Source organism: Lotus japonicus, chromosome 4, assembly GCF_012489685.1.
Source record: "Lotus japonicus ecotype B-129 chromosome 4, LjGifu_v1.2".
NCBI lineage: Eukaryota > Viridiplantae > Streptophyta > Magnoliopsida > Fabales > Fabaceae > Lotus > Lotus japonicus.
Window position 1 is genome coordinate 4,413,915 of NC_080044.1, and position 61,736 is coordinate 4,475,650.

General features: G+C 40.1%; 2 protein-coding genes, 2 long non-coding RNA genes and 1 pseudogene across 4 annotated transcripts; 4 read left to right on the top strand and 1 right to left on the bottom strand.

Annotated features, from left to right (window-relative positions):
* Positions 1 to 8,674: 8,674 nt before the first annotated feature.
* On the top strand, positions 8,675 to 10,369 carry LOC130710139 (uncharacterized). The gene is made up of 5 exons (XR_009010306.1): positions 8,675 to 8,978; positions 9,129 to 9,196; positions 9,731 to 9,766; positions 9,877 to 9,959; positions 10,246 to 10,369. It is a non-coding gene; the product is annotated as an uncharacterized LOC130710139 (long non-coding RNA).
* Positions 10,370 to 10,877: 508 nt separating this feature from the next.
* LOC130710138 (uncharacterized) lies at positions 10,878 to 12,020 on the top strand. The gene is made up of 3 exons (XR_009010305.1): positions 10,878 to 10,933; positions 11,075 to 11,154; positions 11,442 to 12,020. It is a non-coding gene; the product is annotated as an uncharacterized LOC130710138 (long non-coding RNA).
* Positions 12,021 to 16,965: 4,945 nt separating this feature from the next.
* Positions 16,966 to 17,397, bottom strand: LOC130712154 (uncharacterized mitochondrial protein AtMg00810-like). The gene has a single exon (XM_057561994.1). The coding sequence runs from the start codon at positions 17,395 to 17,397 to the stop codon at positions 16,966 to 16,968; it is 432 nt and encodes a 143-aa protein (XP_057417977.1).
* A 160-nt stretch (positions 17,398 to 17,557) lies between these two features.
* Positions 17,558 to 52,826, top strand: LOC130712155 (multiple C2 domain and transmembrane region protein 5-like; annotated as a pseudogene).
* LOC130710136 (uncharacterized) lies at positions 26,750 to 27,870 on the top strand. Its single transcript, XM_057559293.1, has 2 exons — positions 26,750 to 27,105; positions 27,199 to 27,870. Exons 1-2 carry the CDS (start codon positions 27,010 to 27,012, stop codon positions 27,790 to 27,792), a joined length of 690 nt encoding a protein of 229 aa, XP_057415276.1. The 5' UTR covers positions 26,750 to 27,009; the 3' UTR covers positions 27,793 to 27,870.
* Positions 52,827 to 61,736: the final 8,910 nt, after the last annotated feature.

The following is a 61,736-nucleotide window of genomic DNA, read 5'->3' on the forward strand; positions in this document are numbered from 1 at the left end:
CATTTGTTTTGACTAGTCAGTTATTAGTAAACTAACAAAACAGTAAAACAGACAACAATCTGACATCAATTTCATAACAGACAACAAATCAACAAATTATTATCCAATCAAATAATAATAATAATAATATTATAAATAATTATTATTTTAATTATATAATAACTAGGATTGAACACGTTTGCCCGTGCGATGCACGGGTAATTTTTTATTAAATCAATTGTTAATTATAATTGAGTATTTGATATACATGGAATAACACAATGATATACTTACTAAATTATACAATTTTAATTAGTGAAACACTTATATGTTGTTACTATCTTTCCTTTATGTCCAATGTTTCATCTTACTTATAAACATTGATTGGATAACTATGTAATATTAAGTTTGGTTCTCCCTTTACGGTCAGTATGGAGCTTCTGGGTGTGATCTCTGGCGCGCAATCTTGTATGTAAAAGATAAACAAATAATTCATACAAAGAGGTACAAATAAGGTATACAAAATATTTTGCTCAAACGTTGGTTAATTGAATTAGTACCCAGCCTTAGAGCAAGAAAATTAGGAAATCACACAAACTAATTGTTGTGAATCTTTTGGAAAACTTTATTGAAGACAATGTTCTTTGTAACCTCTTGAATTTCTTCTTTAAAAAAAAAACTTCTACAACAAATGAACTACATAAGTCCTCCTTAGTTATGACAGTAAAGTAATGGACATACCTACTGCAGTAAAGATCTACTGACAAACTGAGTAGGGTAAGCAGCTTGGACCAAATTTACAGTTTGGTTCTTCATAGCATCCAAGATTTCCTGAGGGGTCTTCTTAAATTAAATCACAAGCCTCTTGAAAGTCTCTCTTATGCTTGTCAGAGTCAATTATGGCAGAGTTAACTCATCAGGAAAATCAACCCTTCTTCAAAACTCTAATGTTAGAGTTTAAGCCTTAGAAATAAATAATAAGATACCACAAAACAGCTCTCAGTGTGAGGATTTCATGCCAAGCTCTCTACATCAATATTGACTGACATGATGTGATAAACATTCTTCCATCCTTCTGCAAAGTGTAATAGCAATAAAAGCCAAGATTTCAAAAGTAGGAATATAGTCATTTTCAAATGGAATGTCTCACCATCCTTCTGCAAAGTGTAATAACATCAATATCCACTCATGCCAATGAGAAGCTATGTAGCACCACATCATCCTCAATCATCACCTGGCCTCTCCAATAGCACTAACCACAATAGATAGAGCTGATAACAAAATCACTGTCCTCAAATAGCTAAATAAAATAAAGGCACAACTATCCTCATGACAAAAGTGATTTTTCAGTTTATCTAAACTATGAATTGCTAAAAATATTAAAAATTTAAGATTGTTCGAAACTTAGAATTGATTCTAAATTATATCCAAAATGGTTTTATTGCCTGTCAAACAAAAAATCCAAAATGGTTTTATCTTGGCAGAGGCACAGGTTGTACACTCGTCTTTCAGAAGAAGGGAAATAACAAAGGGGTAGTATTTTGCCAAAAATACATTCTTAATGAATCAATGAGTTATCAATAAAAGAGAAATTTTATTGGTAAATTAACATTTCATATAAAGAAACCAAAAAGTGCAAACATAATGATGAGGATATCAGTAAGTTTAAAAGAAATTCATCTTTAACCACAATGGATAGCATGGATTAGAAGGAAAAACTACTAATACATTTGAGGGTTATTTTAAATGATAAGTTAGTCAAACTTAACAAATTTTCTGAAGAAAACTATTACAATAGGTAAAAGAAATCGTTTTCTTCAGAGTTCGGTGCAATCACAAATAGATAGTTAAATGATCACAAAGTAAAATTCCTTTTTTTTATGGTTAACATCAAAGGGGAAAATTAGTGTCTACTATAAATTCGAACACTGGACCCTTCAAGATTCACGTACCCCAACCCTAGTGTCAAATAACTGTTACCACTACAGCTAACCCTCGTGAAAAAAATAATCTTTTTTAAGTCATAAGTGCAATGAAATATAAGAGCTTGTGAGGATAATCTAGAAAACAATTTGCACGGTCTAAAGTTTATTAACATAGTAAACTAATTAGTGGAGGAAATGTTATGAGAATATATTGAGAGTCTAGTTGAACAGTGTTCTAGTAACTCAAATTGACATGTGATTGACATTTATACACAAATTTAAATATGTCAATGGTGTCTACTAAAAAATCAATTAGTTTCGAAAGTATAGAAATGTGTTGAACATGTAAAAACTGATTAGAGAAACTATTCCTGATTTTTTGATGACAATGTTGTCAATGTATTTGGATTTTTCTTTCATATAATGTAAAATTATTTCTATTATAGTGGTACGCACAAAATTGTTTGTATAAATATCTTGTAAACTATTTCTAATTTATTAATACTTAAATACTAATTTATTGAAAGTCAATAATGCTTTTTTTAAAAAGTGACGTTCAACTTAAAATTTTGAATAAATATTAATTTATGGTTTTCAAGAAAAATTAAGAATAATTTTTTATTATGGTTAACATCAAAGGGGAAAATTAGTGCCTCCTATAGATTTGAACACTGAACCCTACACCATTCATGTAACCCTAACCGTAGTGTCGTATAACTGTTAACACTACATCTAACCCTCGCGAAAAAAAAAAACATTTTAATTCATAAGTTCAATGGAATATAAAAGCTTGTGAGGATAGTCTAGAAAACAATTTCGTTTTTTCAAAAGTGACGTTCAACTTAAAATTTTGAATAAATATTAATTTATGATTTTCAAGAAAAATGAAGAATAACACTTTTTTATGGTTAACATCAAAGTCGAAAATTAGTGCTTTCTATAGATTCAAACATTGAACCCTTCACCATTCATGTAACCCCATCCCTAGTGTCGAATAACTGTTAACACTACATCTAACCCTTGCAAAAAAAAATATTTTAAGTAAAATATAAGAGCCTGTGAGGATAGTCTAGAAAACAATTTGCAGGGTCTAAAGTTTATTAAGATAGTCAAGTAATTAGTTTTAACAATGTCAGTAAATCCATAAATTTATTTATCAAATTGATTAATATGGCACATTCACAAAATCAAATTCGTTGAAAGTGATTAATATGGAAGAATAAAGAATAATATCATTTTAGTTAGGTACCATTTATAATATTGAAAGTGATTAATATTGAAAGTGATTAACATAAAAAAGTATGTTAAAATTGATTTTATAAAATTTGTACTACACCAATACTTGTGCTACCTTATCAACACCATTATGGCAGCAAAGGAAGAACAGTAACACAAAAAAGTTAGGAAATAGCACATAGCAGAATGGTAATAACAAAGGCCATGAAACCTCTATTTATACACAACAACACCAGTGAAAAGAGGGTCATTTATCCTAGAGAGCACCTTGAGCAGTTGGATTTCTGAGATAGGGAGTATCTCAAACAGGCTGGAAAGCAAAATTAATGGTTGGCATTCCAATTTAGGGTGTAACTCCTAGCGTACAACAACCAGCTTCATCTCATTAACTTGACAGAGAAAATGAGGGGAAGAAACTTCGACTGAGAAGAGTGGTACATCTTATTAGCTTCAAATTGTATTCATTGATTTGAATATGAATGGTGCATCTTCTTGATAGAATCAGATTTAGGCCACTTATCGAGATTGTGTATCAGAGAAAGGAATAAGAAAGTCTGGTTGTTTTCTGGCATATAGAATGCAACATGTACTTATTAGCAACTCATTCTTGTATATCCCCAGATTTATAGTACTCCTAGTTGTGGAAGTTTGAAATAAAACTAATTCTGCACTTAATGAAGCAATGACAGAATTATAACTACCTTTCATTCAATTTCAAGATGCATACCACATTATTTGTGCTAATAGAGCCAATCAATTCTTATTTATGTGCTGAATGTGGATCTCAGATAAGATGTGTGCACCAAAACTTTCCAGAGATAATACACATGACTTGTACAAAGCATGTAATGTAGATCAAATTATGTAAATAGCTGCAAATTAAAAGATGAAAACCTGTACATTAAGAATTAATATATAAACCACATACATAGAATTAAATATAGCAAAAATAATCCAACACTCCAGAGAACAGATCAAACTCCAGATGCCTCACATAATGCTGCAAATTCACTCTCCACGGTTTCTAGATGCATCACATAAATGCTCAAGTTAGATACTTTTTCAGATAAACATGTCAAACTTAAATCAAGCCTTCCAAGCATTGTGCTGCTAACAACAACCTGATCAAAAGATAAAATAAGAGTTAGAAAGATGGTCTAAACCAACATCACAATCTAGTCTCCATTAGGAGAAGCACTTGATTCCAAAAGGATTGGATGCTTTAAATTTCTGAATTAAAAGATTATCCTAATTTTAATACTATCACTTCGCAAGAATTCCAAGTCAAGAAATAATTTTAGTTATCCACAGTAGCAATCATTCTACCCACCAAAGTAATTTCAGGCTCTCTATTTCTAATATGCAGAAAAATACAGCATGTGTGTTACAACGAAATTCCAATAACTACAACCAAAACTGAAAATAAAAAACTGCTATAACTATTCCAGAACTTGGATGAACTAATGCAATGGAATATGATTAATTTTAATGTAGACTACAACTAAACAAACCTTTAAAAGGAGAAGACATGGTTATTAGATCTCAATAGAGACCAAGTCAGGTTATATCACAGAGAGCAAGGTGAAGAGAAACGATTTTAGGACCCCATTTTTCAACTCATGTTATATATTTGGCAGCTTGTTGGATGAGAAGAAGTCTGACTATTGATGATGCATTAGCCAATACTTCCGGGGTTGAAGTGAAGAGGTCCCTGTGAATTTGGAAGGTTGTACTCTATTGAAATTTTAAAATGGAATGATTTATAAAGAGTGGCAAATAAAAACATGTATACAAAGTTATTAAATTGAACTACCTGAATGTCTATATTTGACATTTGAACTTATTAAGAGGGCAAGGTCTACAATGACAATTGACAAATATATTACTTTCAATATCAAATGTGGCCAGTGAAATGACAATGAGAAGCAATTATGTCCACAATGAAATGAATTTTTTTACAAACTACATTTTTCCTTTACATCTTAATTTTACTGTTTTTACCCTCACAATAATGTGCTGTAAAACTTTTAATTATCAATAAGAAGTTAAAAGTAAACAGAAATTTTGTTAACTTTTGTTTCCACAAAAGTTCTGGATAACATCAATCTCTGCTTAAATTGACTGTACTTCTAAAATTGTGTTGGCTAAAAACTCAAATGTGAAAGTCTATGATATTAACCAAAACTTACATTAATAGTTCTCCAATCATAATAGCTTAAGATGTAAAGTAACGAAGAAGAGAATAAGTACATGTCACTCTCAATCCCATTAATATCTCTGGAAAGAAGATTCCCACAAAGAGATAATGAGCAAACACCTAAGAGATGCCATAGAAATGATCCTGAAGATCCATGTTGAGAACAACTTATGCAAATGGGAGCTGTCAACACCCTCTATCAATTTTGTAAATATTTTATAAAAAAAAAACCAATACAAACAAAAAAGTCAAAACCAATATACATGTCACTAAAGAATTAAAAAAAATCAGCAATCATTTAGTTTCTTTGAAATATTTGTCATAATATTTCGTTTCCCTTAAGAGTATCAGTTATTTCTATTAGTTGTTAATATAAAGCAAACTTAATAAGTTGATGTTTTTTCTATATTCATTACTATCATTATAACAGAGCTGATTTTCTTATGCTAGTACAATGTACTTCTCAAGTACTTGTGATGAAATTATGAGATTTTATCAAGTGTTAGTGCTGTAGTTCCAAATAGGTGCTGGTTATCTTGATCCCCCCTCTAAGAACAAAAGAAAAGAACAAAGTGTTTTCACTGTGTTAGAAAGAGGGGAAATTCAAGGAAATCAAACAACAATATCATTTTCAATCAAAGAAAATAATCAGTAAATAGTTTATAAATACAACAGATTTTCATAATAGATATGCAAAGAGATTAAGAGTAAATGACTTTTGTTGTTTTAACAACCTAATATAACTTCTTTCTTTGTTTATTTGCTTAATGGAAACTAAAATGTTATGAGGGAATGTTGGCGGAAAGTAATCTATGACATTTGATTTTTTTAAACCAAAGCTAAATGCACTTGAGTTGTTTGCAAAGTCATATCATGCCTATCTATATGTCTCAGTAGGCTTCTCCACGGAAGTAATACTCAAAGTAGAAGAATCAAGTTGTGGGTTATGTAAATTACTAAATTACAAATATGCAATTTTACAATACATTACTGATGATGATGCAATAAAAAACACAATTACCTGATGCTAAAAACAATGATATGTAGGCCTTGAGATTTTGGGCAAAGTTATTGTTCATGCCTCTGTAATTTACCTACAAAACCAAAGATAGACATCAGAAAGCTATTAACCTTGAGGGAAAAAATAGCTTAAGAGAGAAATTGAAAGGTCTGGAACTAAATGATAAACATGGTCCACTCCTAAAACCAACAAAAGTATAAAAGTAAACATCAAATAATTCATTTGTATGTGTCTAAATCTACCAATAATTCATGTGTGCGATTTTCACTTGCAAACTGTACAAACTACAAACCTTCTAACAGAGTCCTCACTAATAGACCTTGGAAAATCACAATAGTATTCATCATATGAGAGTTCAGTTGAAAAAAAAGGAAAATTCATAAATATAGTTTTGGTACTCACCAAGAACGGCGGCAAGGTGCAGTTCTGCTTATCACTCCAAAATAACAGCGCATGAATGAAACAAAGAATCACACTTAGATATCACTCCAAATTAAAAGCAATCAAATAAATAAAACACACACACACACACACTCATGAATGAAACAACAGAACAATGAAGAGATTAACTATGGTTCGGCCTAGAACCCTACATGAACACACACTCCAAAACGAAAGGAGAATTTATAGGAGTGAAAATGGGGTATGGGGAATTTTGAAGACAATGAATTGGGATATGGAAATGGGTGGAGTGTGAGTTCACAACATAGAGTATTTATAGCCAAATTTTGAAACTACTGTGAAACAATCACACAACTAGCAGAAGGTTCAAATCATAGTACCTAAATTTTAAAATTTTAAAATTTCCAATAAACACCATCTACAATGCAGATGAAGGGATGGAGTATTGAGTATTACATAATATAATTAATCGAGTTTGTGACTGAGACTGACCATTTGATTTGAGATTCAACCTTTGCTGATGCATTCAAACCTAGCATTTCGGTGTTGCAGGAGAAGGGATGACGGATGAACAGTGAATTGTTTGAGATATAGAGATGTGAGTGGTTCAACCATACACGACAACATCCAAATCGTCAAACAACCTTCAAACGATGGCCGGAAGTAAAGCCTCATCAGATCAATCGGAAAGGACACAATTGATAGATTGGTGAGAAGCAGGTGAAAAGATGACGGTAAACACGGAATACACTACACCAGAAAAGGGCTTTTACAGCGCCCCTTTTACAGCGGTTCAGGTGGTAGCCGCTGTAAAAACACAAACACGGAGCAGAAGATGGGCTATTACAGCGGTTGCTAAAATAAACCGCTATAAATTTGTTCCCTATTAAGAGCGGTTCAGGTCCCAACCGTTGTAAAAACAAAAACACGTAGCGAATGATAGGCTTTTACAGCGGTTGTTTTAAGTAAGCGCTTTAAAAGATTGAGTAAAAAATAAATCTTGGATTTTAAATTTGTTTCATATGAGATTCGAACCCGGATACCTTAGGTTATTTCAAAACGACTTTCCACTGGGCTCAGGTAAGATTTATGTCTTTGTTTCGATTTATTAATATTTATCAATTGATTTCGTAAAATTGCAGAACCCACTAACTTTACCCAAATCCCGTAAACCCTTAGACTATCCACAATGGTTTCAACATTCAACACCCTCAACACTCCACTTTTTCTCTTCCCAACACTCCACATCACCTTCTCTCTCCAGTTCAACACTTCATTCAACTTTTACCCACTCCAATGGTTTTTCATTCAACACCCTACCCTACCACTTTTATTTCATATTTTGATTTAATTTTATATTTTTCTTTTTATGATTTCATAAAATTAAAATTTTCGATAAAAATTAAATTAAATAAACTATTATCGATTTAATTTAATTTAATGTTTTTTTTTATTTAAATTAAATTAAATTAAATTAACGTAATATTTTTTTAACGTAAATTAAATTAAAACACTTAACAATTTAATAGAAAGAGGATAGTAGAAAGATAATAAGATGATGAAAAACTTGGTTTTTTTTTTTGTGTCCAAATCAAACGAACCAAGTCTCTATTTATAGAGAAAAAAAAATCATGAATTTTGGTAAAAAAAATTATATTTTTAAAATTTTTTTTGAATGAAATAATTGAGTTGGAAAAATTAGGATAAACGAAAATCGCCCGGACCAATCAAACGGAGCCACGTGTTGATCTGCAACCCTTCTCTCTCTCCACTGGGTCCCACACGCAGGTTTCAACTATGTTGAAAGTTTTCAACACCTCTCTCCTCCTTCCAACTTTCAACACCCACCTTCAACACCATTAAACTACCATTTCAACATTAAACTACCCACTTTCAACACCATTGTGGGTAGTCTTATCAGTTTCGTTCCACTATATCTCGACAGTGCTACCTCAGTCTTCTCTCAACCGCTACACCCCATCGTGCCGCCACCGTCCCTGGCGCGCCGCTGCCGCTCTTGTTTTTCATCGTCCAACACTTTGGCTCAAGGTTCTTGGCCGCAGAACTGAGGTCAGTGGTTCTCCATCCTCGATCTGTTAACGCTGAGGAAGGCCAGCGACTCCAATTTCTCCTCCACGCCTTCCAAACGCATCCTTGCGAGAAGGCCTCGCCTCTTCATCCTCCTCCCCTGCACATTGGCCCCTCACGGTGGTGGAAGGTTAGGTTTGTTTGTTTACTTTGTTTCTGATTTAAGCCTGTTAGAATTTATTTCGAAGGTTGTTATTGGAATTGGATTGATATCTGATTGAAATTGTTGGCTAAAGTAGTTTTGAGTTTGATCATTGTGTTTTTCTGTGTGATTGTGTAGATGGGTCGAATTTACCGATAAAATAGTTGCTAAGAGGGTTGCCAATATGTTAAATGGTGAACAGATAGGTATGTGTTTGCTCTTTGGTCTTGGTTTTTGAATGGAAATCAATCATCTTATCTCCTATTTGATTATCAATATATTAGCTGCATTGGTTCTTCTATAATCTTGTTTGAAAGTATAGTATGGTGTTTACTTGTGGTAGCTGGGTTATGCTCTAGTGGGGGCTGTACTTGTTCTTCCTTAATGTCTTTTAATGGAAATCACAATGTTGTTCTATTGTCAATTCTAGAGTTATTTTATTCCTTTAATTTTGTGAAAGAGTGATAGGTAACTGAATCCCCTCGGTTAGGTTAGTTAGAAGCAGGGAAGTAGTAGAACAAGAACCCTGATATTATTCACAATAGAAATGTACAAGATTGCTCTGATATTCGAGAGTCTCGGCCACTCTCCCTAAGTCCCAACCCAAATGATCCCTGAAGATGATTAATGCTCTCTAACTCACTCTTATTCATAGACTAACCCTCAACCCTCTAACTAGTTAACCTGGTGTTCTCTTATCTGGATGCTAATTACTGAATGTTTCTCCATTAATGTTTCAGAAGCTCTCGTGTAAGGGTCACCCTTCGGAGTGATAGGTTCGTTCATCTTTTCAATTGTTGTGATAGGGTTTCTGTAGTTCCTTTCACATTGAAGACACAATCTCAAGATTTCTATAATTAGGTGTGACGCGTTGGTGTTTTTGCAGTTTTGCTAAAAACTCCATCCATAGCTCATTGGTTCTGACTAATCATTCGGGCAAGTGATCCAAACTTTTTCCGTTCCCCTCTGGTAAATAGTATATACTTTGTCATATCACTTTTTAGTTCAAAAAGTTATAACAAACAACCCTTACATTAGAGGAATTTTACACTGTGATTCTTCCCTGCTTATTTTTTATGTTTATACTGCAAGTTTTTCTTATTCTGTTAGCCATATTCATGTCAATGATCCTATGTTGCAGAGAATTTGAACTTTGTATTTCTTTTTCTATTATATCTGAACTTGTCAATGTGTTTCGTTGTTAACTTTGAGTTCTCATCCCTCTTGATTTTGTGGATCAACATGGTCTTACTAGTGCACCCGGTCGTGCCACCACCGTCCCTGCCGCGCCGCTGCCACTCTTGTTTTGTGTCGCTTCGGGCAATAGTTCGTCACCCTGTTGTCAGAGTTTAATAGCGTTTCACCGTTCCTCTCCTCAGGCAAGTTTCTTCTTCCTCATATAGTAATTTTGAATGCACCTTTATAATCATTTAGTGAGGAACCATTAAAATACTATACAATTCTTCTTTTTCTTGGTCTTTTGAGGGCCGTAGATTCCTCACTCGTTAACTGGTTAAAATAAGTCAGAATTTAATTCTAGTTGGCTCTTGCATAAATTTCGTGTTTCAGATACTGGATAACTTAAATCACAAACTTAATAAGCCTTATTCTAGTCCGACTTTCAATTTATTGACTGTAACTCAATTGAGCTCCTAATAAACCATGTTTGAGTCATTACCTCTCACCCTTTAGGAAATTTTCTCTAGGAAACAATGACATGTTTTATAGGATTTTGGCCTTGTTTAATTTTGATCTTTCTTTAGTTTGGCTAATACTTATTCTGTAAAAAATTTGGCAATGACGAAGATAGTTAAGAAAAAAAATTTCGTTGATATTTGGCGCCTTTCTCAGATAAAAACTTTAGAACTAATATTTGTTATTGATGATAGATGCTTATCCATGCATTGGTGAGATGAGGTGAACGACTTTTTCAATAAGGCAAGGTAAGAAATAAGTTCTCTCTTTTGAGTATAACTCTCCATGTGTGTGTGTGTGTGTAGAGTTGTTCAATATGAAGGTAATTCATCTTAAGTTCAGGGAAGGTGTATTAATTTTCTCAATATTGTGATGAATTTGATAAGCAGATTAGGTCACTTCAGATTATGACAAGGAAAAATTACAAGAAAGATTAGCCAAGATTTCTGGGGGTGTTGCAGTGCTTAAGGTATGGATATTTAAGTTGACCTTGCTTGCTTATGGGTTAGTTACTTTTCTGTATTCCATATTTCTTTTGGGAAAAACTTAGATACAGTACCATATGTATGGTTGGTACTGTTCTCCAATAAAAATGTGACACCTAGGTTACTTTAATTGCACATTAGATCTAGTAACTCAACCGTGATTATTTCTGTTAACTCTGAGTTAGCTATTGTTTCGTTTCTCTTATCCTTTCCGTTTTGTTAACTATCGTTCTGTTTATCATCGACCATTGTTTTTTCACCATTCATGCAGAGGATAAAAAGTGCAGGAACAAATCCAATATTTGAGATTGGGTCGCTCAAGTTTGAGGGATCCCAAATCCACCGGTTAATAAGAGAGTGATCCCATTCAAGTCAATGTTGATTGACATGAAGTTGAAATTAAAGAGTACTGAATTCTAGATCCACTTTCGCAACAGGGGAAACCATGGTCACTTCACTTGGGCTTGCTGTGACATCAACCTTTTCAATTTTGTAAACAAGTAAATCTTGAAAATTCAAGTACTTGCTGCAGTCATTGATGGAAAGAAACCTGCAACAGTGTCTGGTACCTTGATCAATGCAACATAATTTGTATTCAAAGTTTTGAGAAGGTTCGAGAAAGGATTGAAGAGCAGGACCAGGGGGAGGGGGCTACAGCTTTTCCTTTAAGCGGTTTGAAAGGTGAATTTTTTTTCTCTGCTTAACGGCGTCAAAGTTATTTGAACGGGGACAACAGTTGTAGAAATTACAGCCATATGTCAAATTCTGATTGGGCAACAGCATGTACTACATGTAAGTTTTACCCTTTCTTTTTTTTGTACTTTACAATAAAATACACAATAGTTTGTAATTTCATGATTTAGAGATAGGTGAAGTTAAGGACGTGGTTGATATGCTTTAGAAATTGTTGATTTTATGGCTGAACTAGCATGGTAGGTGATGGTATATAAGAATAAAAGAAAAAGCCTTTCTATAGCGGTTCAGAAATAAACCGCTGTAATAGAGAAACGAATTACGGCGGTTTTAATTATAAAACCGCTATTAAAGATGTTCACTTACAGCGGTTATTATACAAAACCGCTGTAAATAAGGGATCTTTTACAGCGGTTTGAACCGCTGTAAAGTCTTTTACAGCGGCGAGATCTACAACGGTTCAAACCCACGCAAAACCGCTGTAAAAGGGCGAAATTAAGCGCTGTAAAAGCCCTTTTTTTGGTGTAGTGATAGCAGCTAGGGTTCAGATTCAAATGAAGAAAGGAAAGATTTGGGAGAGAAATCAACAATCAGAAGGTAGTAAGTTGTACTTCGTAGTGGGTAGAAAGGGGGAAAACACGTGAAAGCAACAGAGGGTTCGTCAGATGTGAGAAGAAACAGTGAACAAATGAAAAACGATGTCGCTTTGCACATTTTAGTGGGAAAAAAAATAAAAGCAAGGTCAGCAAAGCTGGACACGTGGCGCAACAGGATTGGTGGTCTTTTAGCTACAGGGAAAAGGAAGTTCACGAATAAGAAGTAGTAGATTCAAAAATTAAGGGTCTTACACAACCCAAATTGAAAAAAAACTCAATCACCCAAAACTTTTATTCATGAAACCCTAGATTTAAACACACTACCACCTCAAACTCTATTTTCTATCCCCTTTAGAGCATCTCCAATGGAGGTTGCGTAATCCAGTTGGAGCATTTAAGAATGTTGCTTATTTTGAAGCATCATTGGAGCAACACATGACATGATAGTTGTAGTTTTTTTTTTTGGACAGCAATTGCTTAAATTTTATAAGCAACGTTAAGCAATGATTGCTTATTCTATTTGTACTTGGTTTTTTACTAAATATTATATCTTCTCTTTCAGTCATAACCTTGAATAGTGTCATAACCTTAAAATAGTATAAATATATGAGATATAGTGGGACGCAATGAAAAGTAAAATAAGAAACTGTGGTTGAAGTGAAATCTACATAAGTTGCTTATGAATTACTTAAATCCTACATGACAATTTAGGCCCACTAGAATAGTATTTAAATAACCCAACTATCAACTCATGGTTGGAGATGCTCTTAAAAATGAAACCCACCCCACCATCCATAGCCACAACAACGGCCACCAAAATCTCAAAACTAGAGGGCAAGCTTTCTAGAGCTTCATCCATTCTGGAAGTGCAATCGTCGCAGTATGGCAGGCAGTACTGAAAAAACTAGCAACTTTGAGGTTGGTATAACATGCGTTTTCACCCCCGTTTCCTCTTCATTCCAGACAATGAAGATTGAGACTTTGTCTGGGATGATACCCTTCTTTAAATTTTTTGTGATCAAAAGAATTCTATGTTAAAGTGCGTTAAACCTCTATGGAAATTTCTAGACTTTTAGGTGTGGGTTATGGAGGAAAAGCAAAGGAAGAAGAAGAAAGAGGATGAGGAAGAGAGACAATTTAGGACCACTGATATGAAAAACTACACGTTGGGTTAGTGAAATGATGTGGTCACAAATTTAGTCTTGGGACTTAATTTGATTAAAAAAATTCTTGCTAATTGATTGTAAAGATTTGAAAGTCAGGGGCTAAATTTTTTCATCTTATAAATTCAATGACTTAAAACATATTTACTAAAAAAAGATATTTAAGAAAAAAATCATTATTTTTTTTGAAAAGGAAAAAAAATCATATATAAATGAAAACTATCATCTTATAAAAAAATATACCTAGAGAGAGAAAAGTGTGAAGGGTTTTACATGTTGGTTGTTCTGCCATGGCAGTTGTCCTCCGGCTGAGAAGAAGCCACTCTTTGTCAAACCGTTATCTGCTCCAGTACCCCCGTCTCTTATCCAGCGGCGATTCCAAACAAGCTTCCCTCAAGCTTCCCTCGATTCCAAATAACTGTGAGTTTATTGAGTTTGAGAGATAGATACAATGGTCGACTCTTATCGGAGATGATAAACTCCAGACAAGCTTTTCTCAATGACACAATCAATCGTCTTTCAGTGCTGTCCGCGCTGCCGTCGTACCCCACCGTGCTGCCCCCGCAGACGCTGACGACGATAAACTTGCGTTATAAGCTGATTAACTTAGAAAGTTTGGATAGATTGATCAAATTGAAGGATATGCTGGTGAAGGAAGATGAGTTGTCAGCGGATTTAACCGACTCCAAACTAACTTGTCTCCAAGAGATCATCATGAACTCCATGCCGCCGCGGAATAAACTAAATGATGAGAGGCGGAGTGAATTAAATGTGGAACTGTTGAGGTTGAGGATGAAGGAGGTGTAGTTGTACACCTTCGCCTTCCTGCCGCGGATGCTGATATTCTTGCGTGAGACGATCTTCAGACTAAATATAGTGGCGAGGATCCAGGAGATGATGCTGGTGAAGAAAGATGAGATGTTAGCGGAGTTGACAAACTCCACACTAACTTGTCTCGAAATCAAAGAGATATTCAATAACTTCTTCAACCACTGGAACTCTGTGCCGCCCAAGGATTGGAAATTAAATGAGATGTGGAATGAATTAAGGGAGAGACAAACGAGGATCATGAGGTTGAGGGAGATGGAGGTGGAGTCTAACAAGGACGACTCCACCTCGAAGAAAATCTTGTGTGGGAGGCGGAAGACAAAGATGCTGGTGGTGAAGAAGGATGATAAGTTGACCTTGTATAGACAAAGAACTTTTTTTGTAGAGATCTTGGGTGAGGAGCTGAAGACCTTAAACAATCACTTGAGGTTGAAGGAGATGCTGATGAAGGAGGATGAGTTGTCAGCTGAGTTGGCCAACTCCAGACTAACTTCTCTCCAAGAGATCCTCCACAATTTCTTTGAGATCCGTCCCCAGACCTCTGTGCTGCCCCTGCTTGTTGAAGGCCAGCGAAAGAAATGGAATGAATTAAATGAGAGGTGGAATGAATTAAATGAGGGACTAATGAGATTGACCGTGATGGAAGTGGAAGATGTTCAGTTGTTACAATCACGGTTGCGGCTGCGGTTGTTTCACAGCTAATGAATGAGATTATTATTTGAATTTTCCTATAGCTTGATGTGTTTCTCTGTTGCCTTGGTCCATTTAATGATAACTCTGGTACCTCTTTTACTGGTTTTTCCAATTCTTGTTGTCTAGCTTTTCGTTATAAATTTAAATGATGCTCAACAGTCTCCAAGCAAATGATGGGAAAGAATGAGTCATACTTTTCCTATCTGTGCTACAAGTTACATGTAATCAGTTTTAACTTTTAACTAATTTTCGTATTCTCAAATTAATTAAAACACACCAATAATTTTCATTTCAGACTTGCCTTGCCTTGCCTTGCTAAGTACATTAACTTGAGACAACAATTGTCATTCCATTCAGATGTCCATTGTAGACAGATCCAAACCCACCTTACTGAAAGTTTTAAACAGAAAATCCTTGTGCAGAAAAGTGACTGAAGTCATATATATATGGAACTTAATTGCTCATCTAATGCCATTGCAGGTTAACTATCTTATAATGTGCTACTTTCCATTTAATCTTATAAGCCCATCGTATAGCAAACTATGATCATAAAAAAATAAGTAGCATTGTTAGATCAATGATAATATGCTACTTTCCATTAAAAGTTGTTATCGACTCAAGCATTTTAATCCACAAATGCAAAAAATTTACATGTTTTTCCAGACTTTTTTTTTATAGGCATGTTTTTCCAGACTTCTATTATGTCATTTACAAATTTCTGTCTTGGTCCCAATGGTTGTTGGGTCAGCAAAAAGGAATGATCTATGATGGACTTCCAAAAGATCGCTGAGCTGCAAAGGTTGATTCTCTATGACTTTGAGAACGCTCCTGATGGCCTCTTCAATGGCTTTGTCCTCATAAACTCCAATTGCTTCCTCCAGGCTCCTAAATTAAAGCTGCAAAGGTGAGGTTTATCAATATTAAGTGACCCCCTACATACTACTTCATACTCAGAGGGCATGCCTGAATATCCAGATAAAAGATAACAGCCAAAAATATCTTCTTCTTCTCTTTAAGTCTTGGCTATCATCTTACACACAGCTTCCCAAGCTTAAATAAAAATCTTGCTCAGTCTCTAACATTCAAAGTTTCTAACACTCTCAGCAAAAAAACCCTAGCACAGTTTCTCTAAGTCTCATAACCGCCACTCCTCCTCTGCCGCCGCTCTTACTCCTCTTCCCACAGACACTACCAAATTGTTTCTTCTCTCTTTCTCTCTCTGATACACCACCAAATTGTTTCTTCTTCCATCTTCATTTCTATGAAACCGTAAGTGTTAGCTGATTTTAGGTTAAAACTAAGTTTTTTCAAGATTTATTTTCCCTACATTTATGGAGAAAAAGCTTCTAATGAAATTGAAAAGATAAAAGAGTTTTGTAATGATTTTTTTAAGGTGTATGAAAAGAAACTCAAGGGGAAGCAAACTATGAATTCATCTCCTTGCACAAACCCTGAAGTAGAGGAACAAAGTGCAAGTGGAATAATGTCTTGGAAGACTATATATAAAAGTCATCAAAGTGGACAAAAGGCGAGTGTTAGAGGAAAGCGGAAGTCAGAATTAGATATTTATTTAGATGAAGTGGTGTTGCCTTTGGAAGAACCTTTTGACATCTTGGGTGGGTGAAAACAAAATGGCTTAAAATAATTAATTGATTCAATCTCGAGAAGTAAATTGCAGGTCCAACAGGACTCAGAGACAACATTAGAAACACCCCGATATTCAGCTTCAACCTGAGGGTGGGTTGCCCCTTGGAGGGCCAAGATATGAGGTTGTCATCAAGGAAAACACAATAACCAGAAGTGGAGCGTCTGCCGTCTGGTGTCAGGACATCCCCCAGTTAGCATCAGTATAAGATACAAGTTTCTCAATGGAGGAGGGATACAAATGTAGACCATTAGTCAAAGTGTCACGAGCATAGCGTAGAACACGCTTGAGGGCAAGCATGTGCTCGGTATGGGGAGCATGCATTTGTAAGCAAACCTGCTGAACATAGGAAATGTCTGGACGAGTGAAGGTGAGGTACTGTAGGGCACTAGCAAGACTCCAATACAAGGTGGCATCCTCACAACGAGTCCCAGAGGATGAACTAAACTTCTGCTTGGTGTCAACCGGAGTAGCAGAAGGGTTGCACAAAGCCATGCCGGTTCGAGCAAGGATATCGCGAGCATAAGTGCTCTGACTTAGGAAGAGGCCACTGACATGGCAAGTGACAGCGATGCCAAGGAAGTAACTCAAAGGATCGAGATCATTCATAGCAAATTCTGATGTGAGAAGTACTTAATTTGAAGTACTTCCTTCACTCTTCCTTGCTCTCTTACATTTGAAGTACTTAATTTCCTTACAAAAGTTCAAATTATTGTAGGTTAATTGGTGTGTCTTCTCTCTCTATTGTGTTGTGCTCTAGGAGTGGAAAATGCAGAAACCACAACAACCTTTAGACTTTTCTCTCAAGGAAACCTTCCCCAAAATTGGGACAAGGGCTGGGGAAATCACAACGGACAAGCTTTCCTGCACATATGACCTTGTTGAGCACATGCAATACCTCTATGTTCATGTGGTCAAAGCCAAGAATTTATTTATGTATTGGTGATGTTTGTACTGTTGATCCCTATGTTGAAGTCAAGCTTGGAAACAACAAGGGCTCTACCAAGTGGTTTCAGAATGAGTTCAATCCTCAATGGAATCAAATTTTTGTTTTCTCAAAGATAGGATTCAAGCTTCACTTCTGGAGCTTGTTGTCCAAGATCATGTTGTTGTTGATTAGGATGACATGGTAGGGAAAGTAGTGTTTGATCTGAATGAAATCCCGAATTATAGCCCCTTGGCTCCACAATGGTACAGGATGAAAGATAAGAGAAGTCATAGAGTCAATGCAGAAATAATGCTGGCAATTTGGATGGGAACTCAAGCAGATGAAGCTTTTCCTCAAGCATATGCAACCATGGTTGGACTTGGTCCTAGAGCTGCTGCAGACATAAGATCAAAGGTCTTCCTCTCACCTTCACTTTGGTATATCAGGGTCAATGTGATTGAGGCTCAAGATTCGGTACCAAGGAACATAACCAGGTACCCAGAACTTTTTCTGAAGGTTGACCTAGGAAACGAGTCTTTGAAAACCAGAATATCTCAATGAAAAACCATGAGTCCTTTGTATCTGACAGAGCAGGAGTGGGATGGACCAGAAAAGGATGGTGTGTGATTCCTTTGCAGAATGTGCAAAAGAGGCTGGACGACAAGCCTATGAGCACAAGGTGGTTTAATCTTGAAAAGCATGAGGCTTTTGAAGGGGAAATTAATACTAGATTCTCAAGTTAGATACATTTAAGGGTTTGCTTTGAAGGTGGCTACAATGTGCTTGATGAATCAGCTCATTGCAGCAGTGATCATAGACTAGGTGCAAAACAACTGTGGAGTCCAAGGATTGGAATTCTTGAAGTGGGATAATCAGTGCACAAAGGCTAATACCAATGAAGAGAAGAAATGGTCAAGGAATTACAGATGCATATTGTGTAGCCAAATATGGGAACAAGTAGATCCACACAAGGACAATTTTGGATAGTCTTACTCCAAAGTGGAATGAGCAATACACATGGGATGTTAACGATCCATGTACTATTATCACAATAGGAATGCTCATTTACAAGGTGGATCAAGAGATTCAAGTATAGGGAAGGTGAGAAAAATTAGGCTATCTACACATGAAACTGGAAAGGTGTACACATACTGTTATCCTCTCTTAGTTCTACAATATTCAGGTTTGAAGAAATGGGAGAAGTGCAATTGGCTGTGAGGTTCACAAGCTAATCTGTGGTGAACATGCTTTTAATGTATTCACAACCATTGTTGCCAAAAATGCACTACATCTATCCTCTATCTGAAATTCAGAAACATGGGTTTAGGTATCAGCAGGGCCGTGTAGGGGGTGTAAGACAATAGTATGATTTGAATGGGTGGAATTCTCATTGATAGCAATAGGGTATAAATACAAAACTGAATATACAAAAGTCAAACTATTTCCTATTTTGCCTAGCTTAATTACAGCAATACAATCAATATAATTTCAGGAATAAATCATATTCTATCACACCCCCGCAGTCGAAGCGAGAGGTTTGCAGACGCTGAGACTGGTCCGAAAATCATCAAAAAGAACCCGGGGAAGGCCTTTGGTGAAGATATCAGCTATCTGATGGTGGGAAGGGACATGAAGAACTCGAGCCTGGCCGCGTGCGACCTTTTCCCGAACAAAGTGGATATCCATCTCAATATGTTTGGTACGCTGATGCTGCACAGGATTCCCAGAGAGATATATAGCACTAACATTATCGCAGTACACCAAAGTAGCCTGGGAAATAGGAAAGTGAAGTTCCAGCAGGAGATTGCGGAGCCAACAAGATTCTGAAACAACATTAGCAACACCTCTGTACTCAGCCTCTGCACTGGAACGAGAGAGAGTAGGCTGACGCTTGGACGACCAAGAGATGAGGTTGTCACCAAGAAAAACACAATAACCAGAAGTGGAGCGTCTGGTGTCAGGACATCCACCCCAATCAGCATCAGTATAAGAAATAAGCTTCTTAATATGGGTCGGATATAGGTGCAAACCAAAGTGCAAGGTTCCCTGAACATAGCGTAGAATGCGCTTTAGTGCCAACATGTGCTCAGTGCAAGGAGCATGCATGTGAAGACAAACCTGCTGAACAACATATGAAATGTCAGGGCGAGTGAAGGTGAGATACTGAAGAGCACCTGCAAGACTACGGTACATAGTGAGATCCTCATATGGAGTGCCGGAGGATGTACTGAGCTTCTGCTTGGTGTCAACCGGAGTAGCAGAAGGGTTGCACAAAGTCATACCGGCACGTGCAATAATATCTCTAGCATAGGTGCTCTAACTGAGGAATAAGCCACCTGCATGTCTAGTCACGGCAATCCCGAGAAAATAACTCAATGGACCGAGATCCTTCATAGCAAATTCAGAGGCAAGGAGTGCCATAATGGATTTGCGAAGGTCATGGGATGAGGTGGTGAGAATGATGTCATCAACATAAAGGAGGATGTATGCCATGTCAGAGCCACGCCGGTAGATGAAAAGGGAGTGATCTGAAGTACTATGTTGGAACCCAATGGTAGAAACATAGTCGGCAAAGCGCTGGTACCAGGCACGAGGCGCCTGCTTCAGACCATAAAGAGATTTCCTCAGTCGACAAACATGATCAGGATGATGTGGATCACGGAAACCCAATGGCTGGTGCATGTAGACAGTCTCGTGCAAATCACCATGGAGGAATGCATTCTGAACATCCAACTGAAGAATGGGCCAAGATTTGGAGAGAGCAATGGTGAGAACAGTGCGAATAGTCGCTGGCTTCACCACGGGGCTGAATGTCTCATCACAATCCACCCCTGCAATTTGAGACCTGCCATCACCTACAAGACGAGCTTTGTAACGCTCAAAACAGCCATTAGATTTCTTTTTATGCCTAAAAATCCAAATGCAGCGAATGACATTAGCATCACAGGGTCGGGGAACCAAATCCCACATATTATTCCTAATTAGAGCATTAAATTCAGACTGCATTGCGGATTTCCAATTAGGGTCGGACAAGGCAAGTTTAGGATTTTTGGGTAGAGGGGAGATGGTCGGATCATCAATGGAAACAGAAAGGTTGAAAAGCTTTCGGGGTTTGAAAATACCTTGCATGCTACGTGTGGCCATGGTCCGAGTAGGAGGAGCGGGTGGGACCAGTGGTGTAGGTGCCGGAGAGGTATCAGGATGATCCGAAGGGGGAGATATAGAGGGGGAGGTTGTAGAGGTCGAAGAACCCGTCAAAAGAGGATGCGGATGGGTTGGTGGTATGGCTTGGGGTTCAGGAGTGGGAGGTGTAGTGGTCCACTGATGAATAAGAGAGGGATGGGGATCATCAGTGAAGCAGTCATAGGTCAAGGTGGATGAGGGAGGCATGTGTTTGAAGGGAAACTGAGTTTCATCAAAAAGGACATGCCGAGAGATAATAACCTTTCTGTGCGACAAATCAAAACACTTATAACCTCTGTGATTAAGGGGATACCCTAATAAGACACACGGAGTCGAGCGCGGTTGCAGTTTGTTAATACTCGTGGATGGATGCAAGGGATAACAAAGACAACCGAAGATACGAAGGTGTGAGTAGGTAGGATCACGATGATACAGAAGTTGAGTGGGAGATTGATTTGACAACGCTTTTCGGGGAAGGATATTAAGGAGATAAGTGGCCATGTGAAGTGCATGATGCCAAAAGGAGGGAGGAACATATGAATGCGCGAGAAGAGTCGAATCATGTTGTTAATAGTGCGTATTTTGCGTTCTGCTTTGCCATTTTGAGAAGAGGTGTGAGGGCAAGAGAAACGGAAAATAAGACCATTAGCAGCACAATAGCGATGGAACAACGCATTATCATATTCACGCCCATTATCACATTGAAAACATTTAACTTTTTGCGAAAACTGTGTTTGAATTTGATTAGTGAGAGAGGTGAACATTTCAAAATCTTGAGATTTGTTACCTAAGGGAAACGTCCACAGAAAATCAGTGTAATCATCCATAAATATAACATAATAACGATGGCCAGAAGAACTTAAAACAGGTGATGTCCAAAGATCACTATGTAAAATATCAAAAGGCATCAAAGTAGCATTAGTGGATGAAACAAAAGGCAACTTAACATGTTTGCCAAAAACACACGAAGCACAAATAGGTTTAGAAGTCAAATGTTCACATGCAATGAACTTATTCCAATGAAGAGACTGTAAAGCAGAAGCACTAGGATGACCAAGACGATCGTGCCAGAAACCAGAAGCAAGACCAGCAAAATGAGTGGGATTGGTGACTGGATAGAGATCGCCGACACTATCACATCTCAGAAGAGGGATCCTCGTCTTGAAATCAGCGACCGAGAAGCCAAGAGGATCAAAGGAAACAGAAACGTTATTGTCAGTAGTGAGTTGTCGCACAGAAATCAAATTCTTAATAATATTAGGTGTGTGCAAGACATGGTTAAGGTGAAGAGATTTGTGGTGGTTTGAGGTGGGTATGGTTGTGTGACCGGAGCCCTGAATTGGAATACCCTGACCACTACCAACAATCAGTTTCTGATTTAAATGACTCAAATTAGAATAAGACGAGAGATTACCTTGTGATGCCGCTAAGTGAGACGATGCGCCAGTATCCATGTACCAAGTGCTGTCGGGAGGAGTGAGAGTCATGGTGTGCATGGCAGCCGCAATGTCAGTGGGTGCTGGGGAAGCACTAGCAGTGTATGCCTGAGGACGAGCACCGAGGATGCCTGGCTGGCGCGGAGGACCGGTGGGGCGAGTCCACTGAGAGGTGGAATAAGGACATGGCGGCATAGCCTAAGGAGGAGGAGCCCAACTCCATGGAGTCCAAGATGGAAACTGAGGTGGCTGCCATGGTGGGTTGGGAGCTGCAGCAGAGGAGCCGGATGAGCCATTGGACCTGGATCCCCCGCGCTGATCACGTCCACTAGAGCGACCCTGATTGTCGCGATTGCGACCAGATCCAGAACGATTGTTCGAGCGACCAGTCCCAGAACGGTTGGAGCGCTACTGAGAGGAGTCATCAGAGTCCCTCGGGGACGAAGTATGCATAGCAGTGTGAGTGGTAGTGCTCTGCATTTTCGCCAGACCAACCTCCTTAAGAGTGAGCATGGAGCGAGCATGAGAGAATGTGGGCAAGGGGTTGCTTTGACGAATCAGTGTAGCAACATCGCGAAAGGGCTCAGTCAAACTAGAAACCAACTGGAGAACCAAACGATGATTGGTGACAGGAGCACCAACATTCCTCAGCTGATCAGATAGGTGTTTGAGGCGCTGACAGTAGGCAGAAACATTGGGAAAATCATCCATGCGAGTAGAGGAGAAATCCTGCTCGAGAGCAACAGCACGGGAGTTCTGGTTATCTTCAAAAATAGCAGTCAAACGATTCCATGTTTCCATAGCAGTGGAGCCCTTCTCCATGATTGTAGCAAGCAGATCAAAGGAAATGGTGGAGTAGATCCACTGAAGGACAGTAGAGTCAAGAGTTTGCCATTGTTCATGAGCCGGATCAGTCATAGCAGGACGATCCTTCCCAGGTTGGGGAATGATGTGGTGAATAACACGGGTGGCCCTAGCATGGGTCGCAAACAATTCAGCCCACATAACATAATGATCCTTTTCTAACTCCAGGATAAAAGGGATGCTATTTTTTATATTGTTGACAGCAAGAGCAGGGTGGAACTCCGGTTTGCTTGAGGAAGGAGTTGGGGCAGCAACCACGGAAGCCGTGGGTGTCGCATGATCCGATCCGGTGGAAAACATGGCTGCAAAACTCGAAAAAAACAATTAAACGAGAGTGAAAGCTGAGTGAACCGGAAGGAAATAACCGGTCTTGGTGAACCAAGGGCCTTTGTTGGACCGTGAATATGTAACCCGCTTGACTGGGCTGTCACGGGTTTGAAAAAAAAATTGCAGGAAGGAAGACCCGAATGAGAGGAAGCGTGTCTGGCTTGCTGGAGCGGCTCCTGGCGATGTGAACGGCGGCCAGAGGAGGAGGCGACGACGCTGGGGTGTGGTGGAGGCAGAGACGCACTTGTGTGAGGAGGAGAAGAGGAGTGTTGCGTCTCTTACGGTTGCTGGGCACGGAGGAGCAGCGGCGGGTCCAAACAGTGGCGAGCACAGACGGTGGTGCAAGGTTGCTGTGGTGGCAGTGACACACGGTGGTGGAGGAGCACGAGCGTGGGAGATGGACAGCAACATAGAGGCAGCGCAAGGAACGGCGCGGCGCGGCATGACGAGGAGCGGTGCGGCGTGAGAAGGAAAGGAAGCACAGATGTGCTTGGCCGGCAGCGGTGTGACCCAAGGGAGGAAGAAGGAGGCCGGCAGGGAAAAACAGAAGCGGAAGCAGTAGGGATCAGTTAGGTCGTGATACCATGTAAGACAATAGTATGATTTGAATGGGTGGAATTCTCATTGATAGCAATAGGGTATAAATACAAAACTGAATATACAAAAGTCAAACTATTTCCTATTTTGCCTAGCTTAATTACAGCAATACAATCAATATAATTTCAGGAATAAATCATATTCTATCAGGGGGCAAGGCAAAGTAGGCAATTGCCTAAGGCCCCTAGAATATATAAGGCCCCCAAAAATATTTAGGGCCCGTTTGGTGCACCGTATTAGGCCTGATTGTATAAGCTAATACAATACGTTATGTGCTTATCAAGTGTTTGGTGCTTACATCGTATTGGATTATTTTATCCATCAATCCTTCTAATACATCAAAATGATGGATAATTTAATCCATCATCTAAAGGGAGGATAAGGCCTGATAAGTTTTGATGTATTAGCTACTTAAAAATATTCCAACCCTACCCTAGCCCCATTCATCTCGTAATCGCTCATCATGTTCTCCATCAACGTTCCTCTTCTGGCTTCTGCCACGTTCCTCTTCTAGCTTCCTCTCTTTGACGACTTGATTCATCTTCTTCCTCGTCTTTCTCCTCCATTATCAAGTAAGTTATTTTTCTCCATGGATATTTTACAATTTCTCACCTTATAATCTCTTCTGTTTTCTTTCATCCTTTACATTATCCTTGTTATGAAAATTGTTAATTTTCTTATATTGAAAATTGTTTGAGTAGTTTCTTTGTGTGGGATTTTGTTGGGTAAAATTCATATGTTGTGATGCCTCTGTGCATCGAGGGGGCAGTGGGGTGCTTATGTCCAATTCATATGTGGTTGATATTGTCTTCATAGAGGGGAATCTCTGTGGGTGTATGGTGATTAGAATTGTCTGGCTTAAATCAGTTTATGTCATTTGTGCTGTGTTTATGCAGGTGGGATTTGTGTGTTTATGCAGTTTATTTTGTCAATTTAGTATGAGGATAATTCATTGAAATTTGCGTATGTTATATGACTTATATCTATAGTACTTTTGGCCTAAAACTTGACAATATCAATTCATTGAAATTTGACTAAAAGATGTTAACTACTTTACTCAAAGTCAGATTAAAATGAAAAGAGAAAGTGTTCACTGTACAAATCTACCTCAAATAATCTAAGTTAGTTGGTTTTACTGGTTGTTGAGTTTACTAGTTTTTGTTTGGGTTGTCAATTGGTGTGAGATGGGTGGTTCGTGCGTGCTGGGGGAGGGGGTGATATGTTTTATTGGAGGCTTTTGTTTCTATATATTGATTAAAGTATGACCCTATTGAATAACTTGTATAGAATCAAAATTGTTTCAGTATATAGCTTTTTAGATAATTTTTTAAATTTTTTAAATTTTAGGTGAAATGGATCCTAGTAAAGGTTCTGGTCCAAATCAGTGGTTAAATGACCCTAATGAGTGGCTTAATAGTATAAGTGAGCTTCTCAATGCCTTGTCAACTTGTTTGATAATGGAACAAGCTTTTTTGGAGAAGACGATTGTATGTATTCTATCATACCTACAATTATGTCAGGTGGCTAAAAGGCAATATGAGAGGCTCCAAGAGAGACATACAATACCAAGGGTAAGAGAAGAATCAAGAGTGTCATTCATGAGTAGGCTAATAAATGATGATGTTACTTGTGTGGAACAGCTACGGATGGATACCAACACATTTCGTGTGTTGTGTTCTCTTCTACAAGTTCAGGGTAGGCTAAAGGAAGATGGGTTAGTGCCAATAGAAGAACAAGTTGCGATGTTTCTACACATATTGGCTCACCATGCTAAAAATCGTGTCATAAAATTTAAATTCCAAAGATCTTGGGAGGGTTCAGCTTCAGATGCTAGGGTGTTGCGTGATGCAGTTAATAGGAGAAATGGTCTTAAGGTTCCTACAGGTACTAATATAATAACTACTAATATAATAACTGCATTCAAATTCAATATTTTAATAAAAGAAAATTAAATATTTAATTTATTTGTTATTGAAATAGGAAACTACTACTTGGTAGATGGTGGGTATACAAATGGAGAAGAGTTTCTTGCCCCTTATAGAGGAAGTCGATACCATCTTAGTGAGTGGAGACATCAACGCGTTCCAACAAATCCTAGAGAACTGTTCAACAAGCGACATGCTCAAGCTAGAAATGTGATAGAAAGAACATTTGGATTGCTGAAGATGCGTTGGGCAATTCTCAGAAGTCCTACCTACTATCCTGTTAAAACTCATAACCGAATAATTATTGCATGTTGCTTATTGCATAATTTTATTAGGAGAGAAATGTCTGTAGATCCATTAGAAACAGAGTTGGAGAACATGCCTACCACTGAAGAGGTAGATGAACAACCACATGATAACATTGAAACTATTGAACCAAGTGCAGCTTGGACTGCATGGAGAGACGCTTTGGCAAATGAAATGTATAATGATTGGGTTAATCCTTGAGGCCACTTGTAGTGATTTTATGTCTGTTGAGTTTGTTTGATACACCTTGAAGTGATGGTGTTTTCATTGAATTTGGAATTTTTTTTATGGAACTTTCATTCAATTTTCTATGGATATATAAAATTTCCTACAGTTTTTTATTGCTACTTTTTATAGTTGTCTTTTGCATTATATTATTTGTACAGGCATGACATCTGAAGTTACACAACAAGCTGTAAAAGTTAAAGTAGAGCGTAGGGCTTAGAGTGATGAAGAGTTTAATGCGTTATTGGATTACTTGGAAGAGGCTGTTGCTAATAACAAAAGGTGTGACGCTGGGCAATTTAAAAGTGGTACTTTTAAATGGTTGGAGCAAAAATTAGAAGCCAAGTTCCCTACAGCAGGCTTAAAGGTGAAACCCCATATTGAATCCATTGTTAGGAGGCTTAAAAATGAGTATAAGGAATTATATGACATGCTGAACACAAGTGGTTTTGGATGGGATGAAGTGAACAAGAAAATTCTTGTTGATAGCGATGATGTTTGGAATTCCTACATTCAAGCTAACAAGGTTATCCAATTGTTATTATTTATTGAATGTCTTGTTTATTTTTTTCTATATTAAATAGTTGATGTGGCTATTTTTACTGTTTCTTGCATGCAGAAAGATAACATTGTGAAGAATTATAGGAACAAAGTGTTTCCTCATTTTGACCGGTTGGTGATAATTTTTGGGAAAGATCGTGCCAATGTTGTTGAGGACCTGGACAAAGAAGCTAATACTCATGGGAACAATATTACTGATGAACATATGGAGGAAGTTATTGGGTTAAGTGATGAAGATATTCAAGATGTCACTCAAACAATGTCCACTAATCAAAATAAAGTTAAGGAGAAAATTACTCACTCTGAAGTTCGCAGGGCAAGAAAAAGGTTAAAAGGAGAAGATGCAATTGCCAACAGCATGGACAAGTTTGCTGACCAGCTAGTGGAAGTTGTTGGAAAGTCTGCAGATAGGATGGGACAAATGGCTGAAAGTGTCAAGTGCATGGCTGAAGGTGTTAAAGTTGTTAAAGACTTTTATAATGATTCAAGGGGAATTGCTGATGAGTTGATGAAATTGGAAGATCTCACACCTAAGGAGCGCAACAAGGCTGGTCGTTTGCTTATGCAAAACCTTCCAATGGTGCATTTATTTTGGGGTTTTCAAGGCGAACACAGAGTTCAATTTGTGAGAGATTTACTTGAAGATAGCTAAGGGCATTGCAATTTGGAGTTACAAAATTTTATTATGCAATTAAAAGTTATAACAGTTAGTAGATGAAGGAATTTGATCACGTTTTCTATTATTATAATTTGATGTTACTTTATGTTTTTTTCCACTAGAACTTAATATTTTATTATGGAGTAATAAGTTTGGCTATTATATATATGGTACACTAAAAATGTACAGTTCTTACTTATTTTTTATATAATTACGTTGTTTGAAGTTTTTGTATGAGACTTGTTAGACATCAAAAATATGTTACATAATATACCGTAAACTTTTGGTATGACTTTAAAATTTTTGTACTATAAAATGCTATATAGTATACCGTAAATGTTTTCTAAAAATTTTACTATTTATTTTCTGAAAAGTTAATTCAATAAACTAAAAGGATTAATTTTTTTAATAAAGGGTATTTTTGTACATATATTTATTTTTTATACTATCCATTGTTATCCATCACTTCACCAAACGTAGGATTGTATTAAGTTAAACAATACGAGAAGTTATACGATGTCTCACCAAACGTTGTATAGTATTAAATTTTTATCAGGCCTAATACTATCAGGCCTTATACTATCAGGTCTTATACTATACAGCGTACCAAATAATTGAGATTTGAGAGAGTAATAAAACAATGAAAAATTATGTAACATGGACAATTGCAATGTGAGAACTTAAAGTGCAACGTGGGATGTGCAACTTTGATAGTTATTAGTAGTATTGTGTTGTATTAGCAAATTTACATTTTTCCGAAAAATTAATAAATAAAGTAGTTGTTGTTTATACATTTCCAAAACTAAAAAAATTAAATTGTTTTACTCATAACATTTAGGTTTTTAATGACTTATATATATAGTATTATATAAGTTTGCTCTTCACTCATTATTTCTTCTCTAAAAAAAAAGAAATTTTTTTCATCACTTCAACATTTTCACCTTAGGCCCCAAAATCTCTCTGCACGGCTCGTGTTAGTAGGGTTGGGGAAAAGAACCGGCCCGATCCGGAACGTGAAGGTGCGAAAAACACTAGAAATGGGGGGTTTGAATAGAGTTTTTGAATCTCGGGTATACTTTTCGGCTTTTTCAAAACTCAAAGATAAAAACTAAGTGCTGAATGATAGGAAGTAAAGCACACGAGTATTTTATCCTGGTTCACTTGAGATAAAAGCTCAAGCTAATCCAGTCCACCTGTGAAGGTGATTTCTTCCTTCTTCTGATGAAGGCAATCCACTAAAATCAATGAGTGTTACAACTGCACTTTGCAATCTGCTAAGTGACTAACAGTACACTGATTTTTCTCACTAGTATCCTCTTAAGAAGTTGATCTACCGATCCTCTTAAGACTAGCTAAATACTGAATCAACCTTGATTCAGTCCTCTCAAGATCCGACCAACCTTGGTCTCTTGATGAACTTTACAATATGATGTAAAAGGTTTCGGGTTTACAATGAGTGCTTCTAACAAGCGAATAGTAAACTCAGAAGTTTAAGAATAGTGAAGAAATAATGCTAAGAGAATGGTTCGTATATGTTGAATATTTTCAGCAGAGTTTCTTAGTCTTTTTCTTCTTTCTTCAGCCTTTATATACTCCAACACTTGTGATGTAGCCGTTGCTAGGGTTTTATCCGTTGGAGTGGCAATTCTGTAATATCAGACTGCTAGGCTGTGCAAGGTAGGTGGCGGACAGACTGAGACTTGTACGACGTTGTACTGTGATAGCGACCTGTCCTGTCACCAGTTGACTTGTGATGAAGGAGCTTCAGATGAACGTTGATGAAGCTTCTGATCATCGTCAGATTGAAGCTTGGAGTCTTCTGACCATGCCACTTCTGCTTCTGAACGAGTTCCTCAGAACTTCTGATGGTCAGAGCTAGAATAGCCTGGGTCTTCAGAACCAACTTCTTGCAAGTCTTCAGAACTTGAGTCTTCTGCTTCTGGACCGTTCCACTGGAACATCTGGTCTTCAGAACTTCTGACTTGAGTTCTTCAGATATTCTTGAGAGCTTCCATCTTCAGAGCTTCTGAAGTATTTGCCACTGTTCAGAACGAACATGATAGATTAAATAGCTCTCTTTTTAGTAACCCTTGGTTCTTCTTCTTCTGAACGAATAGGCTTGGGTCAGATTCAGAACCTGTTTGTCACAACTTAAAAAGACAAACGTTAGGGTACCACAATTGTTCATCATCACAAACCTTAATTGTAATCATTAAAACATAGAGATGCAACCACTGATCAAACCTTGATCTTACAATCTCCCCCTTTTTGATGATGACAAAACAAGTATTTTGATGAACAATTTTTACACAATAAACTAAACAGTTTGCTATGCTCTTTCTGAATCTAGGACAGCACCTGTTTCTGAGCTAGGGTCTCCCCCTGAATCTATGACTTGATGAATTTGTGAAGATTCTAGATTCGGAGTCTGGTTATGAGATCAGAATTTACGCTTGAAGAGATGTATACTCATCAGAAGTGATGGTTTCAGAACTTAGCGTATCTCACATAATAACATAGAGTCTTGTCCAGATATAATTGGAATAAAGCGTTAGAAGCAAGATTAGTTCAAAATGTATTCCTTATCTGAGACGCTTGACATTATCTATGTGCTATAAGTATTGATACTCCTCTACTGGTTTTATGTAATATAAAAATTTATCAAAACCAATTTATGTACTCCCCCTTTTTGTCATAATCAAAAGGAGTGAAAAACACAATCAACAATAGCAATAACAGAGAAGTGATGCAAATAAGATAGGTTATTATTATTGAATGGAGAAAAAGTACAAAGGATCGAGAGGAAAGAAGAAGACTAAGCCTAGACAAACAGAAAAGCTCGAGAATTCTTGATGGAGAGAAGTTGAAGATGGAGAGGACGAATGTCCTTATCAATTGAGGCTAACTGAGTAGCCAAATCTTCCTTCAAGGCAACATTCTCCTGGACAGCCTCTGGATCCGCTTCATGATGATCTTCCTCATATTCCAGAAGCATGAAAATGCCCTGGAGCTGAGCTTCGATGTCCTCCTGGCGATTGGTCAGACGGAGGAGATCATTTAGAACATCTTGAAGGTTCTGAAGATAGTGAGTCTGATGAGAAGTGAGCCAACAGGTCAGAAGATGCTCAATCTTCTCAAGAGCTTGAGAGATCTGAGAGGAAGAAAGATTAACACTCCATGGAAAGACTTGGTCAAATACCAAAGTCTTGAGGTCAGAAATTAAGTCGACATAAGTCATTCTTGAACTATGGAGAATGGAACAGAATGATAAGGAAGTGAATGGCGTTGTGATGGAGAAGAAGGATTGCGGAGATTATAAGGAGAAAAAATAACAGAAAATCATGCATAAAACTTATCAAATCATAAAGACATGTGAGTTACTAAACGTACGGTGCATTGAATCAGATAGAATAATTAAACAGAGTCAGCATAAAGTAAATGCAGTCATAACAATTAAATGTATGCATGATAGAGATGAGGAATTCAAGGCTTGGAAGAGGAGGGAAGGTTGTCCATGAGGTACTTCATGATTGCTTCCATTTTGCCTGAGGACTCTTGAATTTGCTTGCTTTGCTCATTCTGAATACGTCCTTGTTCCTCAACCATCTGAAATAACCTCTGCTGATCATTCTGAATTCTGTCAATTCGGGCAGCAAGAACTTCAACTTCTGGAGCTGGATCAGATGTAGGAACTTCTGGAGCTTGAACATGAGGAGCAACTTGAGCCTCTGATGATATTGCAATATCAACTTGAATTGGCCCTTGCTTCTGAACTTCATCAGCATCTGCATCTTCCAGAATGACTATGCCATCTGTGCTTTCTTCTTCTTCCTCTGCTGATACCATGACAGCATCTTCTGAGGTGCATTCAGAGACAACACATGGTCTTTCAGCCATAGCTCTTCTCAAGGGTTCACAGACCTTGTGTAGCACTCTCTGCCTCTGCTCATAGGCCCTTTCGGATGCATCATGAACTCTTAGTCTTTTCTCCCTGCTAAGTTGCTTCTGAAGTTCATGACCTTTGCCTTCTGGCCATCTCTCAAATGCAGACCATAGACTATCAACGAGAGAAGCATCAAACTGATTATCAGTTACCTGATACAGCCAGTTCAGCCTTCTGGTGGCCTCTTCAGAAAACTCCTGAATGAGTTGAGGAAGATTCTGAGGAAGGAAAGAGGTGGCCAGGGTCAGAACAGGCTGAGGAGTTCTGGCAGCATTGGAGCTTGAAGCATTTGATTCATCCATGTTCTCTGAGAGAGTGGAACCAATCTCATGAACCTTCTCTACGCCTGAGTGATCTGATTCATCCATATACTCAGCTTCAGAAATAGTATCTGGCCTTTGCCTTGAGGTGACAGTCTTCTCAGGTGAAGTGAAACTCAGATCCTGTGAGTTGACTGCTGAGTAGTTAGACAAAGACACATAGGAGGTCTCAGCAGCATCTGGAATCCGATCTTCAAAATTGGAATCAATTTGTTGAAGAGGCTTCACATTGAAAGGCGGCTCAAGGATCTGGACATCATCATCTTCCTTTTCTTTCTCAGCAGGGATCTCACCAGTTTGGGTTATGAGAAAGGTGTGTGGAGTGGATGCTGGCTTGGGAGTGAATTGCTCAACTAAGGTTTTTAGAGTTGCCTCACTTTGAATAATGCCTTGAATGAAGGAATTGAAAGGAGGTACTGGTTCAGTTGAGATGGATGTGGAAGAGGTGTAAATTGGAATGGAAGGGATGGCTGTGGTAGCTGTTTGGATGGTTGAAGTAGGAGCTTGAGGTTCAGCTTGTGTGTGAGTTTGTGTTTCAGGTTGAGTGGGTGCTGTTTGGATTAAGGTAGGTATGGAAGTAGATATAGGCAGGGGTTGTTCAGGTATAACTACTAAAGCAGAATCAGAATTAATGCTTTCAGTAATTACCTTACTGGGGCTTCTGATGGGTGAGGTTCTGGTGAGTTTGACAGCCCTTGCTGGATCAGAAGTTCTTTTAGATCTTCTTTCACGTTGTACTTCTGAAGCAGATTCAGAAGCTTGTTCTGCAACTGTCTCTCTCTGCTGAAGGGGACCTTTCAGAGGCAGCTTTCTTCTTCTTACCAAGTGTACCTCATCAGAATTTGTGGATTCTTCAGCCTCTGAGGAGTCTCTTATACCCTGAATCACATTCTGGATGATCTCATGGTCATCCTGCTCATCTTCCTCTTCCTCAAGAATGATTTTGCGTCTCTTAGCCCGAGGCCTGTCTTCATCTTCAGTCTCCTCACTTGAGGGGTCTACCCATGTGTCTTCTGAGCTTTCAGAATCAGACATTTGTTGTTGTTGAGTTGAGGTTCTCTTCAGAGGCCTTTCAGAAGATGGTTCCCTGATGATCACAGTCTTGGAGGCAGCCTTCTTCTTTGCAGGTTCCTCTATCAGAATCCCTTTTCCCTTAGGATCTGAGGGCTTGCTGCTTGTTGCTCTCCTGGATTTCCTGGTAACCAGTTGAGGAGGACTTTCAGGAAGAGTATTGACAAATTCTGTAAGGGTGATTGGATCACCTTGACTTCTGAGCATCCTGACATATTCCAGAATGCATGCTGGATTGTCCTTCTTGGACCAAATGGGAAAGTCATCAATGGGGTAATTTCTCCGACGAACTTCATCAGAGGTGTCTTCTTTGGGAGCAACTTTAATCTTCTCAATGATCTGCATTTTCTTCAATTTTGTGCCATTGAGAGCATCACCAACTGTCATGGCCAGATCTTCGTGAAGTCCAAGATCTGATAGAGTCTTGACAAGCTTATTTTGGACGAAGATGTCTGACAGCAGCCTTCCATACGGAATGTAAGAGATGAATCTTTTGTTCTCAGAACCAGTTGTGGTCCTTGATTTTTCAACACATTCCTTCAGATAATTGAAAAGTAGGAATGGCAGACATATAAGCTCACCAGTTGAAATATAGTACATGATTACCTTCTGAGTTGCATTCAGGTAATCAGTTCCTCCAGTTCTGGGGTGAATACAGTGCATGAAGATCTTTTGCCAAATCTTCATTTCAGACTTCAGGTCCTTAATGTTGTACTTGGTTTTCTCGTAAGACCAGTTATCATAGAGCGCCTTGTTGACCACGGTCCTCATTCCAGCAACATTTGCTTCAACATTCTTGATCCTTTTTCCCTGCTGAAACTCCATACCCAGCAGTTTTGCTATAGATTCTTCAGAGATCACAATTTTCTTGTCCAGTACATGGGAGACGACGTAGTAGTCGTTGCAAACTGCATTCTTCCAGAACTCTACAACCAATTTGTGATAGACTGGACCAACGAGCCTGTTGAAGTACCCAGACCATCCTTGCAACTCGACTTGGTTCCTAATATCAAACCCATGTTGAGCAAGATTATCAAAATCAACTCTTGCTTCGCAGCACACACTCAGTTCTTCCACTTTCTTTGCACAGGTGACAACATTTGGTGCATTCAAAGTCTTCTGTGCTTCCTCGAATCTTTGCTTCTCTTGATCTTTGGCAGTTTGTTTGGTAGAAGCAGAAACATTCGCCTTAGGTTTCCTTGATTTGCCCATGATTCTTAGAGATGGAGGTTTAGGGTTCAGAGAGAAAGGGGAAATGATGGAGGAAGAAATATGAATGAATGCAATGCACACGGATAGTTTCAAAACCGTAAGTGTAAGTGAGTGGGAGATCGTGTGTGACAGTGCATATAGTGGGTTTAATGGTAACCGTTGACAGTTTTTCTAAGAAATTAAAGGCAAAATCAACGGTTATAAAGTATATAGTCTGAAAATAGCATAGTAGAGGAGAGAAGACATCATCATTATAGCAGATATACCACGCGACTCAAGGAACTATGTCACAAATGAAGTGACACGTGTAATGTTGTCTACCACGGAAGTTTAACCAGTGGGTTAAGTGCTTCTGATCGAGTAACTTCTGAAAGGGGTAACATCTGATGACTTCAGAGGTACCATGGTCAGAAGTTCTGAAGAAAACCTTACTCTGGAAAAAAATCCATGTTCAGGTTTTCAAGAATAAATAAAAACCTATCTTCTGCCAAGGGCTTAGTAAAGATATCTGCCCACTGATGGTCAGTATCAACATACTCTAATGATAGAGTGCCCTTCTGAACATGATCACGAATATAATGATACTTTACCTCTATATGCTTTGCTCTTGAGTGTAGAATGGGATTCTTGCTGAGTGAAATAGCAGCTGTGTTGTCACAGTAGATGGGAACTTTCTTCATAGACAAGCCATAATCTTCTAGATGATTCTTCATCCATATGGTTTGTGTACAGCAAGTGGCAACTGAAACATATTCTGCTTCTGCAGTTGATAGAGCAATTGTGTTCTGTCTCTTGCTTGACCATGTGACAAGATTTGATCCAAGGAAGTGGCAGCTTCCAGAAGTGCTTTTCCTTTCCACTCTATCTCCAGCAAAGTCAGCATCACAAAAACCTGAAAGTGTATACTATGATGTTTTTCTATACATCAAGCCAAGGTTAGTAGTTCCTTTCAGATATTTGAGGATCCTCTTAACAGCAGTTAAGTGAGTCTCTCTAGGATCTGATTGGAATCTAGCACAGAGATGCACACTAAACAATATATCAAGTCTAGATGCAGTTAAGTAAAGAAGAGAGCCTATCATTCCATGATAGAGCTTCTGACAAACCTTAGAGGAAACTTCCTCTTTCTCAAGAATGCATGTTGGATGCATTGGAGTCTTTGAGATGTTGCAGTCACTCATGTTGAACTTCTTCAGAAGTTCCAGGGTGTACTTCTTCTGATGGATGTAGGTGACTCCTGGTCATTGATCTATTTGAATTCCCAGGAAGTATTTAAGTTCTCGCATCATGCTCATTTCAAATTCAGCCTGCATTAACTTAGAGAATTCCTTGCACAAGGAGGGATTAGCAGAACCAAAAATGATATCATCAACATAAATCTGAACTATAAGAATGTCATTCTTATAGGTTCTGCAGAAAAGAGTATTGTCACCTTTACCCCTTACAAACTCATTCTGTAGAAGAAGGGAGCTGAGCCTTTCATACCACGCTCTGGGAGCTTGTTTTAATCCGTAGAGTGACTTCTTGAGCTTGTAGACATGCTCTGGATGTTTGTTGTCCTCAAAGCCTGGAGGTTGCTTGACATACACTTCTTCTGAAATGTAGCCATTGAGGAAGGCACTTTTGACGTCCATCTGATGGAGAATGATGTTGTGATTTACTGAGAAGGAAATCAATAGCCTTATAGCTTCAAGCCTTGCTACTGGAGCAAAGGTCTCAGTGTAATCAATTCCCTCTTGTTGACTGTAGCCTTGAGCTACCAGTCTTGCCTTGTTTCTTGTTACTTCTCCTCTTTCATTTAGCTTGTTTCTGAACACCCACTTGGTTCCTATGACATGGAAACCTTTAGGTTTAGGCATTAAGGTCCATACATCATTCTTGGTGAACTGATCTAGCTCTTCTTGCATTGCTTGAATCCAACCTTTGTCTTCAAGAGCTTCATCAACTGATTTCGGCTCAATGAGAGACACAAATCCCTTCAGACTCAGAAGAGTCTCTTCTGAAGGTTTGAGCATAGACCTGGTTCTGACGGGAGCATCTTTGTTGCCAATGATCAGTTCTTCTGGATGAGAAGCAACTATTCTTTTCTTCTTCTGAAGTTGATCAGAAGTTGTTGGAACATCTTCAGATGCTTCTGCCTCTGAAGCAACATCCTCTGGGCTTTTCATTGGTTGATTTGCTTCTGAACAATCAATGCTTAAATCTGCAAATCTTTCAAACAGCTTTGACTTTTCTGAGCCAAGCTTATCATCAAATCTAATCTGGATAGATTCCTCAACAGTTTGATGAATAATATTATAAATTCTAAAACCTTTAGATCTTTCAGAATAACCAAGAAAATAACATTTTAAAGCTTTAGAATCGAATTTACCCAATTGCTCCTTGGTGTTGAGCATGTAGCAACAGGTTCCAAAAGGATGGAAGTAAGAAATATCAGGTTGCCTTCCTTTGCATAGCTCATAAGGAGTTTTCTCCAGAATTGGTCTAATGGAGATTCTGTTCTGAATGTAGCATGCAGTGTTGATTGCCTCTGCCCAGAAGTGCTTGGCCATACTTGATTCTTGCATCATGGTGCGAGCCATCTCCTGAAGAGTTCTATTCTTTCTTTCAACTACTCCATTTTGTTGAGGAGTGCGAGGACAAGAGAAGTTATGGGAGATTCCTTGAGAGTTGAATAAATCTTCAAAAGCTTTGTTCTCAAATTCTCCACCATGGTCACTTCTGACAGTAATCACGGAAGATTGAAACTCCTTCTGAACTTGGGTAATGAAGTTGGTAAACACAGTATGTGTTTCATCTTTGTGCCTTAGGAACTTTACCCATGTCCACCTGCTATAATCATCTACAATGACTAACCCATACTTCTTTCCTCCAATGGATTCAGTTTTCACTGGTCCAAAGAGATCAATGTGGAGTAGCTCAAGGGGCCTTGTTGTAGATACTACATTCTTTGCTTTAAAAGGCTTCTTGGTGAATTTACCCTTCTGACAAGCTTCACATAGAGCCTCTAATGAATACTTCAGATGAGGCAATCCTCTGACGAGATTTAGCTTGCTAAGTTGAGAAATTTTTCTGAGACTTGCATGTCCTAGACGTCTGTGCCAGATCCATTGCTCATCATTAACTGACATGAGACACTTGACCTTCTGAGATAGCAGTTCAGAGGATCTGATCTTGTAAATATCATTTTTTCTCTTCCCAGAAAATAAAACAGATCCATCTGTTTGACTAACAGCTTTGCATCCGGTTTGATTGAAGATCACATCGTAACCTTTGTCAGCAATTTGGCTTATGGAGAGCAAGTTGTGAAATAATCCTTCCACCAGAAGTACATCATTGATAACTGGGATTTTTCCATATCCTATGGAACCTTTTCCAATAATTTTTCCCTTCTGGTTTCCTCCAAAGCCAACGTCCCCTCCTGACTTAAGCGGTGTCAGTTCTTGGAATATAGACCTTGTGCCCGTCATGTGTCGCGAGCATCCACTGTCCAGGTACCATGACAGGTGTCTTAACTGAGCTGCATAAGATGACTGCAACAGGAATAATTTTCGTTTTAGGTACCCATATCTTGGGTCCTTTCTTGTTAGTTTTCCCAGAAGTTCTTGGAACTTTGGGTGCAACAGGAGGATAATGCATAGGAACCTGAGTATAGTATCTAGACATGTCAAGTTTGAACTTTCCCTTTGGTTTCACCACCTTTGGTTTAACCTTCTCTGGAATGACCGTGCCAGCGGGAACGAAATGCTCATGCAATGGTTCGCGTTTGGGCTCAGATGACTTATCTTTCATGGATTGAAAGTAGCCAAGGCCACTGTTCCCATTTCTGCTCATGCCATAGATCATTGAAGCCATAAGACTTCTGTCTATGCCCTTTGCAAGGAACTTTTGAAACGCTTTCTCATATTTTGTCTCATACTTAACATCAGATGATGCAAGTTGATCTTCTAGCACATCATTTTTAGCACGAAGAACAGCATTGTCATTAACAAGAATATAGTTTTCATCCATGAGTTCAGAGACTGACTTCTCATGAACTTCTATAGAACTGGTTTTTGCAGCATATTTCTTTTTGAGCTCTTTATGCTTATTTAGCAGAATATCATGTTTCTTCATTATTTCAGATAAGGCAGTTCTTAGCTCAGATAGAGAAAAGTTAGAGAATACCTCATCATCATTCTCAGAGTCTGAAACATCTTCTGAAGCTCCAGCACCTCTGCTAGTGGTAGCCATTAGAGCCTCCACATCTTCATCTTCTTCTGACTCAGCTTCATCAGAATCAGTTGCATCAAAGGTTATGAGTGCTTTCTTCTTGAAGACTTTTCTTGGTCTCTTATCCTTCTTAAGCTTGGGACAGTCACTTTTGTAATGCCCAGATTCCTTGCACTCGAAGCAAGTGACTTCCTTTCCAGATGACTTCTTCTGACCAGATGAAGATTCATATCTTCCTGAACTTTTCTTTGGTCCTTTGCCTTTGCTATGTTTGTTCTTCCAGAGTTTGCTTAACCTCTTTGTGAAAAGAGACAGCTCTTCATCATCAGACGCATCTGACAGCTCTTCAGATGAATTTTCTTCTTCTGCCTGATAGGCTTTTGCTTTGTCAGACTTTGACTTAAGAGCAATAGACTTGTCTTTCTTCTGAGGCTTGTCTCCTTTGAGTTCAATCTCATGGCTTCTGAGATGACTCACGAGCTCTTCTAACTTCAAGGAGTTCAAATTTCTGGAGAGTTTCAGTGCAGTGACAAAAGCTCTCCACTCCTTAGGCAAACTTCTGATAATCTTCTTGACATGATCACCAGTAGAGTAGCCCTTGTTTAGCACTCTGATTCCAGCAATCAGAGTTTGAAACCTTGAGTACATCTCCTCAATGGTTTCACCATATTCCATCTTAAACTGCTCATATTGTTGCATGAGAGCAAGAGCCTTGCTTTCCTTGACCTCTTCATTTCCTTCATGCGTCATGACCAAGGAGTCAAAGATGGATTTAGCAGTTTCTTTGTCAGAGATCTTCTCATACTCAATATATGATATTGAGCTGAATAGCATGGACTTCGCCTTGTGATGATCCTTAAAACGCTTCTTCTGAGCGTCAGTCATTTCAGAACGAGGGATCTTCACACCTGAAGCATCTACTGGATCAGTATAGCCTTCAATGAATGTTCTAGCAATGAACATTGAAGAAAGGTATAGTACCTAGAGAGTGGAGGATTGTGCTAGAGAGATAATGAGAATGAGAGAGAGAATGCTGAATTTCATGCGTGATTTCATCAAATGAGCCAAAGTCCCTTACAACTGATAACTACCTCCTATTTATAGAGCTTGGGTACTACCTATTGGGCCAATTGGGCCTCCGAGATCAAGGCCCAATTTAAGGCCAGGGCCCCACCTCGGGGCGGGCTACATGCTGGGCGTTGCCCCTCTAGGGACTCGCCCAGTCCACTAGTCCACAAGACACCGAGCTCGAAGTATGAGAGCTAAGTGTGTCTTTTAAATGCCTTTACATGTGCTATAATACACTGGGATTTGAGCTGCCAACATGGCTTAAGAAAAGAAAAGCAAACTACGTCGCCAACATGGCGTGAGCAAAAGGAAACTAGCATCTTTAGCCACCTAGTCCACTGACTTGGCGAGCAACCCGAGCCGGCAAGTCTACAAGTCCACAAGTCCACAAGTCCACGAGCGGCGAGAGCGATCGCTCCGTGCTGGCGATTAACTGGAGCAGGTACATGATCGTTCGCCGGCGGGAAAGGTGGCAGGCATTGGTCACGTGCTGATCATCCAACCATGGACTGGCAGTATTCCCGGTCGAGCGACTAAACTTTGTCGCTGGTATCACCTGTCAGGCGATGGCGTTTGGTTTCTTCAGTGGCGAGGCCTTTCGCGCTTTTCCTTATTTCAAAACCCTTTCAAATCCCTAACTGCCCTACGTGACTGCCCCACGTGATGTGTCAGTTACATCAATTTCCCTCTTTCTCCGGAACCGTCACTTCACTTTTCATAACCGTCCCATCGTGTGTAGTAACTCTCCATTACACGCGACCCACCTTCCCAAAACCATCATGACTTCCAACCTTCCACACGCGTCCAACACGCGTCACCCTTCCAGCTTCCCCCCTTCTCCTATAAAAACTCTTCTTCCCTACAATCATCCTTTTCCGAGACCTCTCTTTACTTCCCTAATCGCTTACCAAACTCCCTCTGCCCACTTCCGTTCTGGAACCGTCGCTTATCACCCTTTCCGCTACCTACTCTTCACATCCTACTCCAGTGAGTCCCACTGTCCTTATCTCTGCATTATAAACATACTCATCTTTCCCTTTTTTTTTTTACTTCGCTGTCTTCTAAAAATGGCTTCAAACCCTACCTCCCCTAATCACTCCTCTTCCTCCTCCGGAAGCGACCCTGACTCCACCGCCGCCGGCGGCCTTCGTTTAGAGGTCCCGGAGATCCCTCCTTACTGACTAAAAACCTACGCCACTCTGCCCCTTCCAGTCCAAAGAGCCCCCACTCACGAGGCTATAGACCAACCCTCCATTTTCCAGGATAGCGATCTCATTGTGCAATTCGTGAACTCCCTGGGTGGTTTGTCTAGTGACGATGAGTTTAACGCCAAACTCAGGATCTGGATTTGCAGTCCTGGGGATCGCCCCTGGCTTCATAAGCCAAACGGCGACGTAAAGAGATCCCACTTTTTCTTTGCGTATGAATACATGTTTAGCGAGCTTGGAATCAGGCTTCCTTTCTCGCCCTTTGTCCAAACCGTCCTCCGCGACATCAACGCGGCTCCCTGCCAACTCCACCCCAACGCTTGGGCCTTCATTCGGTGCTTTGAAATCTTATGCGCCGCGGTTGGCATCGCCCCATCTCCCACCAGTTTCTTCTACCTCTACGATGTTGACCCCAAGTCCATCAAAAACAGAGGATGGATTTCCTTAAAGGCCCGAGCCGGCCGGAAGTGCTTGAATCCCCACAAAAGTAACGCGAAGTCCTCCTTCGCACGGAAGTACTTTCGTGTGGCGGTTCACCCTGCCTATCCAGAGGCCTTTACTCTTAGGGACGGGACCGTCCTTTTCCCTCTTTACTGGACGGAGAAGCCTAATGGGATTACCGATCCTTCAGAGGAATCCTTGTCCACCAACGACAAAGCTTTTCTGAATCTCCTTGCCCCGCTCCCCATCCTTGACTGCTCAACAGTCCTTGAGGGCGCTGACCACTCAAAGACTCCCAAATACCTAGGTCGTCCATAGCTTGGTTTTCTTATCAACATCTTCTTTTCTCGTCTCCTGAGTTGTCACTGATGTTTTTTATTGTTGCAGAAGATATGAATTTCACGAACGCCGAGCTCCTGAAGGCCCGCGAGAGGAGAATGGTTCGCTTTTCCCCAAAGTTCAACACTGAGGGCGACGTGAAAAAGCGAGGCGGTGCCGAGAACCAAGCTGAGGGCGCCAAAGCTCCCAAGAGGAGAAAATTGGTCAAAGCCTCCTCCGGCGCCGGCACCTCCAACCCTGGCGCTCAGACCTCCACTGCTGCTGCGCCTAAAGGCAAAAATGTCGCTGAAGCCTCCGTCGCCGCGACCACCGAGACAACCACCGTCCCGGCTCCTACTTCTGCCACTGCCGCCGCCGAGTCCACTGCTGGCGCCACAATCGCCTCCTCCGGTGCCATAGCCACCTCCGCTGACACAAACACCAACATTTCCCAATCTCCGGCTGTTGAGAAACCCGCTGCCACCAAAGCTGTCGCATCTTCCGATACTCCTGCTGGGGAGAAAGAAAAAGAAGATGAAACTCCGAAATCTCCCACCCGCCAGGACGCACCTCCTAGCCCACCCCCAACAAATGATGGGGGCTCCATGCCCTCCCCGCCTCATCAAGAGGAAAGATCCTGCCCTGGTGCCGCCATTACCTCTGAAGCAGCCCGGATTGAGCAAACTCCTGCTCCCGAGGGCAGTTCTTCAAGCTATTACAATATGCTCCCCAACGCCATCGAACCTTCAGAATTCCTGCTCACTGGCCTCAACCGCGACGCCATAGAAAAAGAAGTGCTGAGCCGAGGCATCAACGAGACTAAGGAGGAAACCCTTGCCAGTCTTTTACGCGCTGGGTGCATCTTTGCCCACGCGTTTGAGAAGTTCAACGCCGCCACCGTTGAAGCTGAGCGGTTGAAGGCCGAAAGTGCTAAGCATCAAGAAGCCGCCGCTGCTTGGGAAAGGCGTTTCGACAAACTGGCGACGCAGGCAGGAAAAGACAAGGTCTATGCCGACAAGATGATTGGCACGGCGGGAATTAAAATCGGCGAACTGGAGGATCAGCTGGCGCTGATGAAGGAGGAAGCGGATGATCTTGACGCAAGTCTTCAAGCTTGCAAGAAGGAAAAAGAGCAAGCTGAGAAGGACCTGATCGCCAGAGACGAGGTGCTGGTTGCGAGGGAGTCAGAGCTCGCCACATTGCGCGCTGAGCTGGAGTTAGTGAGGAAAGCGCTGGCGGAGCCAGAGAAAAAGTCTGCTGAGTCCTTGGCCTTGGCGAAGTCTGATATGGAGGCGGTGACGCAGGCCACGTCCGAGGAGATCAAAAAAGCGACCGAAGCTCATGCCGAGGCCCTCGCCACAAAAGATGCTGAGATTGCCTCCCAACTGGCAAAGATCAAAGGGCTAGAGGACGAGTTGGCGACGGAGAAAGCCAAAGCCACTGAGGCGAGGGAACAAGCCGCTGACATTGCCCTTGACAATCGCGAGCGCGGCTTCTACCTTGCCAAAGATCAGGCCCAACATTTGTACCCGAACTTTGATTTCAGCGCTATGGGAGTGATGAAAGAGATAACCGCTGAAGGACTGGTTGGTCCTGACGATCCTCCCCTGATTGATCAACACCTCTGGATGGCGACTGAAGAAGAAGAAGAAGAAGAAGAAGTAGGAGAAAAAGACAGAAACAATGAATAATGTAATCAATGAATAATGTAATTTTGATGTCACTTAGCCTTTTCCGCCCTCTTGTAATGCACTTTTCCACCATTCATATATATAAGCACCCTTTCGCCATAGCTTTTATATCGCCGTTAGATATTTTGTAAATCATGTTGGAATGCTTTCGCCGTACATTTTTGGTCGCCGCCTTCTTATTGCTTAAAAAATAAGAATGAATTTCATAGTTTATCACCCCACCACGCCGGAGTAATAAAATACTCACCATCCTGAGTGTCCAAGCACTCGCCTTCCACCTTATTCATTCGCCGACCTTATATCTTGTGCTATTTTTTCACGCGTCATATGATTGAATTACGCCTAACGACTTCGTGCATTAATTTTAGCTAGGACTTGTTGCTTGGTATTCCACCACAAAGACTTTAGACGTTTTCCCCAAAGGAAGAAACGGCCTCCATTCTCGAGGGCTTCGCCCGGGGCTTTGCCCGCTCGGGGCTTACAATGCTTGGATCCCAATGGCCATTTGGGGGTCCCAAGACTTTTGCCTAGTTAACGGTGCTCGTCGTATTCTGGCGAGACTTACCCAGCACATCGTTTACGGGACCGGCGATCACGTCAGACTTTCCGGGGGGTGATTCCCAGGCGTCAAAGGTCATTTGTGGGATCGCCGCCACCTTTAGGGTTCCAGCAGGCCCCTTTGGGGATCAAGCTTGTCCCACTTAGTGACCGCCGTAATTCTTTATGTCGATCGGCAATTCCGATCGTCAGGGAACCCCTGGAATTTTTGGACACGAATTTCGTGAATTTTCGTTTTATTTTATTGATGGAGCGCCTCATTAAAAAACTCCTTTCGGAGAAAAAGAGCACGCTTCGTTATTGCAATACATTGGAGAATTTGAAAACACTTTTCAGAAAATTTTAAAGATATCTGGCTCTGGCGACTCCACCTTGTTCGCTTTCTCGCCTGCGATCAACTATAATAGTAACGCAAGCTCAAACCATTGAACGACCGAGGTAGCCGCCTTCCATCAAGCTCTTCTAAGTGATAGGCCCCATTACCAAGAACTTTAATAATGCGGTAGGGCCCTTCCCAGTTAGGCGTGAGCTTGTTTCCCGGGACTCCCGATCGCCACTTGAGGACCAAGTCGCCGACCTGCATATCTCGGACGCGAACCCTGCTGTTGAACTTTGCCGCCACACGTTGCTTCATCGCTGTTTCCCTAATGTGCGCCTCGTCACGCGTTTCCGACAAAAGGTCCAACTCCGCCGCCATATTGGCTTGATTCTCCCCTTCAAAATCTGGCTGGGTTCGCCATGTGAAGTTGTCAATCTCCACTGGCAACATAGCATCAACCCCATAGGTCATTCTAAAGGGGGTTTCCCTTGTAGTGGATTGCACAGTGGTGTTGTATGACCATAGCACCACCGGGAGCTCCTCCAGCCAGGCTCCCTTAGCCTCCTTGAGTCGTCGCCTTAATCCACGCAGGATTACCCTGTTTGCAGATTCCACTTGCCCGTTTGCTTGTGGATGCTCCACAGAGGCAAACCTCATCTGTATGCCCATTTCCCTGCAAAATTCTCTAGTTTGGGTGCTTGAAAACTGGGTCCCGTTGTCGGATACAATCGCCCTTGGGATCCCGAACCTGCAAACAATTCGCTTCCAGTAGAAGTTGACTATCTTCGCAGAGGTTATTTTGGCCAGGGGCTCGGCCTCAATCCATTTAGTGAAATAATCCACCGCTACCAATATAAACTTCATTTGCGATCTGGCGATCGGAAAAGGCCCTACTAGATCCACCCCCCACATGGCGAAGGGCCATGGGGCGCTCATCGTGACCAGCTCTTTTGGCGGTGCCTTAGATAAATCAGCAAACACTTGACATTTTTTGCATTTTTTCACAAAGTCCATGCAATCTTTCCTGAGGGTGGGCCAGTAGAATCCCGCCCTCAACACCTTGCAAGCCAAAGATCTCCCCCCAATGTGGCTTGCGCACACTCCCTCGTGCACCTCAGACATTATCGCCTCGTATTTTTCCGGCTTTACACATTTTAACAATGGCACCGAAAAACCACGGCGATACAAATGTCCATCGATGAGAGTATAGTGGCTCGCCTCTCGCCGTTGTTCCTTCGTGCATTGCTCCACTTCCGCTGAGTCCCCCGCTAAGATGGACAATATAGGCCCCATCCACGTCGCTCCCCTGTCCACGCATGCCATGAGCTCGCCTTCAATGCTGGGGAACGCCAGCATTTCCTGAATCACACTTCTATTGTTGCCGGGCTTCCGCGTGCTCGCCAATTTGGCCAACGTGTCCGCCCGCTGGTTTTCAGTCCGAGGAACATATTCCACCACAACCTCTTGAAAAAGTGTCATCAAATATCGCACGCGCTCAAGGTACTTGATCAGGTTGGGATCCTTGACCTGGAAAGTTCCCTTCACCTGATTCTCCACCAATTGTGAGTCCGTTCTTATCAACAAGCTCCCGATCTTCACTTCCCGCGCCAACTTCAACCCGGCGATGAGAGCTTCATATTCTGCCTGGTTGTTCGTTGCTTTGAACTCGAATTTCAGCGATTGCTCCAATACTAGTTCTCCCGGTCCTTCCAACATTACTCCCGCGCCACTGCCGCTGCTATTGGAGGATCCATCTACGAAGAGAGTCCACTCTTTCAAACCGATCTGGAGTAACCTCGACCACAAAATCAGCCAGCGACTGTGCGCCAACCTTGCCTCGTTTATCATATTGCAACCCATATTCGGACAATTCAACCGACCAGGCGACCAATCTGCCTGACAAATCCGGTTTTTGCAACACTTGTCTCAGGGGTAAATCCGTTCGCACCCTTACTGGAAAACTCTGAAAGTAAGGTCTTAACCGCCGGGCGGTGACGAGGACCGCCAATGCTGCCTTCTCGATTTTCTGGTATCTGACCTCTGCGCCCTGGAGTGTGTGGCTAACGAAATAAATAACTCGATGTTCGCCATCCACCTCCTGCAATATCACAGAACTCAGAGCACTATCACTCACAGCAAAATACAAGTGTAGCGGGTGCCCCTGCATTGGTTTTGACAAAATCGGCGGTGATGACAGGAGTTCTTTGAGGCGAACAAAAGCTTCCTCACACTCCGCTGTCCACTCGAATGCAGCATTTTTCCGAAGACACTTGAAAAATGGGAAAGATCTATCGCCAGACTTAGGGAGAAAACGAGATAGAGCTGCTATTCGCCCGGTTAAACGTTGGACTTCTTTCACATTAGAGGGACTTTTCATCTGCTGAATCGCCTTGCATTTGTCTGGGTTTATCTCTATTCCTCTGGATGTGATCATGAATCCCAGAAATTTGCCACCCTGAACACCAAAAGAGCATTTCTCCAGGTTGAGGCGCATATTGTGCTTCCTTATCTCGCCAAATGCTTCCTCCAGATCTCGATGATGATCCAAACCACGTACTGACTTAACGATCATATCATCGACGTAAACTTCCATGTTTCTCCCCACCTGCCCAGCAAAGACCCTATCCATCAATCTTTGGTAGGTCGCCCCAGCGTTCTTTAGTCCAAACGGCATGGTGCGATAGCAATAATTGACTCTGGCGGTCATGAAAGCCGTTTTGTCCTCGTCTGCCGGGTGCATGCGGATTTGATGATAACCAGAATAAGCATTCATCAAGCTGAGCAGTTCGTTGCTCGAGGCACCATCAACGAGGCTATCAATGCTGGGAAGGGGATACGAATCTTTTGGACATGCTTTGTTTAAATCTGTGTAATCTACACACATTCGCCACTTCCCGTTCGCCTTCTTCACCATTACGACGTTCGCCAACCACGTCGGATACTTCACTTCCCTGATGAACTCTGCCGCCAGCAACTTGTCAACTTCCTGTTGAACCGCCTTTCCCTTGTCTCCTCCCAAGCACCGCCTGAGTTGTGAAACTGGCTTGACACTTGGATTCAATGCTAATCGATGGCAGATGAAGTTTGGATCAATTCCAGGCATGTCTTTGCAGCTCCAAGCAAACAAATCTAAGTTCTCCCCAAGCAGCTTTGTCAGGCGTGTCTCCTGCTCTTCCGTCAGTCTGGTCCCAATCTTCAAAGTGCGATCGCCAAACTTCAACGCCTTCGTGTCTTCAATTGGCGTGGGCCTGTTTACCCGCCCCTCGCCACGTGGGTCAAGATTTTCATCCGAAGCTTCAATTTCATAACATCTATGACCGACCAACGCACTTTTCTTGCCGTACAAGTTAAGGCAGTTATTGTAACACTCCCTCGCCATCTTCTGGTCCACCTTCAGCTTTCCAACCGTTCCACTGCTTAACGGATACTTGACCGCCAAATCGGCTGTTGAAATTACAGCACAAAGGCGATTCAATGTATTTCGCCCAATAATGACATTGTAAGATGCCACCACCTGGAGAACCAGATACCTTACCTTCAAAACCCTGGCACACTCATCTTCCCCGAATATTGTGTCTAGATCAATGTATCCTCGCACCATTACTTGCTCCCCCGCGAAACCTACTAAGGTTCCCGCATATGGAGTCAGATCATTGTCAGTTAGTCCCAACTTGTCAAATGCATCACCATAGATAATATCAGCTGAACTACCCTGATCCAAGAGTACCCTTCTAACATTGAAACTGTTCATCCTTAACTGCACTACGATCGGGTCATCCTTATGAGGCTTTATTCCCTCAAAGTCTGCCATCGAGATTGTTATGTCAGGGTGCACGAATCCAAAAGCGACCTCATGAACGGAATTAACCGCACGAACATGGCGTTTCCGCGCCGCATGGGTGTCGCCACCGCCGCCAAATCCTCCAGCAATGGTGTTTATGGTCCCGACGGGCGGTCCTGAGTGTTGAGCGAACGTGTCATCAGCCCCTCTTGTGGCGATAGCCGCTGATTCTTGTTTTTTCTTGCCCTTAGTGTCCGCTCGCTCCTCTTCTCGCTTATGCGTTTTGTTGTGATCGCCGTTGTTGCGCCACTGGCCTTGGCGATTCCCTTGATATCCCGCCCGAATCAACTTATCAATTTCCCGCTGCAAAGTCCAGCAGTCGTCCGTGCCGTGCCCGGCGGACCGGTGGTATTCACACCACTTCTTGGGATTGGCATCCCGTGATTGATACTTAGGGGCCTCCGGCTCATCCACTAGATTTGCGCCCCTCGCCTCTCGGAGTATATCCGTTAATTCAGTATTCATCACCATGTCAGCTTCCTCCCGCTGGCGATGGGATTTGGATTGCCACGGCCGACGTTGTTCATAATCGTCACGCCGTGGATACAACTGCTCCTTGGTCGGCCTCAATGCCGCCTTCCCTTTATCTTGCCTTTGCTGCTTGCCATCCCCCTTATCTTCGCCATTCTTATCTTTTTTCACGCGCTTGGGCGACGTGTCGCCCTTTTCCAACTTCGCGCGCTTTCTTTTGAAAGCGTCGTCCTCCTCGTCAAGGATATAAGTGCTGGCGCGAGCACGCATCTCTTCCATTGAGCGCGCCGGCTTACGTGTTAATTTGCTGTTCAACCATCCCGGTAGCAAACCGTTTTTAAACGCTAGAGCACAAGCTCGAGGCTCCTCGTCCTCTACTTTGACCGACGCCGCGCTGTACCTTGCCATGTACTCCTTCAGTGACTCTCCTTCTTTCTGGCAAATATTGTATAGGTCATTGATCGTCACCGGCTGATTCTTATTCGCCGAGAATTGCACTAGAAACTTGGATGAGAAGTCTCTGAAATTTGAAATCGATTCGCGCGGCAAAGTTGTGAACCACGCCATCGCCGTTGATTTGAACGTCGATGGAAACATCCTGCACTTCACCGCATCTGACGCCGCAATTATCACCATCTTCGTATTGAAATACAGAAGATGATCCTTCGGATCGGAATCCCCGCTGTAAGAATCCAGAACCAACGTTTTCATATTATCCGGAATCGCCACACTCTCCACATCCCCCGAGAACGGACGGAACTCAGCCACGGAATCTGCTTCTCTGCTTCCATCGTCCCGCTGCTCGCGAAGGTAGAAATCCAACTGAGCCTGTAGATGCTCATTCCGCTGCTGGATGTTGCCAATGCTGCGCATCAAGTGGCGCCATTGCTCCTGTGTCACCGCCGGTTGTTGCTCCGGAGCAGGTGAATTCTCTGGTGAGCGCTCCAGAGATCCAACCTTTGAAGGCGATGAAGGAGGTGGTGGTGATGGAGGAGGAGAAGGCGGCTGTACTCCCGCCGTTCGTACCGGAGAATCCAGGATCACACGATGAGGCCGCCGAGGCGGCGAAATTCGCTGTCGCACTGGTGACTGATGCTGCCTCCTGCGTCGAGTCTCCATCCAAGTCAAGAACGATGCAAACTCGATCGGAAAACGAACACCGGTTACAGAATCAAAATCAGAAGACCAGAGAATTGACTAATCCCCATTAGAGATAACTTCCTACACAATCAATCCACGTGAATGGGAGTAGAAAGTTTACAGTCCCCACAGACGGCGCCAAATGTTCTAGCAATGAACATTGAAGAAAGGTATAGTACCTAGAGAGTGGAGGATTGTGCTAGAGAGATAATGAGAATGAGAGAGAGAATGCTGAATTTCATGCGTGATTTCATCAAATGAGCCAAAGTCCCTTACAACTGATAACTACCTCCTATTTATAGAGCTTGGGTACTACCTATTGGGCCAATTGGGCCTCCGAGATCAAGGCCTAATTTAAGGCCAGGGCACCACCTCGGGGCGGGCTACATGCTGGGCGTTGCCCCTCTAGGGACTCGCCCAGTCCAATGACCATATCCCAGAGATCTGGGTCAGTGCCAAGGAAATAACATTCTATTCTATCTTTCCAGTACTCAAACTTTTCACCATCAAAGATCGGTGCTCTGAGTTGATTGTTGTTGTTGTTGTTGTCAGCGGAAGTATTGGCTTGGGCCATTGTTTGTTTTTCACACAAGGTTCTGGATCACTGAACACTGTTAGGTGTTAAAATCAGAACCGGAGCTCTGATGCCAATTGAAGGTGCGAAAAACACTAGAAAGGGGGGGTTTGAATAGAGTTTTTGAATCTCGGGTATACTTTTCGGCTTTTTCAAAACTCAAAGATAAAAACTAAGTGCTGAATGATAGGAAGTAAAGCACACGAGTATTTTATCCTGGTTCACTTGAGATAAAAGCTCAAGCTAATGCAGTCCACTTGTGAAGGTGATTTCTTCCTTCTTCTGATGAAGGCAATCCACTAAAATCAATGAGTGTTACAACTGCACTTTGCAATCTGCTAAGTGACTAACAGTACACTGATTTTTCTCACTAGTATCCTCTTAAGAAGCTGATCTACCGATCTTCTTAAGACTAGCTAAATACTGAATCAACCTTGATTCAGTCCTCTCAAGATCCGACCAACCTTGGTCTCTTGATGAACTTTACAATATGATGTAAAAGGTTTCGGGTTTACAATGAGTGCTTCTAACAAGCGAATAGTAAACTCAGAAGTTTAAGAATAGTGAAGAAATAATGCTAAGAGAATGGTTCGTATATGTTGAATATTTTCAGCAGAGTTTCTTAGTCTCTTTCTTCTTTCTTCAGCCTTTATATACTCCAACACTTGTGATGTAGCCGTTGCTAGGGTTTTATCCGTTGGAGTGGCAATTCTGTAATATCAGACTGCTAGGCTGTGCAAGGTAGGTGGCGGACAGACTGAGACTTGTACGACGTTGTACTGTGATAGCGACCTGTCCTGTCACCAGTTGACTTGTGATGAAGGAGCTTCAGATGAACGTTGATGAAGCTTCTGATCATCGTCAGATTGAAGCTTGGAGTCTTCTGACCATGCAACTTCTGCTTCTGAACGAGTTCCTCAGAACTTCTGATGGTCAGAGCTAGAATAGCCTGGGTCTTCAGAACCAACTTCTTGCAAGTCTTCAGAACTTGAGTCTTCTGCTTCTGGACCGTTCCACTGGAACATCTGGTCTTCAGAACTTCTGACTTGAGTTCTTCAGATATTCTTGAGAGCTTCCATCTTCAGAGCTTCTGAAGTATTTGCCACTGTTCAGAACGAACATGATAGATTAAATAGCTCTCTTTTTAGTAACCCTTGGTTCTTCTTCTTCTGAACGAATAGGCTTGGGTCAGATTCAGAACCTGTTTGTCACAACTTAAAAAGACAAACGTTAGGGTACCACAATTGTTCATCATCACAAACCTTAATTGTAATCATCAAAACATAGAGATGCAACCACTGATCAAACCTTGATCTTACAGAACGGACCAGCCCAGCCCAAACCGAGTCATGCAGATCGGGTTACAGCGGTCCACAGGTTCGCGGGTGAGAAAAAACTAGCCCAGGCGGTTTTTGGCGGTCGAGTTCGGTCCAGGAAATAAAACCCAATGAAGACCGAACCCGACCGCTGAACATATATAAAAAAAAAAACAGAGCCCAGCCCAACCCTAACCCATTTTAACGCAACTTCCTAACCAAAAAAAAAGATTTCACTGAAGTTCGGGCCCAACCCTAACTTAGCCCAACCCTAACCTATTTTAACCAGTGACTTAACCCTAGCATCCACACTCCAACCCGCTGCTCACCCTCATCAGTCATCACCCTCAACAACCAAACCTAGCACACTCATCTCCTCCTTCTAGCACTCACTCTCAGCTTGCTATTGCTTTCTGCCTTTCTCTCTCATAAACCCTAATGCTCTCTCTCAGAAACGGCACTGACGGCTACACAACAAGGGAGCGTTACGTTGCCGATCAAGATCCAAGAACCTTGATGAGGACTCGATAATATTTTCAATCTCTGTTTTATTTGTTTGATGAGGAAGGCCATCTCCTCGGCTCCTCCTCTTCTCTGCTTCTTCCTTTGATTTTCTTTTCAATTTTTTTTTGTTCTGTGAAACCCGTGTGAACTGTGAACCCTCTTCTCTGCTTCTTCCTTTGATTTTTTTTTTCAATTTTTTTTGTTATGTGAAACTCGTGTGAACCCACCCTGTTAACCCGAAACCCGTCTAACCCGAAACCGAATTAACCGTTGTTTTAAATCGGTCAGAAATGGATTGGGAAATTTGTTGATTTCCACCCGCCCACACCCGAAAATTTGACCCGTATCCGGCCGAACCGACCGGTGCCCAGCCCTACGTGTCAGGTTATGTAGATAGTGTCTATGAGGCTGAGCCACCACTGAGGGAATATGTGGTCAAATACATGCTAGATGTGGATTCACACAGGTGGAGCATGAGAAGGAGTAAAGCTAATTACTTCATGATACTGGAAGTTCTTGGTGGGTTAACAACAATTGGAAGGTGGCTTGATTATATCTGCAGTTGGAAAATCTCTCTCAAGTCCATTCTTATCCACATCGTTTTCATTGTACTAGTTCTTTATCCAGGGCTAATTCTTCCCACAATTTTCATGTACCTTGTTTAGATTGGAGTTAGGAACTTCAGGAGAAGACCAAGACACCCTCCTCATATGAACACTCCTCTATTTCTTGCTGGTGTTACTCTTGATGAATTAAAAGAGTTTGATACATTCCCAACTTTTCTAGCTTTTCAAAGTATCCTTACTCATAGTCTAGTTTAATGTGAACTCTGGTACCTCCTTTACTGGTTTTTCCAATTCTTGTCTAGCTTTTCTTTATAAATTCAAATGATGCTCAGCGGTCTTCAAGCAAATGATGGGAAGGTGTAGGGGATTCAAGCACCTCGATTGCACGAAGTAGTAGAGCGAGAAATCACAGATAAAACACACAACATCTTTGGTCACGTAGTTCGGCCAAATTGCCTATCTATGAGGCTATAGAGTAGCTATAGCTCCTCTGTATTACTTGTGGCATGAAGCATGTGGTACCAAGTACAACTTTTAGGGTTACATTGTTATCCTATTTATAGTGGATTCTATTGATCTCTATTTTACAATAAAATCCTAATAAATCCTATAACAATCCGTTAAAACCTTTTACAATCCACATTAAATCAAATCCTAATAAACTAAAGATTTTAGCCCAAAATATAATGAGCCAAATCTCAACAATCTCCACCTTGGTGAATTCCGAACTTCCCTGTGAAGATCTGCTGCTTTAGATTCCTGATTCTGATTTCTGGGATTGAACTCCACCTTGCTCAACACCATGTTGCTTCACTCCTCCACCTTGGCATCCATCCACTTCTCCTTCCCTGGCGTGGCCATCGCCTCTTGAAAGTAGACAGATCTCCACCTTGTTCCATGTCTTTCAGATCCGTCGGTTTCCCCTCTCACAGCGACTTCTGCAATCCTTGTTGACCTCTCTTCGCAGCGGAAGATATCAGCCGTCACTATGGTTACTAACCATCGGCCCCTCCGCAGAAGTTACCCGACCGTTACCATGGTTACTGACCATCGATCCCTCAGCGGAAGTTGTCCAGCTGTTACCATGGTCCCACGAACCATCGGCTCTGATACCACTTGTAGCGGATTCAAGCACCTCGATTGCACGAAGTAGTAGAGCGAGAAATCACAGATAAAGCACACAACATCTTTGGTCATGCAGTTCGGCCAAACTGCCTACCTCTGCAGCTATAGAGTAGCTATAGCTCTTTTGTATTACTTGTGGCATGAAGCACGTGGTACCAAGTACAACTTTTAGGGTTACAGAGTTTACATATTTATAGGATACTGCTAACCCTAGTAAAACATCATAAAATCTTCTTAAACCCATATACAATCCCCTTAAATCAAATCCTAATAAACTGAATAGATTTAACCCAAAATAAAACATCAACAAATCTGAAACAAATCTTTCTGATTTTTTCTCTTTCTAATGACCTTGGAGAATTCTCGAACCCTGTGAAGATATCTGCCTCAGTCTTCAGAACTTCGATTCCTTGGGATTGTACTCCTCCTCATGCTTAACACCGAGAACTTTGTAACAAGTCCAAGCCCGGCTCGAACCTGTCACTGGTGACTGGCATGGTCAATAGTCGCACTACCTTGCAATCGAACTCCACCATGCTCAACACCCTGTTGCTTCACTCCTCCACCTTGGCATCCATCCACTTCTCCTTCCTGACGTGGCCATTGCCCCTTGAAAGTAGACAGATCTCCACCTTGTTCCGTGTCTTTCAGATGCGTCGGTTTCTCCTCTCACAACGTCTTCTGCAATCCTTGTTGACCTCCCTTCGCAGCGGAAGATATCAGCCGTCACTATGGTTACTAACCATCGGCCCCTCCGCAGAAGTTACCCGACCGTTACCATGGTTACTAACCATCGGCCCCTCTGCGGAAGTTGTCCAGCCATTACCATGGTCCCACGAACCATCGGCTCTGATACGGCTTGTTGGGAATTCAAGCACCTCGATTGCACGAAGTAGTAGAGCGAGAAATCACAGATAAAGCACACAACATCTTTGGTCACGCAGTTCGGCCAAATTGCCTACCTCTGCGGCTATAGAGTAGCTATAGCTCTTTTGTATTACTTGTGGCATGAAGCACGTGGTACCAAGTACAACTTTTAGGGTTACAGAGTTTACATATTTATAGGATACTACTAACCCTAGTAAAACATTATAAAATCTTCTTAAACCCATATACAATCCCCTTAAATCAAATCCTAATAAACTGAATAGATTTAACCCAAAATAAAACAGAAACAAATCTTTCTAATTTTTTCTCTTTCTAATGAGCCAAAATCCCAACAGAAGGTATGAGTCATACTTTTCCTATCTGTGCTACAAATTAAATGTAATCAGTTTTAACTCATTTTCCTACTCTCAAATTAAAACACACCAATAATTTTCATCTCAGACTTGCCTTGCCTTTCTAAGTACATTAACTCGAGACAACAATTGTCATTCCATTCAGTTGCCCATTCCATTGTAAACAGATTCAAACCCACCTTCTTACATAAAGTTTTTTGCAGAAAATCCTTGTGCAGCAGTGTAGAGTTTTGTTTGATTTAGTAACTGGGATTGGTTGTTTTGTTTTAGAATTAAATAAAACAAATTCTCCACTAGTTATCATGCTACCATGTGTGATCTTTGGAGATTGCAGATTAAACTTTTAAAATAAATTTAATCTTTTGTTTAAATTCTTTAATGTTATAAGGGTATACATAGAAAAGAATAATCAATACATCATAGATATTATAAAGTTACTTGTATTTTGGAAAAAAAACTAAAAAAAAAACTTATAATAAGTGGTAGGGGGAGCAACAATTACTATCTTTGTTCCATAAATATTGTTGTTTAAGGTTATGGTACAAAGAGTTAGGCAACAATTAGTGATACAATGGTACTAGTATTTGACTAAAATACATTTATTTATTTCATTTCTAGTAACACGAAATAATATATAATCTTGAGAAAAGAGAAGAATGTACTGAATAGTGAAGAGTTACAGTTGTGGTTGGTCAATATAAAAGGTGATATGTGACATAAAATTTAATTAATGAGAGGATAGATAAAAAAGTGTAAAAGAAATGCATTAATTTTCTAAAATACATTAATTTTCTAAAATAACAAATATTTTAGGAAATATGAAGGAAGCTAAGGTAGCGTTTGGTAGACAGGTGGGAAGGGAACGGAACAGGACACATGGGTTCCGTTCTGTGTTTGTCGTGTTTTTAAGATGGAACGGAACGGGACAAAAGACTCCAGGAACGGGACACTTTGGTTCCCTGGAAAAGGGTGGAACGGAAGGGAACGGAACGGAACACTCTCTTAAAACTTTTGCAAGTTCAAAAATACCCCTAATTTATATTTGAAATTTTATGTATCTAAACAGTTTAAAATCACTTATAAAACTGAAAGCACTTATTATATTTGTAGAACAAAGTTAAATAAAAATCAACTTTTTCAAAAAAATCACTTAAAATAAAATCAATTATTTTTTTCAAAAGTAAAATCACTTTTTGTAAGCAATGATAAACGAGCCAATTAGAGTGCGTTTGATTCAACTTATTTTGGATAAATCACTTTTTAATCAAAAAATCACTTTTAAAATCAAAAAATCACTTTTTAATCAAAAAATCACTTTTAAAATCAAAAAAATAACTTTTTTAATCAAATATCACTTTTTGTGTTTGTTTCAGCTGAAGCTGAAAACAGATTATTTGAAACAGTTACTTTAGCTTATCATGAAAACCTATGATGATAGATGAGAGGAGATAAAAAAGTGATTTTAATTAGAGTAATCAAACACGAATCAACTTAATTGAGATAAAATCAATTATTTTTTCAAAAGTAAAATCAGTTTTTGTATGCAATGATAAACGAGCCAATTAGAATGCGTTTAATTCAACTTATTTTGGAAAAATCACTTTTTGTGTTTGTTTCAGCTGATGCTGAAAACAAATTATTTGAAACAGTTACTTTAGCTTATAATGAAAATCTATGATGATAGATGAGGGGAGATAAAAAAAAAGTGATTTTAATTAGAGTAGTCGAACACGAATCAACTTATACTTTTCTGAAAATCTCTTAAAAAATTATAATTAAAAATCAATATTTTTAATCTAAATAAACGCACTTAAAATAGCTTAAATAGATAATTAGGTTTCTGCTTTTTTCAATAGCATACTGAAACAACTTAAACAATATATAAGTGATTATTTTAAAGAAATAAGTGATTATTTCATGAAGTAAGCAATAGCAAACGGTTTCTATGCAAAATGTTCAATTGAGTTCAATTTGTTTTCCTCAATTAAATATTAAACATGTAGGGTTATATATGTAATTAAAATCATGGTTCTGTTCTATTGACTTGGAGTTACCAAACACAACACATAAAACATTATTGTCCTGTTCTATCCTGTTCTGTCCCGTTCCGTTCTGTTCTGTCCTGTTCCGTTCCGTCACCAAACGCTACCTAACAATCTTTATAGAACGGACACAGTGCTCCGCATTCGATGCAATTTTTTTTCCAACTGCATTGTTTACAAACAAGTTCTTCCCGGGAGAGAATACCTAAATTCTTCACTACAAATTGAAATCTTGACAAGCATCTGCTTCTCAAGTAAGAGTCATGCCTGTATGATATTAAGAAAGTGGGAAACGGTGGGGTGGTCTCGTTTCTTCAAATCAATTTCAATAGCTCAAGATTGAATTATCTTATAATCTATAACAATGAATTAAACCATTTGTTCCTCTTGACTGTGTTTATGCTCAACGCCCTCTTTATTTAGTTCTTCCAGTTACCGCTTGCAATTGATATTTGATCATTTGTAGCAGCAAATTTGAGTTCGAGTTCTTCATCAAAGTAAAAAAGATGTTTATCCGTATTTTGCCAGACTTTGATCCCTTACAAGTTAAGTTTTACAAAATAAGTCAGGGTCTCTAATCCAATCATTTGAAATTAAAGTTTGATAGACAGTGAAATTAAGATGATTGGTCAAGGACAAATCCATCTGTATTTTGATCTATTAAATTAGTTTTCTGTAATTTGGTTTCTTCTTCCTACCTAACAAGTTAATGGAATCCATTAAACAAATTTTCAACAACTTAAATGGCTTCAGCCGAATGTCAAAATCATGTTATGCCACAGTTCTTGCTATTCCTAATAAACACCTACAGACTACAGTTGAAAATCACTTAATCACAGCTGATACACTTCCATCTTTGCTGTTTGAAAATTCTGATTCAAGTAATTTTTATGCGGTGTCATCCTTACTAAGTGACAAAATAAAAGCAATATAATTTAAGAAACATTAAATTGTATCACTATATGCTATCATCTATAAATCACAATAGCCCAAATGACAGAAATACTTTTTCACCGACACCAACCTCTTACATTACAAAGGCAAGAACATGTTCTATTGTTGTATTCTGATTTTATTTTTAGCAGGGTGCCCTTCTAGCATATGATGTTCAAGTTTTTATCAATCTCCCGTTCACTATATATTCATGGCTCCTTTCAGGACATAATTAATACGTGATTGAGCAATACTACTAAAAAAGCTTAGCATTTGGTTGTTTAAAATTTATTGATCATGTGCTCAAGGTGACATGTGAAAATATCATCAAATGCTATCACATTGTTAGCAGCACTTCCAGAAAGTAACATGAGTTAAGGAGAGTGGACCTCCAAACAACGTCATACAAGAAGAGAAATATGGAGTCTGAAATAACAAACTGATAGATGATTCAGAGTACTAGAGAATAAACGAAAAATATCATATGGTTAACGAAGACTAGGTAAGTTTTTCTCTTTCATTGAATAATCATCCACATGTTCCAATATCATGCCTCACTCTCTAGTATTTCCTGATGACATAAGGAAGTATGCCTCCACGGTTAAAGTACTCCATCTCCACCTGAAAATAGAAGGGTGTTACAAACTAGCACATGGGAAAATATAAGGTGCAGAGAATCAGAGGCAATTTTCGGAAACGCTGAATAAGTGGCTCAACTCCATTTAAAGCACACTCTAGTGATTAATGTTAACAACATTTAGAGGTAAATAATTATCTTGATGTATTCTAAACTCCAAATTTCATCGACCTTGAATAGAGTATTAAATTAAGTAGGCATACAACCAACTAAAACCCGGGTTTTTCGATTGCGGTCCACAACCGCAAACATAAAGGGCTTTGAAGCCCCCGAGATGGCATCACAACCCAATTGTAGGCGTTTCAACCCGCATTTGTCCCCAATTTCGCAACCCAACCGCAGCCACAATTTAAAACATTGACTAAAACAAGGTTCTAAATAAAGCTAGCTTATAAACAGGAGAACAGCGAACATCATTCACCTGTGCAATTTCTTCAGTGGATGGCCAAACATCCCTTAAGTAGATATTCTTGCCATCCTTCCCTGTCCCTATTGGCTCCTTTTCAAAATCAATGTCAACCTGGAAATTTGACCAAAAGGTGAGTGATTAATGTTAACAACATTCGGAGGTAAGAAATTATCTTTGATGTATCCTGAACTCCAAATTTCATCGACCATGAATTGAATATTAAATAAAGTATGCATACAACCAACTAAAACAAGGTTCTAAGTAAAGCTTATAGACTGGAGAAAATGCCTAAAAATTGTGACATGAAACTCGATGTCAGAAAACAGAACTACCAAAGCCATAGCCAAATGTAAGTCAAGATCCAGACTTCTGGATGTGAGTATCCAAACAGTCAGGTCTAAGGCAGTACTTGATAGGAGAAATTGAGAACCCAAAAAGTTAACTAAGAATGTGACTCAGCATGAGTCCTAATACATTACATACAGAACGAGGCTGAACAGATGTAACTGAAGAGGGTGGAAATTATGTAACCAACAGACAAATATCAATGCTTGTAATGAGCCTCCAGTAATTAACAGTTAACACTTTTGTTTCTTCAGACCAAGTCTTTGGTATTAAGTATCTTAGAATTAGTCTTACAAGAGACATGCAAATAAGACAATATGGAAGAAGCATGAACCAAAAACCTTTCATATATATATATTAGAAACATGAAGAAGGCATACATACCGTCCCAGCAAGCGCATAAGCAACAACCAGTGGAGGTGACACAAGACGGTTAGTTTTTGTCAAAGGATGCACACGGCCCTTAAAATTATGGTTCCCAGAAAACACAACAGCCGCTCTGATGTCTGCATGTATGAGTATAGGTAATTTAAAGCAGAATATGATCAAGGGGTTATCTAAAAGTCAAGAGAAAAACTGAGAATTGCAAAGAAATTAGCTTCAGTTATAGACATAATATTTAATATGATATTTCAATTACCATTTTCTGATATAGCAGAAGCAACTGATTTGTCCAAATCCCCTGAATTTCCAATACATGTGGTGCAACCAAATCCAACAATTTGGAAACCCTGTTCATTTAGATACTTTTGCAGGCCACTGCAAGAAAGTAAAAAACAAATTTAAATTTGGTACACACTTCTCTAGGAAAATACGTTATAATACAATTTACAGGATTATATTCTAATAAGTATGAAATACCTCTGAAGTAGATGATCGGTGACAAGTCCAGAGCCTGGAGTAAGACTTGTTTTGATCCAAGGTTTAACCTGGCAAACAGTGAAAACTTGAACAATTATTATCAAGAAGAGGAGAACATAAAAGGAAAACAATTGTCCTTTTTCTCATTGCTATGAAAAGTGGGACACATCATGTCTAAAAGGAGCAGAAAGACAGTTCGTAAGTGACTAGTTATTTGGCGTCTCCCATAATTTGAGTACATCAAATCCTCTTTTAGCTTATAAGTTTTTTTTAGGTTATTCGAGACATTGAGACCATTCTTGCGTTAGGTTTTCCTCATGTAGTTATATATCAACAGTGATTATGTAAAAGCTCTTATGTTTCCAACCTCACCTTGACCTATTGTCCGTCATTGACATCCTCTAGGTCAAATTTTACACCAACTTATGTTTGTGTGATAATATTTTCACAGCTAAAACCGTAGGATAGTTGTCCACAATTTAATTATCAGGGTATTGAAATGTATTTGTCACGATTATTAACAATTTTTTATCCATTGAAGGAAATAGTGTGGTCTAAAGTAAACATTGAAAACTCTAAATGCCTCACGCTCTAAAGCGCTAAACAGACAGATTCCCTCCGTCTTTAATTTCAATTCAACTTCTTCCATTTATTTCAAGGGGTTGTCTAAATGACCCATGATAAAAATTGAGTTAAATAACTCATGGTCTAGGTGGACCAATCACATTAAAGATAAATTGGTTGAACTTTTATATTTTTTATTAATTTATTTAGGGATAAATATATTTTGGGTCCCTAACTTATACAAATGAATCTAAAATGACACCTAAAAAAAAGCGCAAAGATTTTAGTCCTTAAAATTATTTTCACATCTATTTCGGTCTCTCAAAAATTTCTTCCATTAAATTTAGTTCTTTTCCCCTCATAATTATTTCAAAACCTAAAATTCACCTTTTTTTTATGGAAATCATTGTCCAGCTTATGCAACCATGGGGTTATCAAAGAACGCAGCCACGGAAATCATAGGTTGTCCATCTTATGCAACCCTTCGTGAATTCACCATTTTATTTCGTGAATTCCTGTTTATTTTCTTCTTGTAGATTTATATGAAATTTACGTGGTATTATCTTTGCTAAATACAAACGATGAGGAACAAACTATGACAAGGTAAACTTGAATCAACGTGGTACGTACTGTCTTTGCTAAATACAAATTAAACCATGAGAAAAATTAAGAGCGATGGATGATGATGGTGTATCATGATCTTCCAACCATGAACATTATTAATTCTTTCTGATAACTAAATTAATTGTACTCCATATTTTTTGCATTGTCTACTCGATTAATTTATATGAACCGACGGTGTAAAGAAGTTTTACACCATCATTCAATCACATTCCTTCCTTTTAAATTATTCATTTTCCATTACCCAGTGCGTGAATTTTACATTCCTTATATTGTACCCTTATACTTCTATAGTAGTATTGGAAGAAACTTGACATTGAATTAAAAATAAGTAAGGGTGGAGGTTACTATATAACAAGCAACACGTGGAATGAAGAGAATGGAGAA

Coding starts and splice junctions, on each gene's coding strand:
- LOC130710136 (XM_057559293.1), top strand. CDS start 27,010: ATGCTGAACACAAGTGGTTTTGGATGGGATGAAGTGAACAAGAAAATT. Junction 27,106..27,198: donor CCTACATTCAAGCTAACAAG/GTTATCCAATTG, acceptor TCTTGCATGCAG/AAAGATAACATTGTGAAGAA.
- LOC130712154 (XM_057561994.1), bottom strand. CDS start 17,397: ATGAATGATCTCGATCCTTTGAGTTACTTCCTTGGCATCGCTGTCACT.